General features: G+C 46.6%; 3 protein-coding genes across 5 annotated transcripts in view; 1 reads left to right on the top strand and 2 right to left on the bottom strand.

The window, feature by feature from the left end:
- Window positions 1–24631: 24631 nt before the first annotated feature.
- Window positions 24632–25463, top strand: LOC123152688 (auxin-induced protein X15). Its single transcript, XM_044572184.1, has one exon. It carries the CDS (start codon window positions 24820–24822, stop codon window positions 25222–25224), a length of 405 nt encoding a protein of 134 aa, XP_044428119.1. The 5' UTR covers window positions 24632–24819; the 3' UTR covers window positions 25225–25463.
- An 18376-nt stretch (window positions 25464–43839) lies between these two features.
- On the bottom strand, window positions 43840–44789 carry LOC123152687 (auxin-responsive protein SAUR19). The gene has a single exon (XM_044572183.1). It carries the CDS (start codon window positions 44459–44461, stop codon window positions 44090–44092), a length of 372 nt encoding a protein of 123 aa, XP_044428118.1. The 5' UTR covers window positions 44462–44789; the 3' UTR covers window positions 43840–44089.
- Window positions 44790–64936: 20147 nt separating this feature from the next.
- Window positions 64937–72089, bottom strand: part of LOC123148624 (protein SEMI-ROLLED LEAF 2) — an 8358-nt gene continuing 1205 nt past the window's right edge. For 2 of the 3 annotated variants that reach the window (XM_044568090.1, XM_044568089.1), the window contains exons 3-20: window positions 72073–72089; window positions 71868–71983; window positions 71597–71711; window positions 71374–71502; window positions 70621–70668; window positions 70052–70242; window positions 69770–69966; window positions 69397–69683; window positions 69069–69218; window positions 68446–68967; window positions 68178–68327; window positions 67754–67829; window positions 67395–67519; window positions 66611–66811; window positions 66387–66524; window positions 66149–66271; window positions 65683–65901; window positions 64937–65568 (exon numbers count right to left, since the gene is read on the bottom strand). The exon at window positions 72073–72089 is cut by the window's right edge and continues 58 nt beyond it. In XM_044568090.1, the coding sequence (XP_044424025.1) occupies window positions 65398–65568; window positions 65683–65901; window positions 66149–66271; window positions 66387–66524; window positions 66611–66811; window positions 67395–67519; window positions 67754–67829; window positions 68178–68327; window positions 68446–68967; window positions 69069–69218; window positions 69397–69683; window positions 69770–69966; window positions 70052–70242; window positions 70621–70668; window positions 71374–71502; window positions 71597–71711; window positions 71868–71983; window positions 72073–72089 (2975 nt within the window). In that variant the 3' untranslated portion in view covers window positions 64937–65397. The remainder of the gene's footprint in view (window positions 65569–65682; window positions 65902–66148; window positions 66272–66386; window positions 66525–66610; window positions 66812–67394; window positions 67520–67753; window positions 67830–68177; window positions 68328–68445; window positions 68968–69068; window positions 69219–69396; window positions 69684–69769; window positions 69967–70051; window positions 70243–70620; window positions 70669–71373; window positions 71503–71596; window positions 71712–71867; window positions 71984–72072) is intronic. The other variant, XM_044568091.1, reaches the window with a different exon arrangement.

Here is a 72089-nt window from a genome sequence, read left to right as displayed (position 1 = left end):
AAGTTTTGAAAAAGTTAGGGTATGAAACAATTGCTTGGCTTGTCATCGGGGTTGTGCATGATTTAAATACTTTGTGTGGGGAATATGGAGCATAGCCAGACTATATGATTTTGTAGGGATAACTTTCTTTGGCCATGTTATTTTGAGAAGACATAATTGCTTTGTTAGTATGCTAGAAGCATTATTATTTTCTATGTCAATATAAACTTTTGTCTTGAATCTTTCTAATCTGAATATTCATACCACAATTAAGAAGATTTGCATTGAAATTATGCCAAGTAGCACTCCGCATCAAAAATTCTCTTTTTATCATTTACCTACTCGAGGACGAGCAGGAATTAAGCTTGGGGATGCCTGATACGTCTCCAACGTATCTATAATTTTTGATTGCTCCATGATATATTATCTACTGTTTTGGAATATATTGGGCTTTATTTTCCACTTTTATATTATTTTTGGGACTAACCTATTAACCGGAGGCCCAGCCCAGAATTGATGTTTTTTGCCTATTTCAGTGTTTCGGATAAACAGAATATCAAACGGAGTCCAAACGGAATAAAATCTTCGGAAACGTGATTTTCTCACCGAACGTGATCCAGGAGACTTGGACCCTACTGCAAGGGATCAAAGAGGAGGTCACGAGGGTGCCCCCCCTAGGGCGCGCCCCCTGCCTCGTGGGCCGCTTGGTGCTCCACTGACGTACTCCTTCATCCTATATATACACACGTACCCCCAAACGATCAGAACAGGAGCCAAAAACCTAATTCCACCACCGCAACTTTCTGTATCCACGAGATCCCATCTTGGGGCCTGTTCCGGAGCTCCGCCGGAAGAGGACCGTCATCACGGAGGGCTTCTACATCATCATAGCCTCTCCGATGAAGTGAGAGTAGTTTACCTCAGACCTTCGGGTCCATAGTTAGTAGCTGGATGGCTTCTTCTCTCTCTTTGAATCTCAATACAAAGTTCTCCCCCTCTTTTGTGGAGATCTATTCGATGTAATCTTCTTTTTGCGGTGTGTTTATTGAGACCGATGAATTGTGGGTTTATGATCAAGTCTATCTATGAACAATATTTGAATCTTCTCTGAATTCTTTTATGCATAATTGGTTATCTTTGCAAGTCTCTTCGAATTATCCGTTTGGTTTGGCCAACTAGATTGGTAGTTCTTGCCATGGGAGAAGTGCTTAGCTTTGGGTTCAATCTTGCGGTGTCCTTACCCAGTGACAGAAGGGGCAGCAAGGCACGTATTGTATTGTTGCCATCGAGGATAACAAGATGGGGTTTATTTCATATTGCATGAATTTATCTCTCTACATCATGTCATCTTGTTTAAAGCGTTACTCTGTTTTTAACTTAATACTCTAGATGCATGCTGGATAGCGGTCGATGAGTGGAGTAATAGTAGTAGATGCAGAATCGTTTCGATCTACTTGTCACGGACGTGATGCCTATATACATGATCATGCCTAGATATTCTCATAATTATGCACAATTCTATCAATTGCTCAACAGTAATTTGTTCACCCACCGTAGAATACTTATGCTCTTGAGAGAAGCCACTAGTGAAACCTATGGCCCCCGGGTCTATTCTCATCATATCAATCTCCATCACTTTTATATTGTTTTGCTATTTACTTTGCTTTACTTTTTACTTTGCATCTTTATATAAAAAATATCAAAAATATTCTATCTATCAGATCTCACTCTGGTAAGTGACCGTGAAGGGCTTGACAACCCCTAATCGCGTTGGTTGCGAGTAGCTATCGCTTTGTGCAGGTACGAGGGACTTGAGCGTGGGCTCCTACTGGATTGATACCTTGGTTCTCAAAAACCGAGGGAAATACTTACGCTACTCTGCTGCATCATCCCTTCCTCTTCGGGGAAAACCAACGCAAACTCAAGACGTAGCAGGGCGTTGGATCCACAGTCGCTGCCTTCACCATCTCCGCACAGATTAGCCACCCCGCCGGATGGGGCGCTTCCACCGCCGCTGTCCATCTCAAGGCCGCCACTCCGCTAGCTTATGGTGCTTCGGCCACCTCCGCACGGCATGGGGTCGCTGCCCCAGCCGCCGCCTTAGGATCCCATGAGAGGTGTTGCCCCTGCCGTCTCAGATGAGATCTCGTCGCATCCACCCGCCCAGGTGCCTTCAGCACCGGGCCCGCCGGCACCGCGGCCCACGCCGACAGCAGCGGCGACAGAAAGAGGCGCAAGATGCGGCCTGCGGTGCTAGGGTTTAGGGACCCTGGCGCCGCCCAGGGGGAGGCGATGCGAGGGGGAGGGGGAGGGCGAGGTGTGGGTAGATAAGCTTATTATTTCAAATTACTAGTTCTATCATATGTATATAGATGCCTTTTAGTGTATTTGCTCATCCATTTCAGTCTGTATGTAAGTAATCAATATTGAAATATCCGAAACATCTTATAATTGAGAACGGAGGTGATACATGGTAAGTTTTCAACGCTTAAGATACATGTGCAACTTATAAAATTTAAGAGAGCTTACAAGTACATTTTTCGCTACGTTCTGAGAGGGAGGAGCACGCCGATCCAGTCTACTATTTTGTTGTTTAGGGTCCACTAGTTAGCCTATCTAGGTATAGGCTTTTTTTGCGTGAAAACTTTCGATCTATTCATCAATTGTTAAGGTAGTATAAAAAACACTAGAAGTAAAAATTACATCCAGGTCCATGGATCATCTAGCGACGACTACAATCACTGGAACGAGCCGAAGGCGCGCTGCCGTCATCGCCCCTCCCTCGTCGGAGCCGGGCAAACATTGTTGTAGTAGATAGTCGGAAAATAAGGATCATAATACAAGCCACGTACAAACCGACCTGACAAAACTGAAAAGACAGCAAAACGCTAACCTTTGTACAAAGGAATAACAGCCAAGAAGTAAAATTACAATCAAAACCGAAGAAACCTCTGAACTTGACACCAACGCCCGTCACAGGCCTCTGGAACCACCATAGCAGTCACCAAAGGAAACAATGACGGATCGCCTTCACACCCGAGCTCGAAGCGGCTTCATCGCTGATATGCAGTTTTGCGGACCTCCAAGGTGGTTCATCAAAAGCGAAAACATTACCGTTGAACGAATCAGACCAGGGCAACAACCCGGACACGTCATCGAACTCCAGATCTAGCACCCCCACATGACTAAAACGCCGGAGGAGAAAATCATACCTGCTATCCACGAACCACGAACCCAGCACATGATCCACCATCTTTCAGATGCCGCCGATGCAAACCACAATCTGCATCCGTTCCTGAACTACGGAACTGTTTAATTTGTACTAGCTAGATAAACGGCGTTAGACGTACGTACATATACTATTGGTAGTTAACCCTAGCGTCGTCCGTTGAAAGGCGTGCGTTGGCTGATGAATCTATCTCGCATGCATCACACTTCTCGGCAGCAGTGAATCTGGCCTAGCCCTCCCACTTGCACCATCCGGTTTGTTGCTTGTTATCGTCCGTTTCGGCCCTTCTGGGGTACGTGCATGCATACACATGCGTTGAGAACCGGAAAAGATCATCCTAAGGCCTAAGCTACGTCCTACTACTAAACGGTGGATCCATCACCCCCATGATCTCTCTGGAGTATACGGAGGAGAGCATCGTACCGATCCACCCAAGGGACAGGAATAACGACGGTCCGGGCCTCTCCAGGACCATGGCGTCAAGCCAATTGAGTTGATCGGCATGGAGAAAAATGACGAGCAGGCCTACTACTGCTAGCTGAATTCATGTTCTGCATCCTAGGCGGCAGTAACAGATCTTTGTGTCATGATATAGCTAGCCTTGTAGGAATTCATCGCCGATTCCTAATCAATATATCGATGTCCATACAAAGCTTCCTATATACTCCATGCCTACGCCTCATTCGACTGAGAATTTTACAAATTTGTTCACATGTATTTTCAGTAAACATCTAGCGTACTGTATAGTTTCTTCATTGAGTGCAAAAAAAGTGTAGCGCTTATTCTCAGGGTAAAAAAGAGAGGAATCTTGCATGGATTTCAACATCGGAAATTCGCAGGGGCACGCACCTGTCAAGCCCTTCCTGGACGCTCGATTGCCTGGCTATTCGTAAAGTAGTTGGATCACGCATGAGGACAGTGACTTTTAAGTTTCAGCCATTGAAACTTCTGACTTTTCATCTGAAACTTGCAATTTTCTCGCTCACTCTTACCAAGCTTCATAGATAAAACTTTCAGACTTTTTTTTATCGGTCATAGGCACAAAATCGTAATTTTATCGATTGTTCGTACTAAGTCTCAGGAGTTAAAACTTAACATTTACTTTTAAAATTCAAAATATATTTAAAATGGATCTTATTTGAAGAAATACAAATGTGAAAATATAACTTAATTTAAACTTTTATTCAAAAGCTATGAAAGATTGAAGATCAAAAGCCAAAAGAAAAAGGCACACTCGAGGGACTTGGTGCCCCCGCATTTACGCGCCCCAAATCTACTCCCAATGATGTTTCTTAATGTTCACTGAGCTTTGACTAGCCAATTATCATGCATCTAAGAATATAACTAGCAAAAAACGTTGTAAAATACGTCATTTGCGGATCCATAGTTCAACATGGTTGAAAAGCACAACTTAAGACACCCGTAAAAAAAACACAACTTACAAAAAATACATATTGCGAAAATACATTTGACATAGATTATGCACCGTTTTTCTGGTATCATATTGTAAGTTATATCATCTGTTTTTCTAATAATATCAGTAGTCAAGGTTTGAAAGTTTGACCTTACCTGTATCTAGAGCTATCGTCAGCTTCTAAGTTGACCGGAAGAATGAGAACTCACTCGGTACATGGTAAGGACATCTTCGACACTGACCTGTAAATTTGCTTTCAAATCCGTATGCAGACATGGGATCAGTCCACAAACACGGATGCGGAGTCCGACCATCAAACACTGTCCACATACATTCAAACAATGTTTCAACTAATCGGACGAAACTTATGCAAACACGACGGATGTTCATATAAACTGGAGCATATTCATTACAATTCGGACATATTTTAACTATACGTGACTTTGAAACTAACCTAAATGATCGCCGGCGTCCGTTCGCAGCCTCCAACTCCACCTCGGCATTCTCAAGCTTTGCTTCCGCAGCCATGAGCTCCCGGTCAGCCTCCACGTGGTCGCAAAGCGGCTAATCGGCCGATGATATTCGGCGCACCAAGTTTGGCTTCAATGGAAGGAGAGGAGTGGTGGCCTTTCTGGGACCCGAGCACCCATGACCTCCCATGCTCTACTCTTCCTTGTTGTCGGCAGCGCTCACGGACATGTCGGCTTCGTGGTCATGGTGGCGAGGGGCAGCTGTGGCGAAGCTGGCGATGTCCTCCTCATCGTCGCTCTTGCCGAACACCTCATCTGCCGCCTCGTTCATCTCCTTGTAGGCGGCTTGTAATTTCGCCTGATGGAGACAGTACCGCCAGCGGTCGCGGCGGATGTCACGGGCGGAACGGTAGGAGTCGAGCAGCGCCTCCTACTCCGCCACGTCCATGTCCGACGCGATGGCCGTGTTGGTGGCGAGTTGCTCATCTGCGCGCGGGTGCTCGTCAAGGAGATGGGAGTTGTAGGCCTGGTCGGCCTGCGTCTGTTGGAACTTGGCCTTCCGCTCCTCCCACACCATGTCCATGTAGTGGGGACGGGCCTCATCGATGGTGATGCCGACATGCGTCGGCCTCCGTCTGCCTGCCAGCCGGTTGCAATGGCGGCGATATCTTTTGTCTCCTCGCACGATAGGTTGTCCATGACAGCTTTGGAGCTCGAGGAGGCCATGACGGGCGTGGTGCAGAGAGGAGCAAGGGAGCGGAGGATGATGGATGTGGCTATGGCCGGGCCTGCGGTTTATATAGGGGGGGATCGCAGGGCAACCGGCAATAGGATTAATGGCAGGCGGCAGACGGATGGACGGGTGGCGCCGTCTCGCCGTTCCTTGCAACTGTGTGTGTTTAATGGAGGCAGGCGGATGGGCCGGTGCCTTTTGAATGCCGGAGGGACGCCGCCTGCAGCAGGAAGCGGCGCGGGCGGCGCCCTCAGCCGGTGCGCCGTTTCAATGTCGCCTCCAGTGAGAGGTCTGGTCCACTTTGCGCCAGCATGAATGCGGTGTTGACTAGCGACAGACGGGAACGCACGTAGGTGCGTTTGGGAGTTTTGTATGGGCCAGGGTTGACGTGCCACCGGTTAGGACGCCCCCCCCCCCCCCCCCATGTGTGCGGTTTGCAGGGGGGAAACGTGTCTGGACCAGCCTATGGACCATATATGAATAAAAAAAAACCTACGGACCATATATGATCGTGTCGGATGGCAAAACACGTTCGAACCAGTCGATTTGAGTGTCGGTGTTGAAGATGACCTAAGAACTATAGTAAGAAACTCACCTGCTCTACCCCGCGGTCGCTGCATGTGTGGCGATGTACTAGTTGCAGATCGTCCATCGGGAATATGCGGAGGAAATAAAACGGGATGTCACGTACATACAGTAGTACGACTTTTGATGCTGGCTGGCGCTGCTCCTGCACGTGCGGGCGCCACGGCGTCGCCGGATCCGGGCGAGATCGATTTGTCTACGGCGCCGTTGCATGTGGCTCCGTCGTGCGGCCCGCTCTCTCGCCGCATGCATGCAGTGCTCGTTAAGCTAGTGGCCATGTGCAACGGCGTGCAAGCCATAGTATAACCCACCATACGCGTGACCAACGGTTTCGACAGTTATGCAATGCAATGTAGTGACCGGGGTACAGTAATAATTTGGTCCGAAGCACGGCGACGACGCTCCATTTGGCTTCAAAACGTGGAGCCTAAGGGCATGTACAATGGTTGATATCATAGTCTTATTTTAAGTTTTGCATACAATTTAGAGATGACACAAAAGTATGTCTATAATGAGCTATGTCTTAGTCTTATCTTCAATAACTAGTAATTTCTTAAAACATGGTGAGACAAATTGTGCTAAGAGATCATCTCTTGTCTTATCTTAAATAAAAGAAGACAAATCTTTTCTTATGAGTTCTCTCTCCTCCACCTCATCATTATTTATCTTACGTGGCACTCCTAAGATAACACCATTGTACATGCCCTAAAAGATTGCTTGTTCACACTCTGAAAATAAAGGACATGCTAACTGGTACCGACCAATTATTGTCCATAAAGTATTCAGCTTAAACCATTATTTGCTTTATCTTCCTTTTTGTGCAGCATTATTATTTTTCATTAAAATGTGCAACTAACCGTTAGACTTTCTTTTCATTAAAAAAAAACTAACTGTTAGACTATAGGCATAATACTGACAGTCCACACGAAAACACAACTACGCTGGACATTGTAATGTATGTGTGCGTCCCCATTGTAAGAGGAATAAAGGGGGGCTGGTGGAATTGATGATTATTGCTTTAGCCTAGTGACATATAGGAACACATGAACATTTTAGAATACACTAGCACAAATGCCCGTGCGATGCAACGGGAGAAAACAGTACTCGGTGAAAACATGGATGGCGACTGCCGCCTTCTATTTCAACACAGCATCCTATTTTAAAAATAGTAACTGGTTCAAAGTTATTCAATCAAATACTAATGGGTTATTCCTATAGATTTTTTTTAAACAGTTTTGAAGTTATAATTCACTTCTGTGATGCTTAGATTAGAGTAAGTATAGGTACGTGCTTCGCTGAAGAGAAAGGGCGAGGAATGAATGTGCGTCGAAACAAGTGCTAAAGTTTCTCTCTCGCATCATGTCTCCCTCGACCACTGTGCGCTTCATCAATCCGCCGGCTTCACAAACTAATGCTTAAATTGTTAATCCAATTGGAAGATCAAATGCAAGCACCATGCAAGAGAAGTGAAAGAGATGACACAAGAGCTAGCTAGCTTTTGTTTTTAGGGTAAAAACCACTGTAATTGGGCCAATGAACCCTGAGCTTTTCTCAATGTAATCTCATAAACAGTGTAACTATTATTTGATACCAATAAAGGGAACCACCATCCCCTCCCCTAAAAGAAGCAGCAGACTGCCCACGAATTTCCATATTTTTGCATCTTGTACTTCAACTATCTGCCTTGATCCTTCATCAAGAAACACGTTCCTCGATACCACTTCCTGAAAGTTGGGCATAGGCAATACATAACTATTACTTTGTGAAAGTTTCTGCTGAACTATCCTTACTGTATGTTCTAGAAAAATAGAACTCTCCTCTCTGTACCAGAAAAGCACACCTACAACGGCATAACTGCATCAACTATGAAATATACCACACTGATTCTACAGAAAACAGGAACACCAAGAAAGAGTGGGGTATAGAAAAAAACATGTCAATTATTATTAAGTAACCAACAAAAGGATCGTGGGCAGCAAATATATATAGAAGCATCTCAAGAAAAAAAAGATGCACACCAATAAATAACTGAAGCTAATTTGTACAATATTGGCAGCAAATTAATGTAGGATATTGATATTTGGCACTTTATATGACAATGAGAAAATAAACCAGGATGAGTCACCTCAAATAATTTGACCGTATCATCTTCATTATGGTTCAAATGAGAGAGAAAATAGTTAAGCAAAAATTCCTTGTCAGCAACCATTGCACATATTTAGTTTTATAAAGTACAATAGTTCATTTTGCATATAGAAACAGGTCAACATTCTAGAAACATATGTGTTCTTCATCTAAAGTCCAGTTGACATAAAAAATTCAAGTTGCAGCTGCATTCTGTTGATACATTGCTCAGCAAATTTTTAGAATTATAAGTCAAATTCCAGTACAAAGTATGACTACCGCATCTTAAAAATGCACATCTAATAGCTTGTAAACATGATCAAATTGATGCCTCCTAATTTCGCATATCTTTTTCCAAGCAATACAATATTTCTTCTCGCACACCTACAATGTATATATTGTTAGTTGAAACACTGGGTTTAGGGTTTTGCGTGGGTGGCTAACATCCGGCCTCACGTCTCAATATATAGATGATCAGAATACAATTACATACGTATAAAATACGTGTACATGTACAATATGCTAGACCCTATTTTACATGCCCCCTCAATCTGAACTACATACAAGATTCAGATTGGTTCTAAAACGGTCTAGCATCTGTCGAGTAGCGGGTTTAGTAAATACATCCGCTAACTGATCATCAGTTGATATAAACCTGACTTCCAGTTTACCAACAGCTACCCATTCCCTCACAAAATGGAAATCAATCTCAATGTGTTTGGTACGAGCATGAAACACTGGATTCGCCGTCAGGTAAGTTGCCTCTAAGTTATCACACCACAATATGAGTGTGCGCTGCCGTGTGACTCCAAGTTCTGTGAGAACTGTGTCTATCCAAATGGCTTCAGCCGCGCCATTTGCCAATGCCTTATACTCTCCCTCGGTGCTAGACCTCGAGACCGTAGGTTGCTTCTTGGAACTCCAAGATATAAGATTGGGTCCAACAAATACAGCAAAGCCACTAGTAGAACGCCGGTCATCAACACAACTTGCCCAATCTGCGTCGGTGAATATACTGACTCCAGTAAATCTGGACTTATGAATCCGTAGTCCCGTGTCTAGCGTACCTTTGATATACCTCAGAATACGCTTAACTGCTTCCCAATGAACCTGGGTAGGCTGAGACAGGAACTGACACACTTTGTTCACGGCAAAGGAGATATCTGGACGGATGAGTGTCAGATACTGCAGTGCTCCAACTACACTGCGGTACCTGAAAGAGTCATCGATACTCAACAATGCTCCACTGTGACGCGAGAGGCTCTCGGATGTAGCAAGTGGAGTGGAAGTGGACTTGCAGTTCTCCATGTTGACGCGATGAAGAAGATCAAGTGCATACTTCTTCTGTGTCAATGTCATGCCCCCTGAATGAAAGGACGCTTCCAATCCAAGAAAGTACTCCAGCCTGCCCAAGTCTTTGATGGGAAAACTCGCAGACAAGGACTGCACAAGGCGATCCACCACATGAGGTGTAGAACCGGCAATCACAATATCATCAACATACACCAACATGTAGATCTGAATAGCACCATGTGAAAATATGGACAAGGACGCATCCGCCTTGGAAGGAACAAAGCCAAGCTGTGAGAGACGCTGACTCAACCGAGCATACCAGGCACGCGGCGACTGTTTGAGCCCGTAGATGGACCTCTGGAGTTTGCAGACATGAGAGGGATGATGAGCATCCTCAAAGCCAGGGGGCTGCTGCATGTAGACATCTTCGGCCAAAAATCCGTGAAGAAAAGCATTACTCACATCAATCTGGCGAAGACACCACCCGCGGGAGAAGGCGAGAGAGAGGACCAGACGAACCATGGTAGGCTTCACCACGGGGCTGAAAGCATCTCCATAGTCTATCCCTTGCTGTTGAGTAAAACCGCGAGCAACGAGGCGAGCTTTGTGCTTGTCAACAGAACCATCCGGACGATGTTTGGTCTTAAAGATCCACTTGCAACCCACAATATTAACACCAGGAGGCCGAGGCACCAACACCCATGTGTTTGTGTGACGAAGGGCAGCAAATTCCTCAGACATGGCGGCACGCCAAGCCGGTTCACCAAGAGCATCACGATGAGAGGTTGGTGCGGCGAAGAATGCACGCCGACGAGTGTCGTACCGCACCGTACCATCCGTGTATGTCTTGGCCTTATGCGTATGATCGCGGTGACGGGTGACCATAGTGTGCCCGGTAGCTGCATCACCGGTAGAAGGTGGCGGCGACGAAGGAGACCCAGCCGGTGGTGTCGAGGCTGAACGATCGTCAGCAATAGGCGACACGGGCCGGAGGGACGCGTCGGACTGGGCCGAAACAGGCGACGAGGGAGATCCATGTGGAGACGGCAGCCCAGAGGATGCGGCTGGTGACTCGACAACAACCGAAGTAGGCGAGGCGGGCTGGGCCGACCCAGGCGAGGCGGGGAACGCAGCGGGCAACCCAGTCGTGCCTGCGGTCGCGCCAGCGGGCGAGGCAGACGGGACCGCGAACGCGCTAGTGGGCGAGGCCGACAAGGCTGCCTCGGGAGACGTGACATGCACGTCGGGGCCATGCACGTCGATCGCGCCGGTGGATACAGGTGCGACGACGGGTTCCTGGGAAGAAATTAGAGCAGCATCTGCAGAAAACAAGTCAGGTGACAAATAGGACAGGTCATATTTCCGCACATGGACATCCGAAACTGGTTCATTAGATGGAAAAGTGAGAGCATGCTCAATGGAGGCAATGTCAACCGAGACACCCGGGCTAGAGTAAGGGAAAACTGACTCATCAAAAACAACATCACGGGAGATGTAGATCCTACCCGAGGTGGGATCAAGACACTTATAGCCCTTATGCAGAGGGCTATAGCCAAGGAAGACACACATCTTCGAACGGAACTCCAGCTTGTGAGCATTATACTTGCGGAGACTAGGCCAGCAAGCACACCCAAAAATCCTGAGAGAGGAATAATTGGGTTGAACATGAAACAGGCGGAACAGAGGCGTGTCTTTGTTGAGAACCGGAGTGGGCATACGGTTGATGAGATGACACGCGTAAGAAAGGCCTTATCCCAAAACCGGAGTGGGAGAGACGAGTGTGCCAGTAAGGCAAGGCCGGTCTCGACCAAATGACGGTGTTTGCGCTCGGCAATACCGTTCTGCTGAGATGTATGTGGACACGACACACGGTGAGAGATGCCCGTGCGTTGAAAATAGCGATGGAGCTTGTGGTATTCACCACCCCAGTCGGACTGAACAGCCTTGATTTTGCAATCCAAGAGGCGTTCGACATGAGCCTGAAAGTTATAGAAGACTTGCTCAACATCAGACTTATGTTTAAGCAAATAAATCCAAGTGAAGCGCGTGTAATCATCAACAAAACTGACATAATACTTGTACCCCCCCCCCCCCGAAGAAGCAATAGCGGGACCCCAAACATCTGAGTGTATTAATTCAAGAGGTACAGTAGTGACATGATAAGACGTGGAATACGGTAGCTGATGACTCTTAGCACGCTGACATGCATCACACACTAATGGTGAAGTATTTGAACTAGAGCAGGGAAGATCATGACTCCGAACAATGGAGGTGACCACATTATTGGTAGGGTGACCTAGACGTTGATGCCATTGCGACGACGAAACACGGACACTGGATGAAGCATGGCGAGATGACGAAGCACGAGTAAAGGGAATCGGATAGACCCCCCCCCTCGACTGCTACCTTGAAGAATGACGCGCCTGGTTGCTTTGTCCTTAACAAAGAAAAAACGACGGTGAAATTCAACAAACACGTCATTATCACAAACAAGGCGATAGACAGAAAGAAGATGCTCTCTGATGTGTGGAACATGAAGGATGTTGCGCAGTATGAGAGATGAACCGGGTAAACGGGAATGACCGATGTGTGAAATAGACAAACCTGCACCATTGGCCACCTGAACCTGGTCCTTGCCATCATAGCGCTCATGAACCTGGAGGCGTTCAAGATCACTCGTCAGGTGATCCGTAGCTCCGGTGTCCAGCACCCAAGGATAGTCGACGGTGTTGGTGGAGGCCGAGTTGGCGGAGCGAGAGTTGTGGTCCTGGTCATAACGCTTGCGGCAATCATCGGCCTCATGCCCCCAGTTTTTGCAAATTTGACACCGGGGGCGCCAGCGGTTGTTGCGACGGCCACCACCACCGTTGTTGCCGCCGTTACCCCCACCACCTTGCCGACCATTGCCGGTGTAGGAGGAGTTGCGGTCGCGGCCACCGTTGGGGCCGCCGTTGCCGCCTTGACGGCCTTGCCCGGGCTGGCCATTGCCATCGGCCGGGCGACCCCCACCCTGGGAGGGGTAGGGCTCCGAGTAGGGAGCGCGTCCACCATGTCCGGAGGGGCCAGAGCGAGTCACGGCATTAGCCGAGGAAGTCCACCCCTCCACCGCACTCTGTTGTGCCTGCAGCGCCTCGAAGGATAGAACCAATGAGTAAAAGCTGGAGTAGGGCATGGGTGCGTTACTCACACCCAAGGAGGCGGCGATGGAGTTGTAGGCGGAGCCGTGGCCGGTGAGGATGTGATCGATAAGCTCATCATCGCGGATCGGGGAGCCGGCGGCGGCCATAATGTTGGCAAGTGCCTTCATCTTGTGCATGTATTCCGCGGCGGAGAGATCGTCCTTCCTCAGCGACTGAAGTTGCCGCCGGATGTGACGGACGTTGGCGCGGCTCTGGGCGCCGAACATGGCAGCGACGGCTGTCCACACCGCATGTGCCGACTCGTAGCCATTGAGTTGGCATGCAATATCCTCATCCATGGAGGTGAGAAGGAGCCCCTTGACGCGCTGATCTTGAACCCACCATTGGTGGTACTCCGGGTTGTCGACGGCGGTAGCAGCGTCGCCGGTGCCGACAACGAGTGTTTTGGCCGGTGCCGCCTTGGTGCCATCAAGGTGTCCGTGGAGGTTGGCACCGGCAAGGACAGTGCTGGTGATGCCTCCCCAAAGCATGAAGTTGTGACGACCGAGGCGGACGGAGATCGTTGGGACAGTGAGCACGGCGGGAATCGTGGCGATGGGGGACAAGACGAGGGCACCGGCAGTTTGGCCGGTGGAGAGGGCGGAAGACGACATCGCTGCGGCGGCGTGGAGAAGAACGACACGCGGCGACGGCTGAGGCAAGATGCGGCGGCGGCGCGGAAGATGACACGCGCGGGAGCAGCGACCGGAAGCGGCGCAGCGTACAGGCAAAGCTAGCTAGCTAGCTAGCAAGCAGCTGGATGGATTCCTCTGGCTGGATTAATCTCGTATCGTGAAGTAGCAAGCGGAAGTGGCGGCTACGCGGAGAGAGGATCGGGCGGCGGCGCGAGGGACCTGCGGCGGCGGCCTGACCTAGCTGATACCAAGTTGAAACACTGGGCTTAGGGTTTTGCGTGGGTGGCTAACATCCAGCCTCACGTCTCAATATATAGATGATGAGAATACAATTACATACGTATACAAATACGTGTACATGTACAATATGCTAGACCCTATTTTACATTGTTCACAAGAGAATGAGAGAAGACCATGATCTTCCCAGGCTCTGCATGTAAGAGGAGCAACAGACCTAATTGAACTACAGTTTGTTGATCGAACATGCGGCGGGTCATGGGCGATGTTGGCGCCTGTGCTCTCCCAGGTGAGGCGGTGAGGAGGCAACGATGGCAGTGCGCCTGTTGAATGGCGGCCATGGAGCTCCAAATTGGAGGAGGAGAGGGTGGTCTCCAGTCTTGCTCCATCGGTTGGTAGCCATGGAGCCCCAATTTAGAGGTTGAATGGATGTTGGGTTCCACCATACTCATGGAGAAAGATAAATGCAGTGTTTCTGTTGGACCGAACTCGGGAACTGTCTAGCTGTCAAAATTTATGATGTGAGCAAAACCATGGACAGATATAAACTGAAAACAAAATACAGTTTATTTTATACAAGTACGCTTTGAGAAAAAATGCCCACATAAAAAGGGTCCAAAGTTGATGATGAGAGGCAAACTAATATACCCCTATTTGAAGTATGGTCATGGAAGCAACCTGCATTGGAAGGGTGTGCCATGGTCCAGTAAGTATGACCCTTACGAAAATTGGTAACTAAACAATGCAAGGAATCTATGAACAGTGCATATAGAAATCTGAATGGTATATAAATGAAAAATTACCACTTACTCAATAGGTCCAGTGAGATACGATGTAGCACTTTGGCAGTCAAATTATCTTGCAAAATGCGAATACAGTACATAAATTATTGGATTTGCCACCTGAATAGCAAATTTAGGTTAAAATTTTATGTCGACAAACACATATCAGTTCCGGTAGGTAATATGCAGTGAAGACTCCGTATTGCCAACGTATCACACAGCTGCTACATTGCCATTATGAAAGGACAAAGCAAAGTAGAGCTAGCAGCAACTGAAAGTCTGAAGACTAAAACTATCTAGCCTCTGCACCACGGCTAGCTCTACTATGTGAACTATTTGCTACAGAGTTAATAAATGTCTGAATGACTACCAACACGAACATGAGTTGCATCCTTGTTTGATTTACTCCATTGATCCCAATCCAATTTCTTCACTCCTTGAAGCCACAACGTTTCACTTCCTGACATAGCATCCTGTTCATCAGTCATGTTCTCAGTGTACTATACATTTGCCATTTGCTGAAGAGTTTCTACATGGTACATCAATTTAAACTTCAGACAACAAGAAAGTTTCGACATAGCCAACAAACCTCAAGTACAAGAAGCTCAGTACCCAATCCTTTCGTCGGTTGATTAACTATGTATTGGAAGAGGCATTTAAGTTCCATGGAAAGATGCTTCTTGTAGCTGTTCAAGTTTATTGGTTCAGAATAGAAGCCTGAAGATAAAGATTGAAGATAATCACAATACTGCGAAGGAAAACATAAGCACCCCAGCGATTAGAAGGTATATAGAACTACTGCTTGCATTTTCAAAGCATTAGGATTGAAGACTAATCCAAAGAGCCGTAATTATCTAATGCGATTAACCAAAATAATAACAAAATCTGTAGTCTTGGCAAATCGGTGATATTTCGGTGTACACTTCTATTGATAAAAGGTTAATATTTTCTTATCATTGGACATTTGGATTCAATCTACATGCTTGCAAATTCAAAACAAAATCAACATAGCAATTTTCAGGAACCGAGCAAAGGCAGATCGAGTGCATCTTTAGTAGCACGTACGAACTGAACAAAACATTTGACAGTAGCATCGACATTGCTATTTCTACAACACAACCTAAACAAAGAAACTCGGATAAATTCTAATTTCACCGTGTTTTGCAATATAAAACCACAACTAAATTAATTCTACCTTGTTGGAGCCTGTAGTAGTCAGAGCTTGTCGTCGACCACGTTTCCCACATCAGAGAGCACATCCTTGGGATCACCAAACGATTTAGCTAGTAGCTCATTCCCGAGCACCTTGCCTTCAAACAACAGAGACCACCATGCAGACTCCCTTGATTGCAGACTTGAGCCCCCCAATTTCTTCTGCAAACCTGGCTTCGCAGACCCAGGGATCACAACTATCGAAATGGGAGCTTGAGAGGATGGCTTAGGAACCAAATGCACCCTAAATCATCATATAGAAATTGGTTTGTTTATGGATGTGCCAAAAAAATAAGCTAACTACAATACTTACAATACAATGGTTATGAAATTCTTACACAGGGAGGAAGCATGCAAACAATGGCTATCCTTCATCGCAAGTATTTCTTCAAGAATATCCAACATTTTTCCAGACTGAGCTCATGTTGATTTCAGAAAAGCAAGATAGCCGTTCTTCTCCTGTTTGAAAAGGTAGTTCTCATAAATATAACAAAACGAATACAACTGACCAGGAAGTACTTGTTTGCTTGTGCAAGTGATTGAGAGGAAATACACCTTTTTTTAAGGAGCTATGGGTCTCGCCCCCCTATTTCCAACAAACACTCAACCTATTAGAACTAACAAGGTTATTCGAAGGTTGCAATTTTGTCACGGGGTAGAAAACTGGCAACACGGGAATGGAAACCAATATTCTTTCGTCGGTTGTCTGGAGCTAACAAATTAGGATTGTCCTCACCTGCACTCCCAAGAACTTCAGGATTCAGACTGCCATACCGCCGCTTGCAATGCTCAAATGTTGCAGGTTTCACAGGGCACATCCAATTGCTGCAACCAAAGTGTGAGATGGCCAACAATATGTTCCGGCCATCTAAGACAGGCAGTGTGGTATCGAGCTCGGTCGAGTGATCGTCCGGACCAGATCTAATGAGAGAGGGGGCAGCCTTGGGGATCAGCCGAGAGTGGGGAAGGGATGAGGAGGGTGCTGGTGGTGTGATAGTGAGGAGCCATGGTGGGGGCGGAAGAGGTCGCTGCACCTCGTGCCGTTGGCCATGGAGGGGGAGGGCGGGGGAGAAGGATCACCCAGATCCAAGCCCGCAACCGCCGGCCGGTCACCGGAGCCGCCACCTGAATAGCAAATCCTAGTCTATCTTGTGTTTCCCCCGCAGTCACAACGGTAGCGACGCAGACGGTGAGACAGGAGAAGAATCCGAAGATAAGCCGACGGACATCCCCTCACAATTGTAACGGTTGATGCATCGCGGAAGTCGTGGCTAGAGTGAAAACCGGTGAGGTTGCTCAAGCAAGGTGGTAGTCCTTTGTGATGTCGATGTAGCCGAGCGCGTACTGTGGTGTACCCGTGGTCGAGGTAGTCGTGCGAGGGACGCCGTGGTCGATGTCGAGTCGGGGTGGCCGGTGTCAAGGTAATTGCCATGGAGCCACGGGCGCAAGGATGCACCGTGTTAGTCATGGGCGCAGTGGTGTCGAGATAGTGGTGCGCCGTGAAGGTGATGGTGTTGACGAGGCATCCCACCGGGTTTGCCAAGTCCGGGGACACGTCCTCGATGAAGATATGTGTTGATGCTGCCAGCACATGGCATGCGTAGATGGGCGAAGTCGATGTTGACGATGCGCCACACCAAGCTTGCCAGGCCCGGGGATATGTCGTGGACAAAGGCACGCGTCATTGTTGTCAGCATCGCACATCCGCAGAAGGGGACCTGCACGAGCTGTACGCCATGTCGGAGGGGCCAACAGAGGAGGACTCGGCCACGTTTGCGGCGCCAGTCGACGTCTGGTAGAAGGTGCCGATGTCGAGCGCGGTTGTCGGAGTAGATGAAGTGGTCAAGGAAGATGGCGACTACGCTGGCGATGAGCTGGTGTAGGATGAAGACGAAGAGGTGGATGATGAAATAGACGGTGTAATCAGAGACAACCTGTGGAGGCCATATAGGTCACCGGTAGGAGTGCGCCAGCGGTGCTCGAAACTAAGTGAGCTGGTGCAGGACAAAAATGAAGATGTGGACGAAGAAGTAGGCGGCGAAACAAGAGGCAGCCCATGGGGGCCACGTAGGTCGCCGGTAGGAGTGCGGCGGCGGTGCTCCAAGCTAAGTGAGCTGGTGCAGGATGAAGACGAAGAGGTGGACGACGAAGTAGGTGGCGGAACCAGAGGCGTCCCGTGGGAGCCACGTCGGTCGCCAGTAGGAGCGCGGCGGCGATGCTCCAAGCTAAGTGAGCTGGTGCAAAATGAAGACGAAGAAGTGGACGACGAAGTAGGTGGCAAAACCAGAGGCAACCCGTGGGAGCCACGTCGGGCGCCGGTAGGAGTGCGGCGGCGGTGCTCCAAGCTAAGTGAGCTGGTGCGGGTTGAAGACGAAGAGGTGGACGACGAAGTAGGTGGCGGAACCAGAGGCGGCCCGTGGGAGCCACGTCGGTCGCCAGTAGGAGCGCGACGGCGATGCTCCAAGCTAAGTGAGCTGGTGCAAAATGAAGATGAAGAAGTGGACGACGAAGTAGGCGGCAGAATCAGAGGCAACCCGTGGGAGCCACGTCGGTCGCTGGCAGGAACGGCCGCGGTGCTCGAAGTAGGTGAAGAAGAATCCAACATCATGACGAAGACCGTGCGTGGACGGTGGCGTTCCTCCACCTAGGAAGGCGACACGACGCATATTATATAGAAGTCGACGCGCGGGAACGACAAAATGGATTGCATGCCATGGCAATGCGACCAGAAAGAGTGACGCAATGGCATCGTGTAGGTCATGGCGACGACGAGGACCGCGCGCCGCGGCCGAATAGGCAACGCAGCGGCAGCATGCGGATCGATGCAACCACATAGACAACCACAGGGCGGCTACGGCCGAAGGGGCAACGCATTGGTAATGGGAGAGGTTGTCGGTTCGTTGGGCTGGTCCCTGGGTGGGGGGATGTATACTTGGGCTTGGCTGAAACGCCAGTGTACGCACGGGACCTCCAGTGCACGGTAGACATCCACTCTCCCCATCTTGCCATATCTAACCTTGGGCACACCACATAATTTTAGGTTTTACTTTTTGTTATCGATTGAAAGCAGCATTGATTGGAGTGTAAGTGGTTCAATGTAAACATCATCTAGAGAAAATACTATCTCAGCTGGCAAAAGTGGTGTTGAGACCACTCACGTCGCTGCTCGCAGCCGAGGCTTGCCTATGCCCGTTGCTACTCATGTTCAGGCCATCAGGTGGACCCCAAAAAAACCCCGGCGACAGTAAAAAAAAAAATCTGAGGTCGAGGCTAGCTCCAGGACAATGCTCACGTGACCAGAAGATTAACTAGCTAGCTAGCTAAATGACAAAGATCAACGTAGACGCAGAGTGGTGTGGTCCAAACAGCAAACGCGTGCGCGCTTCCAGTGGATTCAACGAGATAAAGCCGTACCTCATACCGTTTTTAACAGCCGTACCGTCCTCTCATACTACTCAAACATAGAAAGCCGAGAGAGAGAGAGAGGTTGCATGATCGCTTCACATGCATGAGCTGCTGCTAGCTGATCAACGTCGTCTACCAACTTGCCAAGGGAACGCCTAAAACAATGCCATGCTTAATCTATGGTTGGATTAAGGTATCAGATGTGATCGGTTTTAAATTTTACGGTGGTTGATCTGCGTCGCTTCTCGCGTGGAGAGAAAAACGAATCTTTCCCTTCTACCGTACGACAATAGTCCCCCATACCAATCTATCTATAGTACTAAAATCTCTAGTTTGAATCGGAGCTTGACCGAGTATGCTTCAACATTCAAATCCCAATCAGTTTCTTAATCCTCCAAGTGCGAATACATATAAATGGCTCTTTGGATGGAATGGTTTCATATCAAAGTGCAAATGACAGAAATTTGTACTGTGATTATAAAACATATTACCGCCACCCATAGCTAAATTTTAGCGCATATCAAGGATTCTTTGTATTGAAGATTTTTTTTAATGAAACTTGTATATACAGTATAATTTCAACTTGTGAGATCTTTCCTCACTGACCCCTTAACTTGGATCGAAGAAATGAGATCGCCAATATTTCAGTAGATTACTTTCCTACACACCCACTCCACATGACTTTAGCAAAGATGTTAGGCCTCATGAAAATTTTCCTTTAGCAAAGGTGTTAGGCCTCATGAAATTTTCCTTTAATGTGTCTTGAAAGCACCTCTTTTCTTTTCAAACCCCTATCAAATTTCTATGTAGCAACAAAAAGGCTGGTTATGTTTCGAACACACGAATTTTATAGGAATTTCAGGTGCGAGGGGTACGATTTCTGCAACAAATGAAAAGTTAGTGCTCCAAACTAAAGACAGTCCCAGCAACTCCACTGTACTACTCCCTCCGTCCCAAAATAAAAAGTTAAGACACTTATTTTGAGACGGATGGAGTATATCTAAAGGTTTCTCTAGGCAAAAACCCGTTGTGGCACCATATTTCACGAGGAAGTAGAGTTTTACCATATCTTAATCTAGATATAACTCTTAGCACCGAAACAACGAGAACTAATATTTTTTCTCTCAGAACGCGACAAGTGATGGCAGTTTTAGATACTACAACACTAAGATAAAAGCCAGTACAGAAGTTGTATGTACACACAAATTTAATCTATACGATATAGCTTGTATGAGGGTAACTCACGTGGCCCTCGCGTCACCCCTGGCGACTCGGGGGCGATCCTATCTATCGCCGCCCGCCTCCCCTCATCCCCCTTTCGTCCCTCGCCGCCGCCGGAGACGGCCGCCGGCAAAGCCCGCGTGGACGCCGGGGAAGGTGGCGGCGGGGATCTCGGCGCCCGGATCGATCTCGTCGGCCTGCGGGCTGGAGTATCGCGTCGGTGGCCTACGGATCCTTGGGCGGCGGCCCTATCGGTGAGGCGGCGTCGTCCGGCGGCTGGAGACGTCTGCAGGCGACGCTGGCCAGCGTACTCGGCCGCGCGGGTGGCGGGTCGCTGGTGGAGTCCGGCCATAGCGTGGTTCTCCATTGCGTCAGATCTAGAGGTTCCCCTCTCTCCTGCTGCCTCTGTCGTCGTCCTGGTGGTTTGCGGCTGCAAGCTCCGGTGGTGGTGAGCTCTGGTGGTGTACTTTGGGTCCGGGGAAAACCTTGGCCAGTCTAGCCGGCCCGGCGGCGGCGACGCTCATGGGCACCGCTTTCCTTCATGAAGGCGCAGCTGAGGGCCCAATCTACCCACCCCGATCCCTGGCCGGGTGAAAACCTTCAATCCTTTTCGGATCTGGCGGCAGCGGCGCTTTTTGCGTCGTGACCTTCCTGGAGGTGTCGTCAGGGGCACTGGGGCTCGGTTGGGAGTGCAGAGGATCTACAGGTCGAGGGGGTAGGACCAGTGGTAGAAGGTGGTGTTCGCGAAGGAGGAGCGGCGTTGCATCTGATACGTCGACAATGGCGGGTCTCAGCGGCATGGAGCAGCGGGGTCTCGCTGCTAGGCGCGTGTTGATGGACGAGCGCAGGATGGTGGCGTTGTCTGGCATCGTGGTGGCGTCGACGACAGCTAGACCGGGCAAGGTAGATGCAGCAGTACATCTCTGAAGATGGATTGGTGGCAGGTGGCTGCGGCGGCTCATACCCGGGAGGCGTCCTGGTTGAGGAGTGCGCCGGACCGGTGGGTGACCCATACCCGGCAGGCGTCCTGGATGGGAACTCAGGTCTTAGATGTTAGGTTTGGCTGCGAGGTCTGTTTGGTATTAGACCTAGACTATCAGCATCCCTTCATCAAATGAATAGGAGTAGCAACAGATGTTGCCTAGACGGTGGTTTCAGACTTATTGCTATATTTCTTTGTTAGGTCTTTTGAGAATAATTAATAAAGTGGATGTATGCATCACCCAGATGCAGAGGCCAGGGTCTTCCTCCTTTTCTAAAAAAAAAGCTTGAGATATGATGCATTGGGAGCACCCTAAAAAACTGTGACGAAGATATTGTCATCAAGATCGCGAGGGAATCTTAGATTACATCAATGTCTAGACACTGTAGTGAAACCACCAGTACATGCAAACCCAGCAGGAACTCCTAAGGATTTGGCTGCCCCCTTCCCGAAAGTCCATGATCTGCCCAGCTGCTTGCACCTAATGTTATTGCTGCAAATCATATGCATATGGTAGTTCAAGCTAAATTGATTGGGTGTCTTTGGATGCTGATTTGTGCTTGATGCTTATTTGGCCCTCTTGCCCATGATTGCATGGTGGGAGGGAATCCTTCACCAACTTGGGTTGGATTGTACTTGCAACCTCGATTGGAATACTAGGAAATAGTCAATCGATGCTCACATGAACTTGGGAAGAGCACTTGGCCAAATGAGGGGCCTAGCTAACAGGTTGGTACAATCAAGGAATAATATCTCATTAATTGCTTTCACACACTTCATCAGACCCATGCATTTCCTGGAATCATTCTACACCTTCATATAAAAAAAACAAGAAGTCTTATTATCATCAGAGTTAATGTAATCATGTGCATTTCAGGCATCTTTAGGCAGTACTATTACTAGTATCTAAAAAAAATAGAGGTATTGTACTTCCTAAGCTTTATTTCCCCCTTCTTGCTTAGGAGGTAAGACTTTGCTGATGATGCCATGTGAGGCCTCCTCCTCACATGCAGGCGTCCAGCTCCCCTCCACAATCTTCAGAACTGCCATGCATGCATGGCACACAGTTTGAAGCTGAAAAGAGCAAGTCTTCATCAAGCTAGACGTAATGATAAAGTACTAATGCAGTCAGAGGGACATGGGATTTTCTAATCAAATCAGTCTGCTGATGCACCTAGATGGCAAGTTGAGAGCCCCAGAAACTTGTTAGTTAGTTTAGATCTGCATTATTGCAGGCTAACAGATTAAATTATCAAGTGAGCAGTTTGTTTTAGCTCTACCATTGTTTTCATTCTGCCTCAGCAGTTTGTTTTTGGCGTCCATTAGTTGGATACACGTAAGGCAAAAGGATTCCCTGAGCCTGAGCCAGTCTTAAACTTTCCTTTCCACGTATGCTAGGAGCCAAATACTCAGGGGCGATCGAGGTACACATATGTCAGAAGAAATAGTTTCAGAACTGAGCACGGTTTGTGAATCTAGCCCTAGCTACGTGTTCATATGAGTTGTACATATATGTCAGGAGTATATGTTTTTCTAATGTATTTGAAGCGCATATCCTGTGTGGGCTCTCACGATGCACACAATCAGTTAAATTTTCCTGGATCCCAATAATTGAAAAATAGTAATAAGTAAACCAATGAAATGAGACATCAGGTGATTCAGAGATCTGATGGTTCAAACGCAGATTTTTACTGTCCAGCAAGCGTGTAATATCCTGCAGTTTGAAAGTGACTGTGAGGGTGGTTTCAGTCTGATCTCTACACTCTGATGAAGCAGCAGAGCTTTTGGAATCTCATTCAATGAGCAGAGGACTTGTTCTCTTGTAGCATAGCATTCAGTGCAACAAGAATGGGAGTGTTTTTTTAGTAACCATCGTATCATCACAGAATTCAAGGGGAGAAAACTGTAGAAGCCCATTCTCCACATCACAGCTGGAAAAGGCTGAAAAACAGGCTGAAAGAATTGCTTGTGCGGTGGCCCAATAGCTAGCAATTTTACATGAGTGAAAAATAAATGAATGTCACTATCAGTTTCTTCTTTTGCTAAACATCTTATAAAAAGTTATAGATGGAGTATGACATTATAACACATACCACTCCTCTCATTAAGGGCCTGTTTGGTTCAAAAGAATTTCATAGAAATTGTGGAGGATTCTGTTTCCTAATATTTTCTTGTATAAACCTTGTTTTGTTTATATAGGATAAGAAACAATAGGAGGAGGTAACTTTTTGAAAGGGAAAAAAAATCCATCGAGTCCAACCTCATTGAAAATTTTCATTTATTTCTGTCATGACAATTGACAAGTAGGGCGTCTACTTATAACACTCTGGTTCATTAAAAAAATATAACACTCTAGATATTTTGTTGCCTTTTCTTTTGGTGCAACCAAACAATATTTACTATCAGTCCTGCTAAGTCTCGGTCGACTAAGACTTCACTCGCTCATCATTCTAACCGCTTGGTTGCTCTAGAAACATTGTAATGGGAAGATTTTCGATGATGCACAAGTCCCCATCGACAACCTGCTGACTTTAATCAAAGACGAGGCAAGACTTTCGGCTAGAGCTGGAGCCACAGGGCTCGAGAGCATCATTCCTGTAATATGAACCTCTGTAGGGGCTGAGCAACCCCTTCCGATGCTCACTCTGTTTTCCTTTTTGCCTCCAGCATGTGTACGGCCAAGGGACAAGCTCTTCTGTTACTCTCCCCTATCAATGAAAAGATACGCCCCTGAGCGTATTTCTCAAAAAAGTCTCAGTCGATGCTATAGCCGTGAGATCTTATATTAAAATCTGTGTAAAATTTTCTTTTCAGTTTTTTTCCCCTCTTGCATGTTAATGTCACTTGACTGAAACTTGATTAAATTTCAATCGACTAAGACCTAGGCACACCCATTTACTATATGTAATTCTGTTCTCAGTTCTTGCGGAATTTAACTCTTTTTTTGCGGGGTTGCGGAAGTTAACATTGCCATGACAGTTGTTCCTAAGTGATCTTTTATGCTCTAGCAATTTCGAAACCCTGCTAAACAAACAAACCCTTATTATACCTCAATAATAGTGCATTAGACCTTTGCAAAAAAAAATTGCCTCGAGAAAAAGAAAAAAAATGGTGCATCGATTTGAGCAACTGATAAACAAACCGAAGAGACTCAGAGGTCACGAGGAGGCGGGCTCGGAGCCGCAGGCAACCACGAGAGGTCGCCGAGCTCCCTCCTCTATATATACACCCCCCGCCGCAGTTCTCTGCACCAGCCAAACCAACCGAGGCCAACCATCAACCAGCAGCGCCCAGCCACACAGCGCCGCCGCAGCCCGCTCGACCGATCAATCGGCGGCAATGGAGGAGCGGGGCAGGGGCGCGAGCAACAAGATCCGGGACATCGTGCGGCTGCAGCAGCTGCTAAAGCGGTGGAAGCGGATGGCGGTGGCGCCGGGCGGCCGGGGCAAGAACGGCGGCGGCGCCGTGCCCAAGGGGTCCTTCGCGGTGTACGTGGGCGAGGAGATGCGGCGGTTCGTGATCCCCACCGAGTACCTGGGCCACTGGGCCTTCGAGGAGCTGCTCCGGGAGGCGGAGGAGGAGTTCGGGTTCCGGCACGAGGGCGCGCTCCGGATCCCCTGCGACGTCGAGGCCTTCGAGGGCATCCTCCGCCTCGTCGCCGCCGGGAAGAAGGACTCCGCCGGCGCCGCCGCCGACATGTGCGACCGCTCCTGCTCCTCCGAGACCGAGATCCTCTGCAGATGAGGCGACGGCCGGCTGGCTGCTCCCTCGCTCTGAAGAATGAGTTCAGACGGGGAGCGGGGATCTCCTCCTTCCTTCTTCTTTTTTTTCCTCTCTCCTTTCTTGCGTTCTCCCGATCTTTCTTCTCGGTTTTAGCTGAAGAAAGGGGAAGAGGTTGCAGCTAGCTGGATCTGTAATTTGTACAACACCAAGGATTGTTCCAATGCAAAAACTTAGGCATTTGATGCTGTTTGTGCGCGCCATTATCCGTGTCTCTGCATTCCCCTGCCTCCATTGTTTCAGAAACTGAAACCAATTAAGCAACTGAAGAACAGTAGCCTGTAGTACTTCACAGTTCAGATGCCCCCTTTGCTTAACAGTTCAGCAACCGAAACTGTTCCAGGCCAAGGCACCGGCAGCAGGTCACAAGAGTGTTGGGGAAAATGCAACTGCTCTGGCATTAAGAAAAGCCGTTTTCTTTCTCATGGCTCATGGCATACGCATGTACAGATGCACCATGCCCACTCCATTGACAAGAGTTGCTTATCATCTACTACTACGTCCAGGCTCGCCTGCGCTTCACGCCATGGCGGCCGAGATGATCGATCGGCCCCATGTGCGCACCGGTGCTCCGGCCCCAGGCCCGCCGCGGCCCTAACTCCATTCTTCATTGTCAATACATGGGTGGAATCAGCATCTTCTGAATCATGTTGCCACTACCTCATATAGTGTCAAGGCATTAATAAGAGAGGAGCCAGATAAAAAGGGAGATTGCGTAGTACATGTTCACATGGCAGGCGCACGGCGCACCTGGCCTCAGGCCCTCGGAGCATCAACACACGAGGGGGGAGGCTCTCTGCATCTTTACCTGAATCTTGCATGTGCTGCTGCAATGGAGCAGCAGGTGTGTGTGGGTAGCCGGGGATCGATCGGTTTCATTTGTTTGGTGTCCGAGCTCTTGATTTTGGAATCGGAATCATAATCTCTACTTGCTTTGAACTGAGTTTTTGGTGCCATCATAGGATCTGATGTAGGTCTTCCTCCAGGGCAGGAAGGAGGCAGTCTGAAACTGACAGAGGTTTCTGTCAAGCACATCGAGGACAAGAAATCAGGTGAAAGTGATGCTCTCCTTGATCCCAACACCAACAGCTAAGGAAAGTACAGTGATTGATCAATGTTCCAGCGCACTGAACATCAAAAAAAGGTAAAAATGTTGCAGGGCAGTAGGACACTATGCCCGAATCCAGTAATACCCAACAAATCAGGTGAAAGTGATGCTTTCCTTAATCCCAGCAGCTAACGGAAATGCAGTGATGGATCAACGCTGCAGCACACTGAACTTCAGAAGAAACAAAATGTTGCACGACACTTTACTTGAATCCAGTAATGCCCAAATGGTGGAAAACGAACTGTGCAGAGACAAGCACAAAACAAGGCAGCTCTTCTTCAAGTTGTTGACACGAACTGGGTGAAGAATAGTTATTCTTCACCCCCTCTATTTTACCATCAATGCACCGTAATTTTACGTTCCGTAAGTTTTATCTTATTTCCGACGCAAAAAAAGACCGTAAAAAAATATATAATCACCGTAAAAAATATTTTATGTTATGTAAAATTACAAACGTAAAAATATAGTCTAAAATACACATAAACTACAAATTTTCTTGTCTTATGACCTATATTTTTATTTTCTTATGTCAAATTTTACGTAGTGAATCAATAAAAATGTAATTATTTGAATTCCAAACGTAATTTAATTATGAAATGATCGTAAGATTACCTCGGGTGAAGAATAACTTATTCTGCATATATATATACACACACACACATACATATAAGACAAATTTTATCTACCACCGGTGGTAGTTACCACCACTTGAGTTTTGTATGTTGTATGTAGTATCAATCAAAGCGGAGAGTATGTACGCGTAGTATGTACTATATAAGAATGTTTAGGTAGTATATATACTACTTTTTTGATAGTATGTATCATATTTTGAGTATGCTTCTTTTTACGTACAAATATGTACGTATTTCACAAATCTAATAAAAATCATGGGCCAAACTTGCAATTTTTTCATGTAACTCACTTTGAAGTATCTTATATATAGTACATGAACATACTTAAAATGATAAAGTAAAATATATACTACCATATGGTAGTATATGAGACATGTGAGGTAACTACCCTCAGGTGGTCCCTCATAAAAAAAAACTACCCCCAGGTGGTAGGATGGATTTTTCCTATATATATATATATATATATATTGTGTTATTATTCATCACTCAGGGTGCAAAATAGGTTATTCTTCACCCGAGGTAATCTTACAATCATTTCATAATTAAATTACGTTTCGAATTCAAATAGTTACATTTTTATTGATTCACTACGTAAAATTTGACATAAGAAAAATAAAAATATAGGTCATAAGACAAGAAAATTTGCAGTTTATGTGTATTTTAGACTATGTTTTTACGTTTGTAATTTTACATAATATAAAATATTTTTTACGGCGATTATATATTTTTCTTACGGTCCTTTTTTGCGTCGGAAATAAGACAAAACTTATGGAACGTAAAATTACGGTGCATTGATGGTAAAATAGAGGTGGATGAAGAATAACTATTCCTCACCCAGAATGACGAATAGAGCGACCCTATATATATATATATATATATATATATATATATATATATATATATATATATATATATATATATATATATATATATATCCTTGTTTTTCATGTAGCAAAGATAAGTTATACAGATCGAACATTATCCTTGGGCAATATACATGTCCAGTCAAGAGCGAGAGCTTGAGATCCAGATCCAAGGATGGCATGCCGTTCGACTGAATCGGCAGTCCATTCTGTTTATTGAGCAGGCAATTTACTAGGGATGCCAGGAAATGCATAGCCCATTCAGTTTTAAATGGAGCTAGCATACCATCCATGACGCAGAGTTGATGGAATCATGGACGGGATACACAACCCCATCATTTACAGCTCTCAGCTATATATCTATCGCGCGGAGATTTAGAAACTTCTATGCTTAAGCTCAGGTGACTCTTCTTTTGCAAAATCGTCATCAATTTTGTGGACTGTGTAATCTTGCACGGATGTTCATTCGACATGTTGGGACGGTTATCTTATTGTAGGCTCTGCTCAAGCTTAAGATTTTCTTTCCTTTGCAAACTCATAGTTAATTTGTGGACCGAGCACGGTTTGGCATGTCAGGATGATTTTCTTTTATGGCTCTGCAAAAGCTCATGCGACTCTTTTTTTTTGGCGAACTCATTGTTGGTTCATGGACCGTTTGATCTTGCACGGAGATTCAAACCGACGTTTATGTTTTTAGGAAAAAAAAATACAAGAAAAATCACGTGCCTGTGAGGAAGAGGAACCCAAGACCTATCACTTCACAGCATATGGGAGTACAAATGCAGCAAAAGTAAGTTTGTGTACAGTGTAAACAAGTTTTTTTTTGGCAGCATGTATTTTGATTATCTGTTTTTCTTACTTATATTGTTTTCTTCCATTTTTCTCTTTAATTTTGTTATTAGGCATGTCACCAGATTATGCACTTGCTCTTTCTTTGTTTGGCTGAAATCCAAAATTGAACATATTTTTGTTACAGTTTTTGGTTTAGAAGTATGTAATTATGTATTTTACTAACTAATTGTTTTAAGTAGCGGTAATATAGGAAGGTTTTTTGGTTTAGAAGTATGTAATTATGTATTTTACTAACTAATTGTTTTAAGTAGCGGTAATATAGGAAGGTGCTTAGCGTGAACGAAAAAGAATGAATCAAAGAAATAATTCTTTAAATTTCATATGACTGTCCTCCAAGCTGGCCCTTTCTTTTACCGGTACCAATGCACAACCATTTAGCTAGTTTGTCATACAAACATTGAAACTGAATTCTAACTTTGACCATGAACTTTGCGCCAAAAAAACATTGACCATGTATTCGACTAATATAATATGAGTTAAATGCCATAAAAGATATATCATTGGATTCATATTTGGATGAGGTTTCCAGCAGTATAACTTTGATGACATAATGATCATGATTTGTGAGTCAAAATTATTGTCAAAGTTAAACTCAAAATTCGAGCTGCCTTACATATTTGGACCAAAGAGTATATCCGAAGAAATTTCATCGTCGGCACTAATTATCTTGTCATTCCAATATGAAACTTCTAGAATATGTTGCTTTGTCATATTCGTATTAATGAACGTGTCCATCTCTAAAGCAAGGTAAAAACGAAAGGGAGATGATATTAACTACCAAACTTCCATGAAAGTGACGATAATACAACACACCACGCATGCAGCCCTGTGACGCCCGGAAAATTAAGCTACAGTGATCCTCTGCTAGTGATGCCACGTCACCTCAATTATAGTTGCTAATCTTGAGTTAGTTCAAAACCGGTCCAAAATTCAAAATTCAAATTAATGATAACGATAAAAGTTCTCAAAAAATAAAACTAAAAAGTTCGGTGGTTGTCAAATATTACATCGGTAATTATGGTGGAGCGCACACATTTTTATAAAGTATCTAGATAGACTAAGTAAAATAAAAAAAAGACAAAGAAAACAAAAATGGGAGGGGGGGAGGAAACCCCACTGGCCCAACGGGGCCAAGCCCACCTGGCCCAGTCGGCCAGCCCCCCTGGCCCGGCCCACCCCTCACTCCCTTATTCCCCCCCTCCCTCGGTCGGCAAACCCTAGCCGCACCCATTCGCCCCCCCCCCCCCCCGATCCTCTCCTCCTCCCTCCCCGCGCCGATCTGGATCGGCTCCGCCCGACCCGTCGCCCCCCGACGCGGCGACCGACCCGCCGCCCCGACCTCACCTCGTCCCCTCCTTCCCGACCGGCCGCGCAGGGCGCAAGGCCCCTCGTCGCCTCGGGCCGTCCCCGACCCCACCCCACCTCGCCGGATCCGCGACGCCGGACGGCCGCCTCCCCGCCCTCCTCCTCACCGGTCGCCCCCGACCGTCTCCGAGCACGCCTCAGAGACCCTGCCCCCCCCCCCCCCGTGGATCCCCTCTCTCCCCTCGTCCCCCTCTCAAGCGCCACCACCGCCCCCCCCCCCCCGTCGCCGGCTCCGGCCGCCCCCCCACGTGCTCCCCGGCCTCCCTCTCCCTTCTCCTCGCCCGAGCCTTGGCCCCGGCGAGCCGCCGCACCTGAACGCCCCCGCGTCGTGGATCTCGTCGCCGGCGCCCCCCCCCCCCCCGGTGACCAAATGGTCACGGGGCCGAGCCCGTGGTGCTCAGCGCGCCGCGCGACCCCCCCCCCCCCTCGGCCCCCGTAGCGCGCTGTCGACGAAGACCCGAACCACCCCGCCGCCTCCGCCGCTCGCCGGCGCCGTTTCCGGCCGAGTCCGGCCGTGGCCTTGCCACCAATGGACGCGGCGTCCTCTCCCCATTCGAACGCACCCACCCGCGGACCCTTTTGGCCGCCGGGCGACGATTCCGACGAAGTCCGGCGCCCCCTCCGCCGTGGACGCCCACCGGAGCCCCCAACGCCGGCTGCCGACGTGGCCGACACGGGGCTACCCCCTGGGTCACTGAACCGTGGGCCCTAGGAGCCCGGCCGGTCTGTTGACTCGGTCAGCCAGGCTGACTGGACCGGCCCCTGCCTATGACATGGGGGCCCCACCCCCCAGAACGTTTAAAAAAAGAAAAAGGAAAAGGGAAATTAAGTAAATATAAGTAATAAAAATAAAAATGAATAAAATTATTTATTTATTTATTTATTTATTTAAGTAAATAATTAATTTAATTAATCCTGATTAATTAATCTAATTAACCTAATTAACTATTGATAATTAATTAAACTATAATTAGATTAGTTAAATCCTAATTAGTATAAGCAGAGTATGACATGTGGGACCCACATGTCAGATTGACCTAGTCAACCCTGTTGACTGCTGACGTCAGCATGGCATCATGCTGACGTCCTAATTCCATTTTTCGTATTAAATAATTAATTGATTAAATTCCAGAAATTAATAAAATCTTTAAAAAAATCATATCTTTTAATCCGTAACTCGGATTAAAATAATTTCAACATGAAAGTTGCTCAGAACGGCGGGACGAATCCGGATACGCGGTCCGTTCGTCCGCCACACCCCCCTAACCTATCGAACTCGCAACTTTCCCCCCCTCCGGCTCCTCTGCCCGAAAACACGGAACCCCGGGAATACTTTCCCGGATGTTTTTCCCCCTTCACCGGTATCACCTACTACCGCGTTAGGGCACACCGAACACCGCGTATTGTCTTGTTATATTTTGTGATGCTTTGTTTGCTCTGTATTCATTATTTCTTCCCCCTCTTCTCTCCGGTAGACTACGAGACCGACACTGCTACTGACCAGTTCGACTACGGAGTTGACGACCCCTCTCTCTTGCCAGAGCAACCAGGCAAGCCCCCCCCTTGATCACCAGATATCGCCTATTCTACTCTATACTGCTTGCATTAGAGTAGTGTAGCATGTTACCGCTTTCCGTTAATCCTATTCTGATGCATAGCCTGTCATTGTTGCTACAGTCATTGATACCTTACCTGCAATCCTAATTGCTTAGTATAGGATGCTAGTTTATCATCATTGGCCCTACATTCTTGTCAGTCTGCCTCGCTATACTATTGGGCCGTGATCACTCGGGAGGTGATCACGGGTATATACTATACATGCATACATACTATACATATGGTGACTAAAGTCGGGTCAGCTCGATGAGTACCCGCAAGTGATTCTGATGAGGGGGCTGAAAGGACAGGTGGCTCCATCCCGGTAGAGGTGGGCCTGGGTTCCCGACGGCCCCCGACTGTTACTTTGTGGCGGAGCGGCAGGGCAGGTTGAGACCACCTAGGAGACAGGTGGGCCTGGCCCTGTTCGGCGTTCGCGGATACTTAACACGCTTAACGAGATCTTGGTATTTGATCTGAGTCGGCTACGAGCCTATACGCACTAACCATCTACGCGGGAGTAGTTATGGGTATCCCGGCGTCGTGGTATCAGCCGAAGCACTTCAGACGTCAGCGACGGAGCGGCGCGCGCCGAATTGGACTGGAACGCCACTAGGCTAGGTCTGCTTTCGGCCGCCCTCGCAACGTGCAGGTGTGCTATGGGCGATGAGCCCAGACCCCTGTGCGCTTAGGTTTAGACCGGCGTGCTGGCCTCTCTGTTGTGCCTAGGTGGGGCTGCGACGTGTTGATCTTCCGAGGCCGGGCATGACCCAGGAAAGTGTGTCCGGCCAAATGGGATCGAGCGTGTTGGGCTATGTGGTGCACCCCTGCAGGGAAGTTAATCTATTCGAATAGCCGTGATCTTCGGTAACAGGACGACTTGGAGTTGTACCTTGACCTTATGACAACTAGAACCGGATACTTAATAAAACACACCCTTCCAAGTTCCACAGACAACCCGGTGATCGCTTTTCCGCAGGGCGACGAGGAGAGGATCGCCGGGTAGGATTATGCTATGCGATGCGACTGGAGATGCGCTTGGAGATGCTACCTGGATATGCTACTTAGAGATGCTACTTGGAGGACTTCAATCTACTCTCTTCTACATGCTGCAAGACGGAGGCTGCCAGAAGCGTAGTCTTCGACAGGATTAGCTATCCCCCTCTTATTCTGGCATTCTGCAGTTCAGTCCACTGATATGGCCTCTTTACACATATACCCATGCATATGTAGTGTAGCTCCTTGCTTGCGAGTACTTTGGATGAGTACTCACGGTTGCTTTCTCCCCCCTTTTTCCCCTTTCCTTCCTTCCTGGTTGTCGCAACCAGATGCTGGAGCCCTGGAGCCAGACGCCACCGTCGACGACGACTACTACACTGGAGGTGCCTACTACTACGTGCAGCCCGTTGCCGACGACCAAGAGTAGTTAGGAGGATCCCAGGCAGGAGGCCTGCGCCTCTTTCGATCTGTATCCCAGTTTGTGCTAGCCATCTTATGGCAACTTGTTTAACTTATGTCTGTACTCAGATATTGTTGCTTCCGCTGACTCGTCTATGATCGAGCACTTGTATTCGAGCCCTCGCGGCCCCTGGCTTGTATTATGATGCTTGTATGACTTATTTATGTTTTAGAGTTGTGTTGTGATATCTTCCCGTGAGTCCCTGATCTTGATCGTACACATTTGCGTGCATGATTAGTGTACGATTGAATCGGGGGCGTCACAAGTTGGTATCAGAGCCGACTGCCTGTAGGAATCCCCCTTCCACACTCCTTGGCCGAAGTCGAGTCTAGTCATTGCAAAACTTTTACTAACTTGGCTGTGTGCCTTACGGGCCCACGTCGCCTTTGGGTGGTAGTAGGATCTTTTATTCCTCGACCTATGCTCTGGGACTCTGACATCTCTTCTATTCGGGTTAAACGATTTTACTAACTCGGACTCTAGGTTCTCGATAATACTTTCTCCCGGAGAGCCCCTTCAGTCCAGATGATTACTTTGTGCATCGAAGGATTCCGAAGATACCTTCCGATATTCTCCCGAGACCTTGTGCCTGTTGCTTTTGCAATTCCCTACCACTGCAATATCCCTAATGATAAATACTTACACCCGTCATTCTTACTTTATACCCAATCGATCTTGTTATTACAAGATACCTCGAAATTCTCTCTAATGTTCCGACAATACTTTGTGCCTACTGCCTTGCAGTTCCTTGCCACTTGAATACCCCTAAGAATAATTCTCGCACTTATCGAGTATCCGCTCATCCCCCAGTTGTTCATGTGTTTCACAATGGTCTTCGAAATACTATTTGATCCTCCAAAAATCCTTAATAGCTTATTGCTCTGCAATACTTGTCTGCTTGCATTATGGAGGCTTTCCATATGTCTGGCAATATTCGTTAGTATCCTTAGGCATCGTCATTTTGATCCTATTGATTCAGCATGTGTGCGAATGCACACAATCATCTATCAACCCTTCTAAATTATCCTTCCGGCTCAGACATCATTTTTGAACATGAGCTGGTTCTCGACCAAACTATTTGTCGTCAATTGTGCCTCTGGTATATCCAACTTATCCATCCTTGATCAGAGCGACTGCTTCTGATCCTTTGTTTTGGAATTCGAAATTCCTTTATTATCTAAGCATCGAATCATTCCGATGTTCTATAATATGATGCCCGTGCATTCTTCTTCCTCTGGTTGAGTACCGGTGCTCACCTCAGATCCCTTGTGGACCATCGGTTCCTTTGTTGGATTTTATCCGACAGTGTCCTTCATATTGAATAACCTTGAGAGCCTTTCCATGGGTATATAATGCCTTGGTAAATTGTATCATCTGCTTTTGAACAATGCTCTACTTTCGAGCTTGTATTATTTACCCCGAAGTTTGTGGTATATGTTCGTAAGACGCCCTGATGGGTTGAACCTATGCCTTCCTTACTATGTGTGAACTCGGAAGTTTTCATGGGTCATACTCATCTGGTATTTCACCAGGTATAACTTTCAACACTAATGCCTTTATCGAAACGAGAAGTGAATGTAAGGTTATGCTTTGGAGAAGTGGGAGTCGACCTCGAACCTTGTGTTCATGCCCATGGACGCGATGTATATCCTATCATGGAAGCTTCTTGTAATAATCACTATTTCCTTGATAACTAACATATGGTATCTGTGAATTGATCCCTTGCAACCGTGGTTCCGACCATGATTGTTCTTCCTTGATTCCATTTCTCGGACAAGTTAAAACAATTGTCTTCTATGGATTATTACACCCGTCCAATCTTTACTTGGATCTTGTGTCGAGTATTACCCCCTGGTATCTCAAGATTATCATGGAACTGCATAACTTCTTATGAGTTCTTCATCAAGTGCTACCTTTCCACTGATTCCAATTTTTCACGGGCTCTGAGTTATTATACACTCAAAGACACCGATAACTGAATCGAGTTCGCATTGCGATTCAACGAGTATTTGAACCCATCACTGCTTACAAATTTATTAATCCTTCAAGTCATTCCTAGCCTGATCGGCTATACCATTATCGAGCTAATTTTAACTGTGCTACCCGGTCCTTCTTCCCGGAGCACAATTTTCGACGATGAACTAACCTTACGTCGATCATCATCGTCATATCATTTCGCCTTGAACAACAAGCTTGGTTTCGAGTTTGTGTCGTACCCTTGGTTCCAATAACCTTTCACTTCATCATTACTTTGACTTGATGTCGTCGCCGATCGATTACATCTTCATGAACTCTCGCGACAAAGGTGTCGTGATCATCAACATTCTGAGCTCATCCATGATATCAATTGAATTCATGATGAGAAATACCATCCTTGCCCTCGATGAATTGTATTATCATCGACCACTTTATTGCCTTCCCACCAACACAAGCTTGTTCATGCTTGGTGTTATACCTTGAGTTCCTTGCTACCCAGCATTTGATCTTCCTTACCTCGGAAGTATTACCATCTCTTTTTGTCAAGAATGTGGTGGGAATTTCACCACCTCTTAATAATTCTTCATAACATAATACTTCTTGCCATCTTCGTTCATTCCTTGGTTCCCGTATTGTTTTCAACCGGAATACCGACAATGGAACTATGACGTGTGAATTCTAAAATTCTAACAACCCTATTGCTTTGAAGTGAATGGGCAATAGTTCATTCTAAGTCCTTCGCTAATTGAATCACCATTCTGACATTGGTCGTGCAACCCAACCCATATTTCGGGCGCACCTTTCAACCAATGTTTAATTGTGTATGTTTTCCTCGAGCATACTTCCTTATATCATTTGATCTGACAAATGTTATCTCCTTGTTCACTTAATGGTGGAAATCCATCTTTTGGGAATCTCGGTGAATTGCCGTTGAGTTCACCAGACACCTCCTTGTCCTCTCCTTGGGTTAATGATGGACTCTTGTTAACGGAAATCACTTCGTAGTTCATTTCCCCGAGAATCTTACAATGTCATCTCGTCAATTTGCGTTGCACCTTTTCTTCTCAGGTATCCTAAGTCTGAGGTATCCTGACACCAATCGGATCTGAATCTCGGTCAGATATGATGGTTGGGACAATTTTCCAAGAGTCATGAAGTTGATCCTTTGATGACCCGGTAACATGATGTCATGCCTAGCCCCCCCCCCCCCCCCCGGCTGGAGGACCTATCATTATAGATTCCTTTTCGGCAAGGTTATCCATTCGTCCATGAGGAAATTGTAAGACTTATTCTACAAGTTATTCCTGATGGATCCTTCGTGTTACCCAAAGTCTGATCTTCACCTGAAGACCATGTCAATGCTATCTCGAAGCATGTCAATGGTACTCCGATTTTCAACAGGAACATTTGAAGCACGATGCTAAATTTTATTTATCACTTATCCTAAAACCGTTGTATGGGTAATATCATGAGATTCCTTCCCCCTTACCTAAATGATTTTCTACTTTATATCCTGTCATGGATATCATGCTCTGCTTGTCATTGGGAAGGATATACCCCTGAAATATGTGTTTAAACACATTTTCCTTTCCATTGTTCTGTTTAATCTGATGATCATATTTTCCTTCCATTGTTGGTTTAACCTTTCTTGTGATCTATATGATCTGAGAAGTAATATTTTCCTGCTTACGTAAACACCTTGTTGTACAATTCTGTCAGTAAGACCATGTTACTTTTGTTGATGACATTCCGGTAACCACTTATTGACGAGAACTTTGCCTACTGGTCCGCCTCGTTCAACGAGCAGGAAAATGGTTCTCTTCGTCCCTCGCCCTTGGTACCGACATTGTTGCCGACATAACTGGCATGCTACTCTCTGACATGCCTTGCTATCGTGATCGTACAAGATGTCAGCCCCCCTTTCTACTTTTAACCCACATGGTGGGCCCATAACCCACAGGTCCCAGGAACGAAACCTGACTCTCCTGTACAACTGTTGTCAAAGTTATTCCTCGTGCTTGGCTTTGTATGTAATTCACGGGCCACTTGCCTGTTGATCTATTCTGGTATCAGACACAAAACTTATTACCATTGCTCTGGACCCCTTTTACACTTTGTTTCAGGCATCGGATGATTGCCTACCCGCTTGAAACTTCTCATGGTACCTTCTTACTTGCTCTCGATATTTTCTTGAGTTCCAATTCGAGAGTTACTTTCCGCCACCTTCCCCTATGTTAGCTGCCAGATAGTCAACCTTGCATAGGTTCGTTCTGCCGGAATACCCCCTTACCTATTCGTAAGTACGTTGGAGTTCCCGAGAAAAGGGCGGCATCACCATGATGACCTGTAGCAGAGAAATGATGATGTCAAGGTAATGGATCGACCTCTTCAAGGAGAACAACCAAGACTGAGAAGATTCGTTAGGATTTCGTAACCAGACCTTTCCCCCTTACTCCCCTCTTAAATCTCGGGACGAGATTTCTTGTAGTGGAGGAGAATTGTGACGCCCGGGAAATTAAGCTACAGTGATCCTCTGCTAGTGATGCCACGTCACCTCAATTATAGTTGCTAATCTTGAGTTAGTTCAAAACCGGTCCAAAATTCAAAATTCAAATTAATGATAACGATAAAAGTTCTCAAAAATTAAAACTAAAAAGTACGGTGGTTGTCAAATATTACATCGGTAATTATGGTGGAGCGCACACATTTTTATAAAGTATCTAGATAGACTAAGTAAAAAAAGACAAAGAAAACAAAAATGGGAGGGGGGAAGGAAACCCCACTGGCCCAACGGGGCCAAGCCCACCTGGCCCAGTCGGCCAGCCCCCCTGGCCCGGCCCACCCCTCACTCCCTTATCCCCCCCCTCCCCCGGTCGGCAAACCCTAGCCGCACCCATTCGCCCCCCCGATCCCCTCCTCCTCTCTCCCCGCGCCGATCTGGATCGGCTCCGCCCGACCCGTCGCCCCCCGACGCCGGCGACCGACCCGCCGCCCCGACCTCACCTCGTCCCCTCCTTCCCGACCGGCCGCGCAGGGCGCAAGGCCCCTCGTCGCCTCGGGCCGTCCCCGACCCCCACCCCACCTCGCCGGATCCGCGACGCCGGACGGCCGCCTCCCCGCCCTCCTCCTCACCGGTCGCCCCCGACCGTCTCCGAGCACGCCTCAGAGACCCTGCGCCCCCCCCCCCGTGAGCTCTTCCCCCCCCCCACGTGCTCCCCGGCCTCCCTCTCCCTTCTCCTCGCCCGAGCCTCGGCCCCGGCGAGCCGCCGCACCTGAACGCCCCCGCGTCGTGGATCTCGTCGCCGGCGCCCCCCCCCCCGGTGACCAAATGGTCACGGGGCCGAGCCCGTGGTGCTCAGCGCGCCGCGCGACCCCCCCCCCCCCTCGGCCCCCGTAGCGCGCTGTCGACGAAGACCCGAACCACCCCGCCGCCTCCGCCGCTCGCCGGCGCCGTTTCCGGCCGAGTCCGGCCGTGGCCTTGCCACCAATGGACGCGGCGTCCTCTCCCCATTCGAACGCACCCACCCGCGGACCCTTTTGGCCACCGGGCGACGATTCCGGCGAAGTCTGGCGCCCCCTCCGCCGCGGACGCCCACCGGAGCCCCCAACGCCGGCTGCCGACGTGGCCGACACGGGGCTACCCCCTGGGTCACTGAACCGTGGGCCCTAGGGGCCCGGCCGGTCTGTTGACTCGGTCAGCCAGGCTGACTGGACCGGCCCCTGCCTATGACATGGGGGCCCCACCCCCCAGAACGTTTTAAAAAAAAGAAAAAGGAAAAGGGAAATTAAGTAAATATAATTAATAAAAATAAAAATGAATAAAATTATTTATTTATTTATTTATTTAATTAAGTAAATAATTAATTTAATTAATCCTGATTAATTAATCTAATTAACCGAATTAACTATTGATAATTAATTAAACTATAATTAGATTAGTTAAATCCTAATTAGTATAAGCAGAGTATGACATGTGGGACCCACACGTCAGATTGACCTAGTCAACCCTGTTGACTGCTGACGTCAGCATGGCATCATGCTGACGTCCTAATTCCATTTTTCGTATTAAATAATTAATTGATTAAATTCCAGAAATTAATAAAATCTTTAAAAAAATCATATCTTTTAATACGTAACTCGGATTAAAATAATTTCAACATGAAAGTTGCTCAGAACGGCGGGACGAATCTGGATACGCGGTCCGTTTGTTCGCCACACCCCCCTAACCTATCGAACTCGCAACTTTTCCCCCCTCCGGCTCCTCTGCCCGAAAACACGGAACCCCGGGAATACTTTCCCGGATGTTTTTCCCCCTTCACCGGTATCACCTACTACCGCGTTAGGGCACACCGAACACCGCGTATTGTCTTGTTATATTTTGTGATGCTTTGTTTGCTCTGTATTCATTATTTCTTCCCCCTCTTCTCTCCGGTAGACTACGAGACCGACGCTGCTACTGACCAGTTCGACTACGGAGTTGAGGACCCCTCTCTCTTGCCAGAGCAACCAGGCAAGCCCCCCCTTGATCACCAGATATCGCCTATTCTACTCTATACTGCTTGCATTAGAGTAGTGTAGCATGTTGCCGCTTTCCGTTAATCCTATTCTGATGCATAGCCTGTCATTGTTGCTACAGTCATTGATACCTTACCTGCAATCCTAAATGCTTAGTATAGGATGCTAGTTTATCATCATTGGCCCTACATTCTTGTCAGTCTGCCTCGCTATACTATTGGGCCGTGATCACTCGGGAGGTGATCACGGGTATATACTATACATGCATACATACTATACAGATGGTGACTAAAGTCGGGTCAGCTCGATGAGTACCCGCAAGTGATTCTGATGAGGGGGCTGAAAGGACAGGTGGCTCCATCCCGGTAGAGGTGGGCCTGGGTTCCCGACGGCCCCCGACTGTTACTTTGTGGCGGAGCGGCAGGGCAGGTTGAGACCACCTAGGAGACAGGTGGGCCTGGCCCTGTTCGGTGTTCGCGGATACTTAACACGCTTAACGAGATCTTGGTATTTGATCTGAGTCGGCTACGAGCCTATACGCACTAACCATCTACGCGGGAGTAGTTATGGGTATCCCGGCGTCGTGGTATCAGCCGAAGCACTTCAGACGTCAGCGACGGAGCGGCGCGCGCCGAATTGGACTGGAACGCCACTAGGCTAGGTCTGCTTTCAGCCGCCCTCGCAACATGCAGGTGTGCTATGGGCGATGGGCCCAGACCCCTGTGCGCTTAGGTTTAGACCGGCGTGCTGGCCTCTCTGTTGTGCCTAGGTGGGGCTGCGACGTGTTGATCTTCCGAGGCCGGGCATGACCCAGGAAAGTGTGTCCGGCCAAATGGGATCGAGCGTGTTGGGCTATGTGGTGCACCCCTGCAGGGAAGTTAATCTATTCGAATAGCCGTGATCTTCGGTAACAGGACGACTTGGAGTTGTACCTTGACCTTATGACAACTAGAACCGGATACTTAATAAAACACACCCTTCCAAGTTCCACAGACAACCCGGTGATCGCTTTTCCGCAGGGCGACGAGGAGAGGATCGCCGGGTAGGATTATGCTATGCGATGCGACTGGAGATGCGCTTGGAGATGCTACCTGGATATGCTACTTAGAGATGCTACTTGGAGGACTTCAATCTACTCTCTTCTACATGCTGCAAGACGGAGGCTGCCAGAAGCGTAGTCTTCGACAGGATTAGCTATCCCCCTCTTATTCTGGCATTCTGCAGTTCAGTCCACTGATATGGCCTCTTTACACATATACCCATGCATATGTAGTGTAGCTCCTTGCTTGCGAGTACTTTGGATGAGTACTCACGGTTGCTTTCTCCCCCCTTTTTCCCCTTTCCTTCCTTCCTGGTTGTCGCAACCAGATGCTGGAGCCCTGGAGCCAGACGCCACCGTCGACGACGACTACTACACTGGAGGTGCCTACTACTACGTGCAGCCCGTTGCCGACGACCAAGAGTAGTTAGGAGGATCCCAGGCAGGAGGCCTGCGCCTCTTTCGATCTGTATCCCAGTTTGTGCTAGCCATCTTATGGCAACTTGTTTAACTTATGTCTGTACTCAGATATTGTTGCTTCCGCTGACTCGTCTATGATCGAGCACTTGTATTCGAGCCCTCGCGGCCCCTGGCTTGTATTATGATGCTTGTATGACTTATTTATGTTTTAGAGTTGTGTTGTGATATCTTCCCGTGAGTCCCTGATCTTGATCGTACACATTTACGTGCATGATTAGTGTACGATTGAATCGGGGGCGTCACAAGCCCTATGGTGTGCAATGATTTTTGTGGCATACAAATATATTTTCAATTATAATGATGCACTGGAATCGGAGATCCATGCTCTCATGCAAGGAATAGTACTAGTCATTTAGCATTCAGACAAGCCGGTGATTGTTCAATCGGATTTTACAGGTGCGCTGAGCATCCTTTCCGGCGATACTCTTTCTAGGTCTGCCTATGGTCATTTAGATGCAGAGATTAAAGCAGTTTTGGTTGATAGGGATTTTGTTTCTCTGAAAATTGGTAGATATCAAAACAGGGTAGCACATCTTTTAGCACACTATAACCGCACCAAGTGTTGTACTGCAGTATGGTTGAACTCGAGTCCTCCGTGTTGTGAGGAGCAGCTGGCTCGAGATTATAACCCTGTAACAATGGAATAAAACTCTCTTTCAACCCTCCAAAAAAACTACCAAACTTCCATGAAAGTGATGATGATTAAGCACACCACACATGCAGCCCTATGGTGTGTGTGAGCTAGCGTGTAATTGCTCTTTATTTGTTTGTGTGAAAGCTATAACTGAACATATTTTGTTTATTTGATTAAGAAGTATCTAATTTTTTATTTTATTAATTGATTAATTAGTTTAAGTAGTTGTAATTGTTGGATTTGGTCTACGGTTGAAACAAACCATGAGAGAAAAGGGGGAGCCTTTTGACCCCGGGTGTGCAATGATCGGAAGCACACCACACCTCCGCACGTTTGGTTTTGGTCCCATGTACTCATCACACACATATATAAGGAAAAGGGGGTTTTCATTATGGATAACAGCATATCGATCTAAATCACCTAACCGCCGATCCTAAATATGTGTTGAGGTACGTGAAGGCCATCCGATCCTGAATATGTGCTGAGGTATGTGAAGGCCATCTCCACCACTGGCCACCGCAGAGCTGTGCCTGCGGCAACCCTGCTGACGTCGTCGTCACCGTGTTGCTTCCCCCAACATCTCCTCGCTACTGGAGACGCAAAGGTGCAATCGTGGGCTACACAGGGGCTGGATGGAGTACGCGGGAAATATCGCCAAGTACCTGTAAGTTTGTACGCTTCCGCATAAAGTTGTTGATCTAGTTCGAGATTAGGACCTTACGTTGATTAGCATAAAGGCTAATTTATCTAACAATAATATAAGAATGTACTTAGTGAGCGAAAATGAAAGGATAAAAGAAAATACTCCATCGTGATTTGTCAGATTTTAGTGACCATTGTCCAGGCGGTCCTATTTCCTTTATCGACACCACCATGCAACTATTTAGCTAGTTTATCAAACAAAACTGTTAACCTCACAAGACTCTTTCTTTCCCCCTATCACAAGGCGATTAGGTGAAAGTCTCCCTCTTATCGATCTTCGTTAACGAGCTCGTGGATTCGCTTTTCTTATGCATACTACTCCAGCGGTTGGTGGCGGGGAGCGAAATCCTTGTGTCTCGAGTCCGGCTACTACATAGGTTAGGGTTTTGAAATCTTCGAGTCGGTCTTCTAGGCTCCGGTCTTGCTCAAGTTCATTCGTCGGTACGGATTAAATGGAGCTCCAGTGTGTATTCTTGTGGGCTCGTCGGCAAGGTTAGGATTTCTCACCTTGCATACGTGGCGGTGAGATTTGGTGTCAGATTCCTTGGATCGAATAAAGAGTTCAATGGTCCTTAGAGGCATATTCACAAAAGTTTTCATACTGCCATCGACAAGGTCGTGTCAACTTCAATATGGGATCAACGAACAGCGGCACGTCGACTTAAATGGAGCAGAGCATGTTCGAAAACAGCTCATTCAGGCAGCAACGGTGCTTCTTCCATGGTCCAAAGATCTAAATGTATTTTTTATTATATTTGAGATCTTTCGTACTTATATTAAACTTTTATAATATTCCCGCAAAAAAAACTTTACAATAGATTTGGTTCTCTTTTGCAAAAAAAAAAAAAAGTGAACCTGAATAATAGATATGGGTCCTTATATTGGAGATCGGATTCTGCCTATTCCCTTTGTCCAAATATATACAAGGGCTCCTCAAATTTGGGCTTAACTTTCACCAGGAATTCGACAATCAGCATATGAGGCATACCATTGAATTCGTATTATAAAGAGGTTATCAATGATATAATTTTCATGGCACATAACTCATGTTTTACCGGTCAAAATTATTGGCAAAGTTAGGTCTAAAATTTGAGTAACCTTATGTCAAAAGAAATTTCATCCCTGTGGAAAAACAGCCAAGCTGAATCCGTTCCCGATGAATCCTATGTCGGAATCTAGGACCTTCTAGAATGTCAGAAGAAATTTCGCCCTCTAGCCTGCATGTTTTTCCTGTCTTTCCAAAAGAGAAACTTTTCCGAACTTTCAGAGTACATAAGTTACTTTGCGACTTCCGTACTGAAGACCGTACCTTGTGTGTGTTTGTGTGTGCAAGTCAGCAGTAAAAACCAAAGGGAGATGATATGAACTTCAAATCTTCCATGAAACCAACGATGACGATCAACACACCACGCACGAAGCTAAGCTAACGCATCATGCATGTGGCCGTTTGCACTCTGTACAATCTTCAACCAAGCGAGAAGCGATCTGGCTAGTTTAAAAGTAAATAAACTCATCGTTCTACGTACGCGCGGGCGCGGCACGGCACGGCCGCCGGTGCCGCTGCCATGGCGTCGTCCAATTAAGCTGCTAGCTAATGGCCTCCTTCCTTAGTTCTTCCCCTTGCCGCTGCCGGAGCCGTTCTTGCGGTGGAGCCGGCGGAGCAGCTCCTCGAAGTCCTCCTCGGCGCAGGGCACGCGCAGCCCGTCGGCCTGCGCGAAGCCGAACTCGTCGGCGGCGCGCTCCATGAGGTCCCGGAACGCCGGCTCCCGCAGGTACCCCGTGGGCACCACGAACCGGCGCGCCTCCTCCCCGACGTACACCGCGAAGTACCCCTTGGGCAGCGCGCCGCCGCCGGCCGGCTCCAGCAGCGCCTCCCGGAGCCCCGCCTCCTCGGCCCGCGGCGCCGCGCCGGCCTTGCCCTTCCTCTCCTTCCTCCTGCCGCCGATCCTCGGCGCGCGGAAGTAGCCCATCACCATCATCGTCGCCGGCCGCGCGCTGCAGCAGGATTCACGGCGCTCGTCGTAGCTTCCGGTCGTCGTCGAAGAAGGAGGAGGACGGCACGTGACTGCGCAGCGGGCCGGCGGTGTACGGAGGTGAGGAGGATGGGTGGATCAGTTAAGGCATGCGGGAGGTGGAGTTGGTGCGGCTGGTCGTGGGTTGGTGGCCGCCATGGTCGACGATCGCCGGCAAGCTAGCGGGAGGTCCTAGTGGGGTTGGCGTGCGTGGAAGAGGACGTGGTCTCCTCGTCTCGTGCTCTGCTCTCAACTTGTGATTAGGTGCAGTTGCAACTGGGAAATGATTAGGCGGCAGCCAGGGTTAGCCTTGGTTTTATACTGATATGGTGGTGGGGTCAGACATAATGTATCGAAGTTTAATTTAGCTTGTTTTATTTATTAATCAGCTTCACTCCTCTAAGAACATGCTCCCCATTTTTTTTTGGATGTCTAAGAACATGGCTAGAACCAAGGCAGGCAGAAATCCCGTATCCTGTTTATCCATTCTACTCCGCCGGCCAGTCGCCCCCGAGGCAACAACATCCTTACAGCTACTCCCTCCGTCCCAAAATTTAAGAACATTTTTGACACTAGCATACTCCCTCCTTCCATCTATATAGGGTCTACTGTGTTTTTCGAGACTAACTTTGACTAAATGTTAAAGCAACAATATATGACATGCAGCTTTACACAAAGCATACCCTCAAATTCGTATGTGAAAGAAGATTTCAATGATATAATTTTCACATTATGCATATCATGTACTATTAATCTTGTCAATAGTTAAAGACCGTCTTGAAAAACGCATTAGGCCCTACATAGATGGAAGGAGGGAGTAGTATCAAAAACGTTCTTATATTTTGGGGTAGAGGGAGTACTATTTACAATGATTTGTGGCAAGCAGGAGCGGGGCACGCGACCATTTTGATTTTCAATCTTTTATATCTTTCAAATCAAAAATTTAAATTAAGTTTCTTTTGCATATTCGCGTTTCCTGTGATGAGGGATTTCAAATGAGATACATTTTAAATATATTTTATTGAGCTTTTGAAAGTTCGTTGTGCCCTCATGCGAGATCTAAAGACTTTGCGGATCAGGCTGTCGGCATGGCTGGGCAAGTGCGTGCCCTGCGTGTTTTTGTTTACATTTGTTGCATGATTTTTATGTCAGGTTAGACATTTCATTGCCCATATAATATGGTGATGTTAATCTTAGATTAAGTAAAAAAAATAGAAAACTTCCGATCTATTCATCTTCAATCATGGTATAGAACGAACATCAGAAATGATAAATTGCATCCAGATCTTAGACCACCTAGCGTTTACAAGCACTGAAACGAGTCGAAAGCGCGTCGTCGTCATCATCCCTCCCTCGCTGGAGTCCGGCAAAACTTGATGTAGTAGACAGTCGAAAAGTTACCGTGCTAAGGAACCATAGGACCAGCGCACCAAAACAGCAACCGTCATCGATGAAGAGTAACGTAGATCGAAAGGACCCAACCTGAAGACACGCGAACGAATAGGAATGGCAACAAGATCCAAGCAAATCCACCAAAGACAGATCCACTGGAGACACACCTCCACACGCCCACCTCTTCAGGATGTGACCGTCATCTCGCGCCTTCCTGAGCAGGACGCAAACCCAAACAAAAAATGAAAGAAACGTCTAAAAACAAAGCCCTCCCATCGGAAAGGACCGGATCCACCGGAGACGAGGTAGATCAGCGGCAGCGCGGACAGAAGGCAGAGGAACCATAAAAAAAATTGTTGAGAGGAGGCGACTGCGTGAGTTAGCGTGTTGCAACACGCATGGTGTTGCAAAATTTTATTGTTCTTATTACCGTGAAATCTTTAAAAAGATTTAGCTGATTGAATATGTGAGGGATACACACAAACTCTTATACCACTGTACACGCGCACTTACACATTTCTTTCTAAAGACCCAATTAAAGTTGTGGAGCTTCTAAACTAATGAAGTCGTATGCTTTCCTATCGAAATTTTTGTCGCCCCTGGCCCACAGAAAAATGACAATCTGCATCAACAGGACTATTAAGCCTTAATTCTGAGAATTGATCCGTGGTGAGCCAAGGATTCCACCACCCCACTAACCATCTAACCAATGATTGGTTATTCTCTTTCTCTCTCCTTTTGCGGGTGGTTATCCTCTCTGTTGTTTGTTCTCCTCTCTATTTTTTAGACTTTTCGAAGTCTAGCGTTGTTTAGAAAGCTACTTCACAAGACTCTAGCTACATCCATATATCACAAAAACAAAGAGCATTTTCGAAAAGTACAAAAAGAAAGAGCGCAACATCCGTTCCATAGCCGACAGAGAGCTTGGATAGGCAAACGGAAACAATTTATCTGATTACGCGTCGCGTATACGTAGATGGCTCCCGCATTTCCCCATCGTTTGGTAGTTAATTTGGCGCCAAATCACCGTTGCCGTTGGCTTTAAAAAAAAAAGACTCTCCTGGAGTCCTGGTGTAAGTCAATTTAGTAGAAGTAGTCACCGGGAAGTATGAACCCGGCATGCAACTACCCTCTCAGATCTCAGTTACAAAGAAATTGCCTAGCGTGACCGTGGGAGTGCGCATACCGATAGAAATCAGGTACACACGGAGTCCCCTTGCGATGACCAATTCGACCCGGAGTCGTCTGAATGACTGTATTCAGACCCTACTATATCCATATGTTTTTTTTCCTCGAAAAGGCCAAAAGCCTTACACTAAATGCATACATCCATAAAAACACCATTACAAAAATTAAAACACATTCGAATGTGTGCTGAAGTCCTCACTCTTCTGTATCCATCAGTGGCACGTCACAAGCAAAATTCATTGCCGTCTCTAAGCCTCCGTTTCAACGGAGCAAACTTGTTTAAACCCATATTGACACGAAGCGGTCCCTAGAAGAAGAAAGCGTCGGAGAGGGCATGTGGAATGCCCTGGGTCCATCCAGACAGAGCGAGGGGACACAACCCTCACACACTCTACGACAAAACCGAAGTTGGTCAAGCTGCACCGGCCGAAACTGGAGCCGAAGTATCAAAGTATTAAGATGCACAATCAAGCTGCCCACTTTGCAGGACAATGCCACTTAGATAAATTTGTAGAAGAAAAGGCAGATGAAAAACCAGATTCATAACACAATAGCCTTCACACGCCTCTTGATGATACGAATAGGCACTACCAAAACGGGGGCGACTTAGGGTGTTCTTATTACTCCACGCAGACGGTGACACCATCATCTCGCCACCGCCGATCGAATACCAAACCCTAGATTCTATCCTTAACCCACCTCCACCAAACGGAGGCACTAGAGTCCCCGCCCCCTCCCATCACCGGCGCGACGACAAATGAAGGGATAGGGGGCCACATGATCTCAACATGAAAAAGGTGGATCAGCCGCCGCCATTCCGTGGTCGCGGGAGCGGGCGAGGAAGAAACGCCCCAAGCGAATCGGTAAGTTCACATGACCAGGGAAGTCGCCGCCATCCAAAATGTGATCTTTCTACGAACTGAAACCTCAACATATTTCTTAGCCATGAACACCGATGTTTGTGACAAGTTTAACATATCAGTGATGAAGTGAACACGCTCCGCGAAGATTCTCAATTTCTTTCAAAAGGATTCTCAAAGAAAAAAACGAAGCAAAGTGTTGGCCCAAAACCAGCCATAGAGGCTCAAATGAATCTGTCTGTGACGAAGGGGCTGCTGGCTGCTGCCGGAATTGTGGCAGAGACAAGATTTGTCTAGGACGAGCCGATTGCGCGGGTCGGCCACCGCCTCGTAGTACGTGTTGCGGTAACGGGACGTAGTACGTACCACACGGTTACGAAACCCATAGCCATTTACTACAAGACACGTTGGTGAAGAGTAAAATGAACCATCATCATCAAGCAAAGTGTTGAAGTAATCAGCCAGGTTCAGTCCCTTTCCGACGACTGCAGCCGGAAAGAGGCAGCGGAATTGCGGTGGAAAGAGCATTTGTCGCCCCGACCGTGCGCGCCGGGCCGGTTGACAAGTTGGGTGCGGCCGATGGGGACGCGCGGGATTGACGGAGCGGAGTACGTACAACAAGGTACACAAAGCTGCCGGGGTCAGAGTACGGCCTAAGAGCAACTCTCGATCTAAACGGACGGAGATTTCGTCCGTTTTTTTCGTTTGGATCGGCCAGACAGACACGGATGTTCGCTTCCGCATTTGGGTTGGCGCCTGCGCCCAACACTGGCCTGAGACCCATTTTAACGGCGTTAAAAAAAATAAACGCATGCATATTTAAAAAAAAGAAACATCATTAATTAAACATTAAAACCGGCAACGAAGGCCGGCAAGAGTCCAAGCGTCCACATTTGCATTTAAAAAGAATAAAAACAGCCTAAACTATGAGGCGGCGCGCTGCCCTAGGCGTCGTCGTCGTCCTCGGGGTCCGTGAGGTCGATGAGCGTCGGCGCCGGCCCGGCCCAGGCGAACGCCGTGTTCCAGAGCGACGCCATGTCGGGCTGTGCCGACGCAGGCAGTGCCGTGGCGAGGGGTTGTGCGGCCGCCTGTGCAGCCGCGGCCTGGCGCGCCTCCTCCTCGGCCTCGCGCGCCTCCTCCTCGAGGTCGCGCTCGAGCATCTCCTCGTACTCGCCTTGACGGCGCTCCTCTGCCAGCCGGCGCTGGCGCCACATCTTGAGGTAGGCCTGCTCCTGCGTCGGCGTCGCCCCCAGCCAAACTGGTGGCGCGGACACCCACTCGCGCACCACTCCATTCCAGGAGAAGCGCGCGATGGGCTCGGGCTCGGGCTCGGGCTGCGGCTCCGGCTTGATGGGGGACGGCGGGGCCACCGGTGGCACCACGCTGTCGCCCGCCGCGGAGAGGGCAAAGGCCTGCTCCATTGCCACCTTGTAGCGGGCCTTCTCTTCCGCCTTCGCTCTGCGCCGCTCGTCCTCCTCGCTCTACCGATAAACGGCCGCAAGGGCCGCCTGGTAGGCGTCCTCCGCCGCCTGGTCCTCCTCACGGACGACCAGCGGCGTTGGCCTCCGGTCGACCTCGCGCACGCCCCGTCGCCTCGCCTCCTCGTGCTCGAAGGCGAACCACCTCACCCAGTTGGGCGAGTCGGTTGGGTAGGCCTTGTCGAGGCGCTGCTCCGGCGTTAGCACCGCCCGCCGGCGTCGCACCTCCTCCGTGTGAGCACGAGCCGCCCGCGGCGCCGCAGGCATTGGGATCCTATCTGGATCCAGATGCCAGTCGTGCGGCAGCGTCACGTCCGGATACGGCAGCGGCTGGCGGTTCTGCCAGTGCCACTCCGCCTGGTGCACTGGCACGCTGACGCGTTGCCTCTGCCGGCGAGGCGCCAGCGAGGGTGGGAGGAACTCGGAGGGGAAAGGGGTAGCGGGGGACTTGCCCTTGGCCTTGCTGCCGCTGGCGCCGGAGAAGAGGCCCATCCTCGCTGTGGTTGTGGTGGCTAGGGTTTGCCGGCGACGAGGGAGCAAGGTGGGCAGATGAGGACGGCGAGTTTGGATGAGGACGGCCCCACCGCACGGTCGGCTTAAAAAAACGAGTTTCGTCGCTGACGTGTGGGCCCGTCGTCATAAATTAAGCTGACCGCGTGGGCAGCAGGTAGTTGAACGGCTGCCATGTGAGGACGCGGCGGATAGCGTGAAAGCGCGCGAAGCGTCCGTTCGGTGTCCGCGCCGACGCATTTGGGGCGCAAATTTGGGCCGCAAATGCGTCGGCACGGACGTGACACGGACGTGATTTGGGTTTGGATCGACGCATTGGGCAGCCATTTTTATCCGCGCCGATCCAAACATACGCAGGAGATAAAATAGGTCGGTCCTTTGAAGTCGCTCTAATATCCGCTGGCCGGCCACTCTCGCGACCTAATTCATCCATCCACGTATATAGGATAATTAACAATGACACCATGGAACATTACTTTGTCTCCTCTCTTCCTCGCGTCCTTTTCGGCGCCCGGCGCGCGTGCGTGGAATGCACGTCAAGGTTAGAAATAAAATCCCCGGTCAAACCGGGCTGCTAAAATACATAATCCGGCGGCAAGCAGAGATTGCTTTCCTCTTCCTTTTTTTTAGGGTTCTTCTTCTTCTTCTTCTTCTTCTTCTTCTTCTTCTTCTTCTTCTTCTTCTTCTTCTTCTTCTTCTTCTTCTTCTTCTTCTTCTTCTTGATAATGGCGAGCAAAGCTAGCTGCGAAGAGTCGCGCAACCGCCTACCGCCGCTCTCAACGAGCAGGCACACCTTTGGGCATTGGCGTACGGTGAGGGTACGGCATGGAACGGACGCTACGTGGCGCGGAGCAGATTCAACGAATCCTACCCGCTGTCTTCACATTTTGACGTTCATTACGATATATAAGCGCCTAGGTAGCTGTATGATATAAATATATGATGATATCGAGATGCCGGATCTACAATACCTGTCTGTCACACGGGATTTGGTTCATCCGCTCAGTCTAGTACCTATATCATCTATATCTAGATACATTCATTTCTGTAACGAGTAATTTAGAAAAGGGAGCACGTACGACCTTCGTCCTGATTTATAAGTCCACTTTATATTTAGTGTCAATTTTGACTAAAGATTTAACTAAAAAAATATTAATACATGTCATTTGAAATTATATCGTCGGATTCATATCTGAACATAATTTTTAATTATATTATTTTTAATGACATGCATTAACATTTTGTTAGTTAAATTTAAGATTAAAGTTTGACATGAAATACAAGTGAACTAATAAACCAGGACGAAGATAGTACCTACTATACTTGGCCATCTGTCGGGCCGGGCTTGGCCAAGCTCGAGACAGAAAACTCAGGCACGAAACCGGCCTCGCCATCGGGCCTACTTTTCAGGCCCAAGCCCAGCTCACCACTACAAAAGCCCGCCGGGCCTCTTTGTAAAACAGCAAATATGGCGGGCCCGGCCCGGCCTTCGGGCTCAAAACCTAGGTCCAGGCTCGGGCCGGGTCAGGTCGGGCCGTTCAGGCCGGGCTACCCATGGCCAGGACTAGTACCTACATCGGGTTCTATGGTCGATCGATGTTTTTCATGCCTTGCCTTTAGTAAGACAATTTCTCACTTTGCAGCATCGGCCGGGTCTAGATAGGTTTTGTAGAACTCGCTGCTCGTAGTCCTATGCGTATAGGGGGTGAGGTTTGCGGGCGTCTGAACTTGCGCCATGTAGGACTTCGAGACTTTCTGCCCACTAAACTCCTCCTTTAATGCCAGTTTTCTTCCACTCTGTCACTGCTTCTTCTTTATTCTGCATTCGCACACTCCTTATCCAACGTTATCGTAGTACCTTTCCGACGGCCGACCAGCCATTGTCGGACGTCTTAAGCCCCCCACCCACACGCATGTCCACCTTGGACTGTGCCGCCCTCCACCCAGGATCTGCCAATCAGGTACCTTCGTCCCCCTGCCAACGTCGTCCAAGACGGACTCAACGTTCTGTAGGTGTTCGGTCAAATGTCTTTGAGCTTTTTTTTACCTTCTTGTGTTGCGTACTTGATGATTGATGGAGGATGAGTTTTTTTGTTTTCGGGCAGCGAGCAGGGGTGGCTTTCGGTGACACAGTGCACACAGCCTCGTCTTCTTCTTCTCCTCCATCGCTCCTCCTTTTTTTCTTTGTGCGTGTGGAAAAGTCTGTGCTTTTGATACGTACGGTGGTGCGCCCCGTCGTCTTCTTGGTGATAAAGGCAAGCAAAATGAAGCTAGCCGAGCAGGCAAGCCGCAAGCACACCTTTGGAGTTTGGACGTTGATGGTGGTCTTTTCACGTACGGTACGGGTACGGCATGGAACGGGCGCTACGTGGCGCGGAGCAGATTCAACGAATCCTACCGGCTGTGTTCACATTTTGACGTTCATTACGATAAGCGCCTAGGTAAAGCAGTCTGATATGATGATATCGAGAGACCGGATCCACACCACGGGACTTGGCTCATCTGCTTAGGACTAGGAGACTCGGGTGGATCGATGCTTTTCATGCCTTGTAAGATATTTCTCATTTTTACTCCCCATCTCAGCAAACATCAAACCTCCCCCCTTTCCCCCGCAAAAAAAAAAGGAAAAACACATCAAACCTCTCCATTTCAGGGGAAAAAACATCAAACCTCGGATTGATATCTCTAGTACAGGTTTGGTAAACATCAGGTACCTAAATTTTTTTGCGCGCCATTTACATACTTTTTTCGCTTCGTGCAAGTCCGTAGGCGGGATGGCGTGTGGAGCGCCGGCCATGGATAGGCCGACCCATGGACGAGTCGGAAACTTGACGCATGCAAGTCGGGGGGGGGGGGGGGGGGGGTTGAGGCCTGAAAGGATGGTTGGGGCGGTGGCCAATGTGACGGTAGGGGGAGGTCGAGGGGTGGGTGGGGCAGTCGCGGTGGAGAAGTAGGAACCATTGCATGCGGAGGAAGAAGAACAATGCATGCACGATAGGCATTGGTGTTGGAAATATGCCCTAGAGGCAATAATAAAAGCATTATTATTATATTTCCTTGTTCATGATAATTGTCTTTATTCATGCTATAATTGTGTTATCCGGAAATCGTAATACATGTGTGAATAATAGACACCAACATGTCCCTAGTAAGCCTCTAGTTGACTAGTTCGTTGATCAACAGATAGTCATGGTTTCCTGACTATGGACATTGGATGTCATTGATAACGAGATCACATCATTAGAAAAATGATGTGATGGACAAGACCCAATCCTAAACATAGCATAAGATCGTATAGTTCGTTTGCTAGAGTTTTCCAATGTCAAGTATCTTTTCCTTAGACCATGAGATCGTGTAACTCCCGGATACCGTAGGAGTGCTTTGGGTTTGCCAAATGTCATAACGTAACTGGGTGACTATAAAGGTATACTACGGGTATCCCCGAAAGTGTCTGTTGGGTTGACACGGATCAAGACTGGGATTTGTCACTCCGTATGACGGAGAGGTATCACTGGGCCCACTCGGTAATGCATCATCATAATGAGCTCAAAGTGACCAAGTGTCTGGTCACGGGATCATGCATTACGGTACGAGTAAAGTGACTTGCCGGTAACGAGATTGAACGAGGTATTGGGATACCGACGATCGGATCTCGGGCAAGTAACATACCGATTGACGAAGAGAATTGTATGCGGGGTTGCTTGAATCCTCGACATCGTGGTTCATCCGATGAGATCATCGAGGAGCATGTGGGAGCCAACATGGGTATCCAGATCCCGCTGTTGGTTATTGGCCGGAGAGTCGTCTCGGTCCTGTCTACATGTCTCCCGAACCCGTAGGGTCTACACACTTAAGGTTCGGTGACGCTAGGGTTGTAGGGATATGTATATGCAGTAACCCGAATGTTGTTCGGAGTCCCGGATGAGATCCCGGACGTCACGAGGAGTTCCGGAATGGTCCGGAGGTAAATAATTATATATAGGAAGTGCTATTTCGGGCATCGGGACAAGTTTCGGGGTCACCGGTATTGTACCGGGACCACCGGAAGGGTCCTGGGGGTCCACCGGGTGGGCCACCTGCCCCGGGGGCCACATGGGCTGTAGGGGGTGCGCCTTGGCCTATATGGGCCAAGGGCACCAGCCCCAAGAGGCCCATGCGCCTAGGGTTCAAGGAAGGGAAGAGTCCCAAAGGGGGAAGGCACCTCCTAGGTGCCTTGGGGAGGAGGGATTCCTCCCTTGGCCGCACCCCCCTAGGAGATTGGATCTCCTAGGGCCGGCGCCCCCCCCCCCTTGGACTCCCTATATATAGTGGGGAAAGGAGGGCCTCTCAGAACACGCCTTTGGTGCCTCCCTCTCCCTCTCCAACACATCCTCCTCCTCCATAGTGCTTAGCGAAACCCTGCCGGAGTACTGCAGCTCCATCACCACCACGCCGTCGTGCTGCTGCTGGAGCCATCTCCCTCAACCTCTCCTTCCCCCTTGCTGGATCAAGAAGAAGGAGACGTTACGCTGACCGTACGTGTGTTGAACGCGGAGGTGTCGTCCGTTCGGCGCTAGGATCTCCGGTGATTTGGATCACGTCGAGTACGACTTCCTCATCCCCGTTCTTTGAACGCTTCCGCGCGTGATCTACAAAGGTATGTAGATGCAATCCAATCACTCGTTGCTAGATGAACTCATAGATGGATCTTGGTGAAACCGTAGGAAAAATTTTGTTTTCTGCAACGTTCCCCAACAGTGGCATCATGAGCTAGGTCTATGCGTAGTTCTTTTTGCACGAGTAGAACACAATTTGTTGTGGGCATAGATGTTGTCAACTTTATTGGCGCTACTAGTCTTATCTTGCTTCAGCGGTATTGTGGGATGAAGCGGCCCGGACCAACCTTACACGTACGCTTACGTGAGACCGGTTCCACCGACTAACATGCACAAGTTACATAAGGTGGCCGGCGGGTGTCTGTCTCTCGCACTTTAGTTGGAGCGGATTCGATGAAAAGGGTCCTTATGAAGGGTAAATAGGAGTTGACAAATCACGTTGTGGTTTTCACGTAGGTAAGAAAACGTTCTTGCTAGAACCCTATTGCAGCCACGTAAAACTTGCAACAACAATTAGAGGACGTCTAACTTGTTTTTGCAGCAAGTGCTTTGTGATATGATATGGCCAAGGTTGTGATGAATGATGAATGATATATATGTGATGTATGAGATGTTCATGCCATTGTAATAGGAATCACGACTTGCATGTCGATGAGTATGACAACCGGCAGGAGCCATAGGAGTTGTCTTTATTTTTTGTATGACCTGCGTGTCATTGAGAAACGCCATGTAAATTACTTTACTTTATTGCTAAACGTGTTAGCTGTAGTAGTAGAAGTAATAGTTGGCGAGCAACTTCATGGAGACACGATGATGGAGATCATGATGATGGAGATCATGGTGTCATGCCGGTGACAAGATGATCATGGAGCCCCAAGATGGAGATCAAAGGAGCTATGTGATATTGGCCATATCATGTCACTATTTTTATTTGATTGCATGTGATGTTTATCATGTTTTGCATCTTGTTTGCTTAGAACAATGGTAGTAAATAAGATGATCCCTCATAATAATTTCAAGAAAGTGTTCCCCCTAACTGTGCACCGTTGCGACAGTTCGTTGTTTCGAAGCACCACGTGATGATCGGGTGTGATAGATTCCAACGTTCACATACAACGGGTGTAAGACAGATTTACACGTGCAAACACTTAGGTTGACTTGACGAGCCTAGCATGTACAGACATGGCCTCGGAACACAGAAGACCGAAAGGTCGAGCATGAGTCGTATAGAAGATACGATCAACATGAAGATGTTCACCGATGTTGACTAGTCCGTCTCACGTGATGATCAGACATGGCCTAGTTAACTCGGATCATGTTATACTTAGATTACAGGAGGGATGTCTATCTAAGTGGGAGTTCATTGAATAATTTGATTAGATGAACTTAATTATCATGAACTTAGTCTAAAATCTTTACAATATGTCTTGTAGATCAAATGGCCAACGTAGTCCTCAACTTCAACGCGTTCCTAGAGAAAACCAAGCTGAAAGACGATGGCAACAACTATATGGACTGGGTCCGGAACCTGAGGATCATCCTCATAGCTGCCAAGAAAGATTATGTCCTACAAGCACCGCTAGGTGACGCACCCGTCCCACAGAACCAAGACGTTATGAACGCTTGGCAGGCACGTGCTGATGATTACTCCCTCGTTCAGTGCGGCATGCTTTACAGCTTAGAACCGGGGCTCCAAAAACATTTTGAGAGACACAGAGCATATGAGATGTTCGAAGAGCTGAAAATGGTTTTTCAAGCTCATGCCCGGGTCGAGAGATATGAAGTCTCTGACAAATTCTTCAGCTGTAAGATGGAGGAAAATAGTTCTGTCAGTGAGCACATACTCACTATGTCTGGGTTACATAATCGCTTGACTCAGCTAGGAGTTAATCTCCCGGATGACGCGGTCATTGACAGAATCCTCCAGTCGCTTCCACCGAGCTACAAGAGCTTTGTGGTGAACTTCAATATGCAGGGGATGGAAAAGACCATTCTCGAATTATTTGCAATGCTGAAATCAGCAGAGGTAGAAGTCAAAAAGGAATATCAAGTGTTGATGGTGAATAAAACCACTAAGTTCAAGAAAGGCAAGGGTAAGAAGAACTTCAAGAAGGACGGCAAGGGAGTTGCCGCGCCCGGTAAGCAAGCTGCCGGGAAGAAGCCAAAGAATGGACCCAAGCCCGAGACTGAGTGCTTTTATTGCAAGGGAAGTGGTCACTGGAAGCAGAACTGCACCAAATACTTAGCAGACAAGAAGGCCGGCAAAACGAAAGGTATATGTGATATACATGTAATTGATGTATACCTTACCAATACTCGTAGTAGCTCCTGGGTATTTGATACCGGTGCAGTTGCTCATATTTGTAACTCAAAGCAGGAGCTGCGGAATAAACGGAGACTGGCGAAGGACGAGGTGACGATGCGCGTTGGGAATGGTTCCAAGGTCGATGTGATCGCCGTCGGCACGCTGCCTCTTCATTTACCTACGGGATTAGTTTTAAACCTCAATAATTATTATTTAGTACCAGCTTTGAGCATGAACATTATATCAGGATCTCGTTTAATACGAGATGGCTACTCATTTAAATCCGAGAATAATGGTTGTTCTATTTATATGAGAGATATGTTTTATGGTCATGCTCCGATGGTGAATGATTTATTCTTAATGAATCTCGAGCGTAATGCTACACATATTCATAGTGTGAGTACCAAGAGATGTAAGATTGATAATGATAGTCCCACATACTTGTGGCACTGCCGCCTTGGTCACATAGGTGTCAAACGCATGAAGAAGCTCCATGCTGATGGACTTTTAGAGTCTCTTGATTACGAATCATTTGACACATGCGAACCATGCCTCATGGGTAAAATGACCAAGACTCCGTTCTCAGGAACAATGGAGCGAGCAACCAACTTATTGGAAATCATACATACTGATGTGTGCGGTCCAATGAGTGTTGAGGCTCGCGGTGGCTGTCGTTATGTTCTCACCCTCACTGATGACTTGAGTAGATATGGGTATATCTACTTAATGAAACACAAGTCTGAGACATTTGAAAAGTTCAAAGAATTTCAGAGTGAGGTTGAGAATCAACGTGACAGGAAAATCAAGTTCCTGCGATCAGATCGTGGAGGAGAATACTTGAGTCACGAGTTTGGCACACACTTAAGAAAATGTGGAATAGTTTAACAACTCACGCCGCCTGGAACACCTCAGCGTAATGGTGTGTTCGAACATCGTAATCGCACTCTATTAGATATGGTGCGATCTATGATGTCTCTTACCTATTTACCGCTATTTTTTGGGGGCTATGCTTTAGAGACTGCCGCATTCACTTTAAATAGGGCTCCGTCGAAATCCGTTGAGACGACACTGTATGAATTATGGTTTGGGAAGAAACCTAAGCTGTCGTTTCTAAAAGTTTGGGGATGCGATGCTTATGTCAAGAAACTTCAACCTGAAAAGCTCGAACCCAAATCGAAAAAATGCGTCTTCATAGGATACCCTAAATAAACTATTGGGTATACCTTCTACCTCAGATCCGAAGGCAATATCTTTGTTGCCAAGAATGGGTCCTTTCTAGAGAAAGAGTTTCTCTCGAAAGAAGTAAGTGGGAGGAAAGTAGAACTTGATGAAGTATTACCTCTTGAACCGGAAAATGGCGCAACTCAAGAAAATGTTTCTGAGGTGCCTGCACCGACAAGAGAGGAAGTTAATGATGATGATCAAGATACTTCTGATCAAGCTCCTACTGAAATTCGAAGGTCCACAAGGACACGTTCCGCACCAGAGTGGTACGGCAACCCTGTCTTGGAAATCATGTTGTTAGACAACGATGAACCTTCAAACTACGAAGAAGCGATGGCGGGCCCGGATTCCGACAAATGGCTAGAAGCCATGAAATCCGAGATAGGATCCATGTATGAAAACGAAGTATGAACTTTGACTGAATTGCCCGTTGAGCGGCGAGCCATAGAAAATAAATGGATCTTTAAGAAGAAGACAGACACGGATGGTAATGTGACCATCTATAAAGCTCGGCTTGTCGCTAAGGGTTATCGACAAGTTCAAGGGGTTGACTACGATGAGACTTTCTCACCGGTAGCAAAGCTAAAGTCCGTCCGAATCATGTTAGCAATTGACGCATTCTATGATTATGAAATATGGCAAATGGACGTCAAAACGGTATTCCTTAATGGTTTCCTTAAAGGAAGAATTGTATATGATGCAGCCGGAAGGTTTTGTCGATCTTAAGAATGCTGACAAGGTGTGCAAGCTCCAACGCTCGATTTATGGGCTGATGCAAGCATCTCGGAGTTGGAACATTCGCTTTGATAAGATGATCAAAGCGTTTGGGTTTACGCAGACTTATGGAGGAGCCTGTGTTTATAAGAAAGTGAGTGGGAGCTCTGTAGCATTTCTCATATTATATGTAGATGACATACTTTTGATGGGAAATGATATAGAACTCTTGGACAGTATTAAGGCCTACTTGAATAAAAGTTTTTCAATGAAGGACCTTGGAGAAGCTGCTTATATATTAGGCATCAAGATCTACAGAGATAGATCAAGACGCCTCATAGGTCTTTCACAAAGCACATACCTTGATAAGATATTGAAGAAGTTCAATATGGATCAGTCTAAGAAGGGGTTCTTGCCTGTGTTGCAAGGTGTGAAATTGAGCTCGGCTCAATGTCCGACCACGGCAGAAGATATAGAAGAGATGAGTGTCATCCCCTATGCCTCAGCCATAGGTTCTATTATGTATGCCATGCTGTGTACCAGACCTGATGTAAATCTTGCCGTAAGTTTGGTAGGAAGGTACCAAAGTAATCCCGGCAAGGAACACTGGACAACAGTCAAGAATATCCTGAAGTACCTGAAAAGGACTAAGGAAATGTTTCTCGTCTATGGAGGTGACGAAGAGCTCGTCGTAAAGGGTTACGTCGATGCTAGCTTTGACACAGATCTGGATGACTCTAAGTCACAAACCGGATACGTGTACATTTTGAATAGTGGGGCAGTAAGCTGGTGCAGTTGCAAGCAGAGCGTCGTGGCGGGATCTACATGTGAAGCGGAGTACATGGCAGCCTCGGAGGCAGCGCATGAAACAATTTGGGTGAAGGAGTTCATCACCGACCTAGGAGTCATACCCAATGCGTCGGGGCCAATCAAATTCTTCTGTGACAATACTGGAGCTATTGCACTTGCCAAGGAGCCCAGGTTTCACAAGAAGACAAGGCACATCAAGCGTCGCTTCAACTCCATTCATGAAAATATTCAAGATGGAGACATAGATATTTGTAAAGTACATACGGACCTGAATGTAGCAGATCCGTTGACTAAACCTCTCCCTAGAGCAAAACATGATCAACACCAGAATTCCATGGGTGTTCGATTCATCACAATGTAACTAGATTATTGACTCTAGTGCAAGTGGGAGATTGTTGGAAATATGCCCTAGAGGCAATAATAAAAGCATTATTATTATATTTCCTTGTTCATGATAATTGTCTTTATTCATGCTATAATTGTGTTATCCGAAAATCGTAATACATGTGTGAATAATAGATACCAACATGTCCCTAGTAAGCCTCTAGTTGACTAGCTCGTTGATCAACAAATAGTCATGGTTTCCTGACTATGGACATTGGATGTCATTGATAACGAGATCACATCATTAGGAGAATGATGTGATGGACAAGACCCAATCCTAAACATAGCATAAGATCGTATAGTTCGTTTGCTAGAGTTTTCCAATGTCAAGTCTCTTTTCCTTAGACCATGAGATCATGTAACTCCCGGATACCGTAGGAGTGCTTTGGGTTTGCCAAACGTCACAACGTAACTGGGTGACTATAAAGGTATACCACGGGTATCTCCGAAAGTGTCTGTTGGGTTGACACGGATCAAGACTGGGATTTGTCACTCCGTATGACGGAGTATCACTGGGCCCACTCGGTAATGCATCATCATAATGAGCTCAAAGTGACCAAGTGTCTGGTTACGGGATCATGCATTACGGTACGAGTAAAGTGACTTGCCGGTAACGAGATTGAACGAGGTATTGGGATACCGACGAACGGATCTCGGGCAAGTAACATACCGATTGACGAAGGGAATTGTATGCGGGGTTGCTTGAATCCTCGACATCGTGGTTCATCCGATGAGATCATCGAGGAGCATGTGGGAGCCAACATGGGTATCCAGATCCCGTTGTTGGTTATTGGCCGGAGAGTCGTCTCGGTCATGTCTACATGTCTCCCGAACCCGTAGGGTCTACACACTTAAGGTTCGGTGACGCTAGGGTTGTAGGGATATGTATATGCAGTAACCCGAATGTTGCTCGGAGTCCCGGATGAGATCTCGGACGTCACGAGGAGTTCCGGAATGGTCCGGAGGTAAAGAATTATATATAGGAAGTGCTATTTCGGGCATCGGGACAAGTTTCGGGGTCACTGATATTGTACCGGGACCACCGGAAGGGTCCCGGGGGTCCACCGGGTGGGGTCACCTGCCCCGGGGGCCACATAGGCTGTAGGGGGTGCGCCTTGGCCTATATGGGCCAAGGGCACCAGCCCCAAGAGGCCCATGCGCCTAGGGTTCAAGGAAGGGAAGAGTCCCAAAGGGGGAAGGCACCTCCTAGGTGCCTTGGGGAGGAGGGATTCCTCCCTTGGCCGCACCCCCCTAGGAGATTGGATCTCCTAGGGCCGCCCCCCCCCTTGGACTCCCTATATATAGTGGGGAAAGGAGGGCCTCTCAGAACACGCCTTTGGTGCCTTCCTCTCCCTCTTCAACACATCCTCCTCCTCCATAGTGCTTAGCGAAACCCTGCCGGAGTACTGCAGCTCCATCACCACCACGCCGTCGTGCTGCTGCTGGAGCCATCTCCCTAACCTCTCCTTCCCCCTTGCTGGATCAAGAAGGAGACGTTACGCTGACCGTACGTGTGTTGAACGTGGAGGTGCCGTCCGTTCGGCGCTAGGATCTCCGGTGATTTGGATCACGCCGAGTACGACTTCCTCATCCCCGTTCTTTGAACGCTTCCGCGCGTGATCTACAAAGGTATGTAGATGCAATCCAATCACTCGTTGCTAGATGAACTTATAGATGGATCTTGGTGAAACCGTAGGAAAAGTTTTGTTTTCTGCAACGTTCCCCAACAATTGGGCGTTGATTGTATAGATGAGAGAAAAATTCCAGGTACTTGTTGAATAAGCGCTCTCATATTAGTGAGTGTCTTTTAGAAACACTTTCTACAACTCATACCATATAGGCTATTAGTTCCTAACCAATTTTAAAACAAGTGCAAGGGCGCTCTATCGATCCAACATAATTAAGGAAGACACGATGTTTTTTCCTTATGTGAGATGAACATATGGTCATTGAAAAACAAAGTTTTCTTCCCTTTCCCAACACCTCTACGAGGATAAGGGTGAGCCATTATTCCCCGTTGTCCACTGCCAGCATCGAGCCTGTGGATTTTTCCCACCTTAGCCCACTTCTCTGCTAGTGTGAGGGTTTGGGAACCTAGGTGCCTAGATAGGTTAGGGTTTCATATCGTCGCCTTGTGGGTGATGGCAGCGACTCCCGCGTGGCGAATAAGGTTTCCCCAAGTCTTTCCATCTTGAGGGTGTTATTAGCGGCGGTGGCCATGGTTGAATGGCATTGATTATATTTTTGCGGGATTGATGACATTGATTTCTATTAGCCTTTCTAGCCGGTGAGGTTAGGGTTTGTCAGCGTGGCAACAACAACAACTTTTATTTGCAGTTTGGTTCTTTGGCCTCATCTTCGTCGCATCGGTGCGGCTTACGGTGCCGACATGAGGCCCGTGAGAAATTATGGAGGTTTAACTCTTGGATCTATGACTCTTTCGACTGTGACCGCTTCTCCTGTAGGGGAGCTGGTTTGATAAGACCGTGTGGCGATGATGACTTCGTGTCCACGGTAAGCAACAGTAATTGGCCCGTTAGTAAGGAAGAAGACGGCCGGCTTCCTAAGGATCTCGTTGTACCCTTTTTTTTCCTATGATATCCTTTATTTTCTACACTTATTTTTCAAGATGTCTGTACAGATAATTTAGACATTGCTTTGTTTTAAAGTTGCTCACCACACTTGCAGACCTGATTGCTTTTCTGGAAGGAAAAATATGGCGATCAAGTAGAATTAGCTTGTAACTTTCACTGACCACGAAGTGAAGCAGCTTAAGAGGAAATCCCAGTCTAAGCTGAGAACGATCGCTGAGCTTATTTCTGTCGACACGAATTTTCTCGGCAATCGGGTACAGATATCATGCTCCTGTACCTTATTAATTTCCCCGTTGAGAGTTGTGACGCGCGTACGCGTTTCCTTCCGTGTGCATGATCACAAGAAAACGGCCATCTCAACTGCCCGTTAGCTCCCCCGTACTACTATATTATGATTATTATGATTATTATACCGAACTAAACCAAATTAACTACTACTCTCTTGAATCTCTCAGAAGAAAAACAACATGATATCCTATCACGAGACATGATCTCTTATTTTTCTTTTTCTCATGATGATGCCGGCTGAGGTATATAAGGCAGCCATATATATATATATATATATATATATATATATATATATATATATATATATATATATATATATATATGTGAGGAATAGCTATTCTTCACCCCTTTTCTTTTTTGACATTAATGCATCGTATTTTTGCGTTTTGGAAATTTTGTCTTATTTCGTACATAAAAAGAGAACGTAAGAAAATATGTACTCGCCGTAAAAAATATTTTATATTCCATAAAATTACGAATGTAAAAATATAGTGTAAAACATACATAAAATGTAATTTCTCTAGTCTGATAACCTATATTTTTATTTTTTTATACCAAATTTTACATATTGAATCAATATACAGGTAACTTTTTATATTGTAAACGTATTTATTTAGGAAGTGATCGTAAGATTACCTCGGATGAAAAATAACTTATTATGCTCCCTGGATGATGAATAGTAACACTATGTATATATAGTGTTACTATTCATCACCCAGGGTGCAGAATACGTTATTCTTCATCCGAGGTAATCTTACGATCATTTCATAATTAAATTCTGTTTGGAATTCAAATAGTTACATTTTTATTGATTTACTACGTAAAATTTGACATAAGAAAATAAAAATATAGGTCATAAGACAAATTTTTTTGCAGTTTATGTGTATTTTAGACTATGTTTTTACGTTTGTAATTTTACATAATATAAAATATTTTTTACGGCGATTATATATTTTCTTACGGTCTGTTTTTACATCGGAAATAAGACAAAACTTACGGAACGTAAAATTACGATGCATTGATGATAAAATAGAGGGGGGTGAAGAATAACTATTCCTCACCTAGGGTGACGAATAGCAAAAGGATATTCGCAGATCGATATATAGCACCAGTAAAATATGACAAGGCGGAAATCGTGAGGAGCGTTTTCCTTTTCCATGGTCAAATTAATCCATCAAAAGCTGGCCACGCTAAGCCTTTACTGCAAAGGTGTTGCTCGAATCAAATCGGCTTTACTGCAAGAGATCGGACGGAGTACATACAATCTCAAAAAGAGAGCAGAAGAATAATGTTTTGTCACTCGGGTCAAAAACTAAACCGGTTGCGTCTCTCCACGATGGACGCGGTGCATGACCTGTGACAACGAAATCGTACTGTAGATTGGAGACAGATGAACACTGGCCTGGAGACTGTAACGGTCCACGGCTAGCTTAATTAATCAGATGAGTCACTGCCTGCTGCATGATTTGGTCAAAAGATGCTGCCCAGTTCCCAGAGAATATTAGGAACACATATTCGCATCCGAATCCATGGACACAACTGCCAACTTCCAACGTTTACAAAATAAAATGAGAGTGGAAAAACGCGGCAAGAGCTAGAAGCGGCACAACATCTAACCCGTAAACAAAAAATATGTCAACCGATTACTCTCGTGGCATGATAGCGCTCAAGTGCCTAGCTCCTGCGGTGACCCAAAGCTTAGTCTCGTCCTTTATAAGCTTTAGAATGTAGAATGGTGGCGTTAATTTCTTTTGGAAGATGTCAGTGTTCCTCCTATTCCAGATGACCCAAAAGATAAGCACGATGAGGGTGGTCATGGCATTCCGGTGATCTTCGACATGTTGGTCCACCAATTCTTGACAGTACGCGGCCATCGATCTATTGGCAATGCCCCTAATTTAAGCCGAGCCACTCCTTCACCATCCTCCACACTCGCAACCTTCGCATAAAGTGCATAGGCCACAATTGCGATGAATTTATGCAATAGCTAAATACGGTACAAAATGGAAAGAAGGAAACCTTTCGATTCAGGTGTCAGGCCAAATTCAGATCATGGCACCTGCCTGATTCGATCTCAACAATGGCAATCATTCAGATGGATGTTCTGGTAGATGGGGGAGTACTTCTTTTTACACATATTATACACACCATTTTCATCATATATTCCTGCAATCTGCTGCCATTGAGGCAGCATGTTATGTTACATGGATGCACACAATTCTGGGGCAGAAGGCACTGCTCCCCCACAATCCCTCTCTACGCGTCGCCGAGATGGAGATAATATACAACACAGCAACCAACCTATATACCACTATTATACACAAAGAATGGAAAGAATGGGTGCTGAATCCGGTCGACCCTCTAACAGCGCGTGCGTGCGCGCGCGGATATATTACAGCCTTTTTCCGGCAAAAACCATTCATGGGCATTGCCACATTTCTGGTGAGCAACCTGAGATCCTGATCCGTGCGAACTACGTACCTGTTTCGGTACCATGCGTCGAGACGTGACACGACAGACTTGCTGCTGCTGCTGCTGCTCCGGGCAGAAACTCATTCGCCTCAGCAGCCAGCAGCCCTGAGGAAGTGGTCGTAGGGGCTTGACGCCGGCAGCTTCAGGAAATGTTGCTGGAAGGGATCGTCTGCCGGCTGCGGGTTGCTGGTGTTCGTGTACTCAGGGTAAGCCTTGAAGTTGTCGTCAGCGAACGGGTTGGTGCTCTGCGCCCCGGCCTGCTTAGACAAAGCCTCGTTGGTTTCAGCGTCTTGCTAAAATGCACTGCTAATCTGCTTCTCTCAGATGCGTTGAGAGAGACCGAAGAATGGTCTGCAGAGTGGAAAGTATGCTACCTGAGGCAACGGCGGATCATGGAAAAGAGCCATCTCCATCTGGTTGGGCTGGTGGCTTGGCAGGGGAGCTGCTTGCATGTTCGTCTGGAAGCTCATGAAGGTAGACATCTTCTGCTGTTTCCCCATCGTCAGGGCTTCGCATTGGCTCGTCATTTCCATGTATGGCATGTCTGCTGACACGAAAGATTTTTCCGTATGATGTGCAGGGTCTGCGCCGACCTATGAAATGGCAAAATGATGACAAATGTAAGTTAATGAAGCGGTCATTCTGTTCAGATTGTGCAATTTCAATCCTGATAAACCTCGACTGTCTTCTGCCTGGATGTGCTACTTTTCTAGAGATAATCTCCCTAGATATGCTACTGGAGGACAGATAGTTGCTGACAGAACCGGTAATCAACTCATGCCAGGTTATCTTATCATGACAGTACCCAAAGAAAAGCATGGGATTCTGACAAGGACATACTGTTTCGAGAAGCTGATCAATACTCATAAGATCTGCAGTAGGTACAGATGTTGCAGAAGTTGCTGTACTTCCTGAAGCTTCCCCAAAGATATCGTTCTCATTTCCCAGGTCAATCAGCATAGCCTATTGAACACACTCAATTAGCAACAAAAGTAGTCGAAGAATACAGTGGTCAAAAATTATGGTGGTTTCAGAAGTAAAAGCTGCAGGCAAATATATATGTGGGGGACACATATACCTCTTCATGGTGGCCATTCTCATGAGATCCTGATACTGAATGCTCAGCAGATTCTTCAAAGAACTGATTGCTCATTGGGCACATGTCATCGGGAGCAAAGTCACTTAGCAGTTGGCTTCTCACACTGTGCAACTCTGCCTGTAGAAACAGAAAAGTCAAAAAACAGCTGCATGGAAATTGGTTCAAACGATGAACCCAATACCAAGTGAGAAGGTGAACATTACATCAATAATATTTGCTATATTGTTCATGATTGTAGAGACGATGCACTCTCGAGATTGATTTTCTGATACTTCTATTGCTTCAAGGGCCTTCAACGCGCTAGCATTGTCCTCTGGTGATCCGTATATTTTCGATGGGTTATCAGGGGAATCTTTCACAGCCTGAAGTTTACTATCATCCACTATATGGAGGAATGGATCGCCCTAGGTAAAACACCAACAAACGCAAGATATAAGGTCTATGTCAACATGAAGTGAAGATGTAATGAAAATATGTTCAATGGCAACACAGTGAACAAGTCTAATTGGTTAATCTCCAGAATAAACAGAGATGCAACTGTAATCCATCTAGTATGTGTTACACAAATTAGGAATCGTAACATAAGCATGGTGGACAAATAAATGAGGATGACCATGGTCTGTGAATTTCACTGTATTTACCAAATGATTTCTAAAAACCACAGTACATTGTCGATGGCAAGAAAACAATAAAGGAAGGTATACAAGTGATTATCATTATTATACTTATACATGTTTAATGTGACAATTCAGGTGATTGTGTGGTAAACAAAATTTTCAGTAAAGGCCATGGACTTGTGATATGAACATGAACATTTGGGAAAAACAAGAAATTCTGGAAAGTAACAAGAATGGGCTAATGTCTTCATCCCACTTAAAATATCTAAGCATATCATTTCACAGGATCATGTCTTGTTTTGGAGATTACACTACCATAATCAAAAAATATATACCAGAAACCAAACAAGGGAGATCTTTTATCACATACCGTTTTGTCATTAATCATCTGTTTACAGATTGGAATAAGAGGTGCCACATTGAAAGCTCTTGAAGAGAAAATTGTCATGGCTGTAGCCAGAGTAAACAAGGAGCGGCGTCGAGATGGTGGTAATTCTACAAGGTTAACAAACAGAAAACTCAGATAGATGCAAAATAGTCAAAACTGAATTCTAGTGTAAGGTTATTATTAGAACGTCATATTATATTGTTGAACAATTATTACAGCATCATGATTCATGAACAACATAAGTTTTAGATTATATATTTTCTACATAAAAAATAGGTTACGCGGAACACTGCATTTATATTTACAGCTAATAATGCTTATAGTCGATTAGACTGTGTTACCTGCTTCAGTTAGTGAATAGTGCCTCAAAGCAAATGCAACCTGAAAGCTCTGAGTAAGAGCCTCAAAAATGGATGCCTGGAAGAGCAAAGGAAGGAAAACCATCAGAAAAGAGGATATCATGAATTCATGATAGAGATATCATTCTGGTTTTGAGCTGAAGCACGAATAGATGTTAATTCATTAGAAGAAATAGAAATAAAACACTTTGCTCTTTCGGGTGTCAACTGCCTGAAACTGTATAACACTTTGCTCTCCAGTGTTGATACTCATCCGCAAAGTGGAACATTTAGTTCCGCAAAGTGGATCCTTGGTTAGCATGAGATTAAGGTTTTGCATTAAATATCTAGTGTCTGTTTTACAAGCACATAATCATGCCAAGAATGATGAAGAAAAGAAAAGAATTTGATTGGAAGAGTAGGTTACCTTGCATCCAGAAAACAGCAAAAGCAAGCTGTAGGTATGAGCAATGGCTTCATAGTTTGCAGGAGTGTTCTCAGGAGACACTGCTTGAGCCCAAATGGATGTCAGCAAAAGGGTGATCTGACGACTACTCAACTTCAGCAAAAGTGTGTCCTGAACGCATTCAATATATTGCAGAAATGATTATTCATGGTAATAAATATTTTACTCAAAGGTCATTGACTTTTTAGTTAATAATCCTGAATTGAAGAAAGATTATTTATGGAGGTACCATTTCATCATCTGACTTGCTTGAGGATTTTTTGTCTTCCTTCACAGACATAGAAGGTGCTCTCAGAGCCATTGAAGGACCTCTAAGAACGATGGAGGGAGCTTTAACAGATGAAGGAGCTCTCAAAGCCATTGATGGACCTTTTTTCATGGAAAAGTTAGGCATTCTCATGCTACTGCGGCGGCTTTGAGACACAGGTAGCTTTTGCCGATTAGCACTTCCAGTCTCTTCACCAACGCCGTGTGAATTACTCTTGCTTTCTCCTTGTGAATTGTCAGAGTGCTTATCCTTTTTCAACTTGTCAAAGATAGCAGCTGAAGATGAAAACACGGAGACAGCCCTAGAGAGTGTTCTCTGCATGTCACGTGACCTAGCCTGGCTTGTAGCACTTGCTTGAAGTATAGGGGAAACGGAAGAGGGGACCAAGACAATAGCAAATATGCGGTGTGCAGCCACACGAGCTTCATGATCAGGGTGGATCATTGTTAAGAGTAACTGATGAAATAGGGCTTCTGGGAACACCTGACAGCATATAAAGAAGATAAATTTCCAAAGCAGAAAATGGTATTGCTGCCTGAGATGAATTTAAACACTTCACTTTTTTTTTTGCTTCAAGATTATACCTTATTCTGATATTGAATATTTGGCACAGACGCAATTATTTGAGCTGTGCGATAAACAGCAGCCGCAGTTGATCTGGCCACAACAGGAGTGCTTGAAATGTTCTCTAGCATCACCGCCATCATATCAAGAACTGGCCCAGCATCAGATACCTGATCAACAAAATAATCTTAATGATCTGTCCATGCATTTTGGAGAGATCTTCACTTGAAGATAACTATATAATTGCACAGCTAAGACTTCTGGAGGGCATCAGTTAAAATATTGTATTTACAGAAGGAACAAGCAGATAAAGCATAAAATTTCAGATGGACAGAAAAGAAAACATACCTTCTTTGCCAGTTCTACTAGACATTCATCTATGGCCTTTCGGAATTTTTCGTTCCTTTTTACTAGCTCCGCATCTTTGCTACCAAGAGTAATATGGAATGTTCTCTTTAAATGCCTGACTAGATCACTTATGGCACCTATAGTTGCTACTGAAGCCTGAGCATTGGATTGCTCTGCAAGGATAGCTGCCACTTCTACGATGCTAAGCTGCATGTCTGGTTGCTTCACCATTGCTTTGTTTTCAATATGCTTTATCAGTAGAGCCAGCAGTAAGTGCATGTTTAGCCCTGTGTAAGTCATTTAAACAAAATAAGAAACTGGGTTGCTTTAATACGACATACTTCTATATTCTCATAGAATGCAAATGAAGTACCTGAGTGTTCCACTAACAGTTGCATGTCTAACAATACACACAGAGCAAGTCCATTATCTGGTGACCAGGAACTACTGCTACCAAAGCACCGGAACACACACTCTAAGATACGACGGAATGTTGTTGCCTCCCTAGCAAACTTGGCCATATTGTGCACACAGATTCTGGACCAGAGCTTAGGATCCTTAGCTTCTTCCCTGCAGCACAGGAGTCTGTTGAGAAGCCAACTACAGAATAAGAAAAATATCAAACAGACAAAAAGTAGGAATACGATTATATTACGTAGGCAGGTTAACTCCTCCCTTAGCATTAACTATGCTCTCCCAGGTGGAGATCTCGATAATGACAAAGGGGGAGGCATTGTTCTCTGTTTTTGGGACTTCTTGTGCAAATTCATTGTCTGGAACTTTGGTCACTTGGTCATCAATCTGGGCCCTCTGAGGTTTGTAGTTTTCCAATACAACTTCAACAACCTGGAAATGAATATATAAAAAGAAAAACTATGATGGAACAATTGGAAATACGGTCTACTTGTGCAAGGAGTTGAAAACCTGATACTAACCAAAATAAATACCAATAAGAAAACTCCCATGCATTAGCAAGTTACATATCTCTTCTCTAGAAGTGGTCTTGATATTTCAACGATGCTAGAATTAAAACTTAACAATTATATGACAACCTCTTAAGAGAGGCAGTTCATGGTCATTTCACTTAAATAAGTGTAAATAGATGGGAGAAAACGTATGCTAGCTGGGTTAGGATTTAGATAGGCCAGGAATGAAGCATTTTTTATGTAGTAAATATGAAAAAGAAAGATACAGAAAGAAAAGTACTGTGCAGATATTACTTACATTATCAAACTCTGACGAGATATGAGAAAGCTCTCCCATGAACCAGATCTGTTTAACACAAGAAGAATATTATTAGTACCAATAATATTTGGTTTGCAAGATCCAGATGTTCAGAGTAGTTAGTGTATAAGCTTGAGGAAAGTAGTTAGTGCATAATAAATGAATGACACTTCCATTTTACATCATTCATGTGAGTCCTGTGACTACACTGGAGCACAAATAGAAGACCTAGAAAATAAATTAGAGCAATAGAGGATAATATGGATACAATTGGAGTGAGCATCCTTGGCTGTAGAAATAAGTTGTGAGAATGTATGGATCTATCTAGAATTTCAGTTGGGAAACAGTAAATGGATATCAAGTAGCTTGAAAGATATTTAGTTAGCATTTACTCCCTCCATTCACTATTATAAGATGTTCTAACTATTTTCTGAATCGGATGGATATATATGCGTTTTAGTGTGTTTGTTCACTCATTTCAATCCGTATGTAGTCCATATTAAAATATCCAAAAGGTCTTATAATAGTGAACGGAGGAAGTAATATTTATTGCTTATGATATTTCATTCATCACATGATAAGGAATGCACCAAATTCTAATATAAAATATGCGTGTCAGATGTGTTATTTTAAACCTCTTTTGGCAATGACAGTCTCCTACACTTGAAATTGTCCCATTCACTTCTTCACCATTTTTAGCAATCAATGTTAAGATGTAGTACTTGTTTGATATTGTGTTGTGATAGAGCGTACCATAGCTGAAAGAGCTTGCAGGCCTGCAGCACGCAGAGAAGTTGCTCTCTCATCCTCTCCTGCTTCTTGAGCTAGTTCACAAAGTCTTGGAACCAGCCCTTCTAGATTGAACTGATATGTACCATCCACCTGGAATACACAAGAATGTAAACACAAAATAGGCGTTATGACATTTTAGGTATCGAATAATGCCATCCACTGAGGATTAGGCCAACGGGCATACCTGATTGACAGCAAAATCAAACAAGGTTTCACAAGCTATTATGCGCATGTCATCCTGCCTCTTTTGATCCAAAAGTGTGTGTACAATGCTTAGTAAGCTACTCGCAAGCAGTGGCCTGCATCGAGCAAATCACCTTCATATTAGCCATTCAGATATAATATTAAACTGTATTCACATCTAATAAATGTCACTAGGATGGTGTTCATTGCTACAAATAATCTTATGGAATCTAGTGACATGAGCAAAAAGATAGTTGGGAAGTAAGACTGACATTTGTTCTTTGCAAGAAACCAGCAGTCTGCGGTATATCAGCATCACCACTTTTGCAAAACCATACTGCTCGGCTCTTAATTCCTTGTAAATCCTTTGCTCCAGGTAAACTGTGATCTGCTCAAATATGAACACACATTAGAATGCACGCAAGTTACCAAAACAATCGAGTAAACATTTCAGGTTCTGAAGAGAAGAGGGGGAACCTTGGGCACTCGAAGAG

This window comes from Triticum aestivum, chromosome 7A (genome assembly GCF_018294505.1).
Source record: "Triticum aestivum cultivar Chinese Spring chromosome 7A, IWGSC CS RefSeq v2.1, whole genome shotgun sequence".
Lineage (NCBI taxonomy): Eukaryota > Viridiplantae > Streptophyta > Magnoliopsida > Poales > Poaceae > Triticum > Triticum aestivum.
This window is presented reverse-complemented; position numbering and strand designations above follow the sequence as displayed.

Excerpts from the sequence above, each read along its gene's own strand:
- LOC123152688 (XM_044572184.1), top strand. The coding sequence starts at position 24,820 with ATGGAGGAGCGGGGCAGGGGCGCGAGCAACAAGATCCGGGACATCGTG.
- LOC123152687 (XM_044572183.1), bottom strand. The coding sequence starts at position 44,461 with ATGATGGTGATGGGCTACTTCCGCGCGCCGAGGATCGGCGGCAGGAGG.